Source organism: Quercus robur, chromosome 2, assembly GCF_932294415.1.
Source record: "Quercus robur chromosome 2, dhQueRobu3.1, whole genome shotgun sequence".
NCBI classification, from domain to species: domain Eukaryota; kingdom Viridiplantae; phylum Streptophyta; class Magnoliopsida; order Fagales; family Fagaceae; genus Quercus; species Quercus robur.
Window position 1 is genome coordinate 13,761,262 of NC_065535.1, and position 71,652 is coordinate 13,832,913.

A 71,652-nucleotide genomic window follows, 5' to 3' on the forward strand; every position below is an offset into this window, starting at 1 on the left:
ATTTTATTGTAATAGATATATTATTTTATTGTGATATTTATATTATTTTATTGTGTTAAAAGCTAAAATAGATCCACTGCTGCAGCATGTATGTAGCTAAAATAGATAAAGTAACTTTTGGTAGAGCTAAAAAGCTAAATTTTTAGCTCCACTGCTGTGGATGCTCTAAGTAAGAGAATTATGTTGAGTTATTGGTAAGTTACATCATGACTTGAAAAACTTATATTGCATTAAAATGTTTTGATAAGAAGAAAGTTACGCACATGGTTTATCTTGAAGCTTATCCACATGTTTGAAAAATGTTGTGGGTTTTAATTAGTTCAATTGGTAAAAATTTTTATGGTTATATAAGAGATCTGAAATTCAATCTTTGTCTACACAAAAAACTGATTGGTGTTTTGGTCTAATGATAAAGAGATATTATAAAAAATGAACGTCATATGTTGAAACTCTCAAAAAAAAAAAAAAAAAATCTTTTGATTAATTTACATTGTTTATCTTGAAGCATATCCACAACATGTTTGAAAAATGCTTTTGGTTTACATGAATTCATGCGTTCTTACTAAATTCTCACGCCGTGTAACTTCTGTTAAGTTTTGTTAGCACACCGTATTTTAAAAACTTCCTTTGAGGAGGTTTTATGTTTTATCTAAGCTTAGTGGAGTTTAGGAGGAGCTGATTTTAGTCTTGAATAGAATCGCTTTTCTAGTTTGGTTGATTTTTTCTTAATTCTGTTGAAATTTTTTTATTTAAAATTTAATTGTTGATAGTTGAACTTTTGATGTAATCAAATATTTTTCCCCCTTTCGTGAACTTGTGTTATTTTTATATTTGGTAGATTATATAATTTCCTTATAATTTGTGGTGATTTCAAATTGAATCCTAAATTTTTAATTAAAACAATAAACTGTTTAAATCTTTCAATCCATGCTCTCAACGAGTCATTATCAACTAAAAGCAAATTTTTTTTAAAAAAAATCTATGTAAAATTATAGAGAAGTGCTGTATCTACAACATTTTCACAATAAATTATAAGTGACAGATTGTTATTAGTCGTTATTATTGGGGTAAAAAAGTAATCTCAGTAGTAAGTTCAAATTTGAACCAATAATAACTAACTACTTATGATTTGTTGTGAAAATATTGTGAACGTAGTACTTTTCAAAATTATATGATATTTGGTATACACTATCTATCTTTTAGCTATTATCACTAAAAAATTCATATAAAATTAATATCATATAAGCTTATGTCATACTAAAACCATATCATATCATGTTGTTATACACACCAAGGTTATCAAGATCGGGATCTTACGTAGGATCATCGGAGGTAGGTGGGATCGTAAATCGTAAGATCATACGTATTTTTAGATTTATAGAAAAAAAATTTGATAGTGATTTTGTATGTTAAATAATCAAGTAAATTATGAATTCATCCATAAAACAACAAAGATTTGAATCATATAATGTAATTTGCATGTTATACATCACTAACTATATTTAAGTTTTGATCTTATGTATCTAAAAAGTTCAATAAATGTTTAATTAACAATCAAGTACAAAAATATTTATTCATCAACTCATATAGAAAATATTTTTCAAGTTCTAAGTTCCAAGTTTAAAGTTTAAAATTCAAACTAAGTTAGCAAATAGAAATTAGCTAATGTAATATGAAATTTAAAAGCAAGATGATTATTAAGGGGAAGTGAATATTTAATCATTCTTATTCTAAGGTTCTTATAATCATTGTCCTAATTATCATTGGAAGGACCCGTTTTGCAGCCCAAGCCCAAGGTGTATGACCTTGGCCCAGTGAGTCCAGTACAATAAATTTGTAGAGAGTGGATTAAAGAACTAGACTTTAATGAGTTAGACAACGACTAGTACTGAATTAAATGACAATCAAACACAAATAAGAGATTCTGATATCGATGGACTTACAGTCCGAGGAGGTCTCACTTGTATAAATTGATCACAATTGGGTACAAGAACAATTTAGATTGTCACAGTGTCCTCTCTCTATTTTTCCGATCCCTCTCTCATGGAGGGTTACTCACATTATATAGCTTTCTTTGGACCATCTTGATCATACACTTGTTGATTATCTGAGCCTTTACTTGAGTACCTGTCCCATCGGACATCCTCTTTGGCTTTCTGTGAATTGTGGTAGTTAAAGCAGTACTGTTCAGAGGTCTTCTCCACATAAATGCAGTCAGAAAAGTAGCTGCAGTGCATTTAATACGGTGGTAGTAGCTTTCCCTTAGATATTTTTGGGTTTCCTTCATTCTCGTATGTTCATGAGGCATGTTCCTATCATTGGAGTTTCTTGAAGGGTCACTTTAATTGCTGGAATACATACTTGAGCTGCATTCATCATATTTGAGGAGGAGTTCCTCCTCGAACCACCTTCCATTCATTTCTTACTCATGAGACTTTGAATTGGAACTCCTAATAACTATTTGTCCTTCTTCAGATCATTCAACGTTCTTGGACAAAGCCCAAGGCTCAATATATGATTCTGGGCCCTTATCCCTACAATCATCATTCATTTCATCATCAATGTAGACATTATATATTTGTATACTAGAGTTGCAAAAGACATTAAGATATAACTTTACACTTAACTATTCAAATTATAACACTTAGCAATTGTAGGGACACGATTCTCAAACGGCCCAACAATGACGTTGGACTCGCACGTGAAGGATTCCTCACAATAAGATTTGTAGAGAGTGGGCTTGAAAGGCTAGCGTTTGGTCACAGGGCGTTGATCCAAACCGGACTTTAGGGAAACTCAGATAAGAAAAGGCTTCAGCTTGGATATCCAAGCCCTACAGCTTTGTAACTTGAGGGATTAGACTCCTCGGATCATGTCCGAGGAGCACTAATGTCTTTCTCCGGTTACCCGGCGGGGGGTTTTTTCGTGGTGGTGTACATATATTGTTCGGGCATTCTCATCCCTGGAGTTTTTCCAGGAAGTGAGATGGGGATCCCCTTTCTGATTAGTTTATTTTCTCTTTTATACTAGCCTACGTTCGTTGTCCCTCGTCCACGTGTAGGGTCAACTTTTTTAGGACTGCTATTTGTCCCGTCAGTCTAATCCCGGAATTGTTGGGGATGGTTAATAAAGCCTAAGAATCAGGTTCTGTTAGGTGTAGAGTCTTATCAGTGAAGGGTATTAAGGGTAACTTACCCAAGATATTTTAGATCTTACAAATTTGTTCCTTTACCTCTTTTTTACCCCTCTTCTTAAGGGAGCTTTGGGTCTGCCGAGGACTAAACTGTCCTCGGCTGCATCTCTGGGCCATCTTCGGCCTTATATTTTTGAACTTGGGCCATAACCTTTTTCGGCATGGGCCTGTGGATTCTCCATGAGCAAGTGGGCCTGGCCCATAAATGATTGGGCCCCACAACAATAATTATAGAGCATGCTAAAAAAATCAATCAATCAATATACAAATACAAGTATAATTGATAAAATTATATATATAAAAAAGCACTTTAGTAATATTAGAATACAAATTAGTATATTGATAAAAAAAAATTAACAACATTATAGCTTACAAGGCAGCAAAGCCAACATCAGATTCTTCATTTAGAAATGATGAAGTATTCTTTCATTTTGATTACAAGTGAACTATAAACTAGAAAGTATTTGCCCATGTTAACATAATTTTATAGAAAAAAAATAAAAAAGCCATGGAAAAATAAAAACCCTTAAAACTTCATCAAAATAATTTTATATATCCCTAAGAAAAAATCAAAAGTTTATGTTTTTTAGGATTCCATACGATCCTACAATCTTATACGATCCTACAATTTTTACAATTTTAAACGTTTTGATGAGATGAGATTGTAAAATTATGTGATCCTACGATCTAGATCGTGATTTTGATAATCATGATACATGTTATGGTTGCACCTAGTAATATTTTTTAATCATGCATTAAAAGTAATTAATATAATTACTTTAAGTAAAATTCTAGGTCAAAATTTTAAAAACTACTCTAATTATTGTTATCGTGTCAAGAATCAAGATTTCATAGAAATTCAAAAGAGGTATCATTATTCTTTTTAGTATAACTCTATGACCAAATAAAATACCAATTAAAACTTGAAATTAAAATCGTTTATCAAAAGTTTAAAAAATTTTAAAAGTAGTTATATTATTTAGGTGAAAGTAATTTAAAAATTTTAAAAGTAATTATATTATAGTGAACTAGAAACTATATGATGAAGGATTCTTTCGTTTTGATTACAAGTGAACTAGAAACTAGAAAGTATTTGCCCATGTTAACATAATTTTATAGAAAAAAAATAAATAAAAAAGCCATGGAAAAATAAAAACCCTTAAAACTTCATCAAAATAAAAAATATATCCCTAAGAAAAAATCAAAAGTTTATGTTTTGGTAGGATTCCATACGATCTTACAATCTTATACGATCCTATGTACGATCCTACAATTTTTACAATTCTAAACGTTTTGATGAGGTGAGATTGTAAAATTATGCGATCCTACGATCTAGATTGTGATTTTGATAATCATGATACATGTTATGGTTGCACCTAGTAATATTTTTTAATCATTCATTAAAAGTAATTAATATAATTACTTTAAGTGAAATTCTAGGTCAAAATTTAAAAAACTACTCTAATTATAGTTATCGTGTCAAGAATCAAGATTTCATAGAAATTCAAAAGAGGTATCATTATTCTTTTTAGTATAACTCTATGACCAAATAAAATACCACTCCAATTAAAACTTGAAATTAAAATCGTTTATCAAAAGTTTAAAAAATTTTAAAAGTAGTTATATTATTTAGGTGAAAGTAATTTTAAAATTTTAAAAGTAATTATATTATAGTAATATTTGATTTTTGATTAAAAAAATTGGTCTTATACAACGGGAATTCGTCATATAGGTGAAAGTAATTTTTGTTATTATATTTTAATTATTTATTTTATCAGTCAATTTCAATTATATTTTCAAAAATTCGAAATATGTTCTTTAGTTTACATAAGATTATTGATTAAGTTGTATATTGTACGAGTATAATACTAGATTTAATATATTTATGGCAAATTGCATAATAGAAACACACACACACACACACACATATATATATCATATTAGATGTGTAAAGTTTGTGTTAAGTATATATATATATATATATACTAGCCTCATTACATGTGCTTTGCACATGTGACGAGGCTCCTTTTTTTTTTTTTTTTTGGATCTAGTGTACGTGAGATTAGGAATTAAGGAAACCAGAAAAAAAAAAAAAAAAAAAAAAAAAACACTAGTGTAGGTAAAAATAAAAGAAAGTTGGGACGTGGTTTTGAGGGAAATATCAAAGTGGACCGAGAAGTTTTTTATTTTTAATTTTTGGATAAGTTTGTTTTGAAAACTTGGATTAGTGGGAAAATGTCTAGTTTTGTAAGCATTTTACATGGATTTGGAGATATATTTTTATTGAGTTGTCCCTAAGTTTTGTCCATATTAAACATAGGATCTAGGATATTTTTGAACCACGTAAAAATCTAATTAAAAGAGAAGAATCCTGTTATAGATAGTGTTTATATATATATATATATATATATATATATATATATATATATTCAAAAAGAAAACATCATGAGATACCACATGTTCAATAAACATTGGCTCTCTTCCAAACAGTAACAAAACCATCTTGGGAAACAGTAAGAGTACTCTTGAGCTCATGACTGGCCGCGAAGGGCGGAACTACACGCTTGAGTGGGGGGCTGTGTGGCCCCCAAAAATTTTAAAGATATTTTTATACTATATATATATATATATATATATATATGATTATATAACATTTTAATAATTAGCCTACAAAAATGGGACTTGACCCCCAATATTTTAGTTAGTCCAATAATGCTCTTACAAAAATTGTCCAATTGGTCTACTAGTTATTGAGAATGTTTTTTTTTTTTTTTTCCTCACATTAATTTTTTATTGTAAAATGTGATCTTGTGTTTGTTGAAATTTTGAACCATTCATGTCTTTGAAGTTTGAATACTTCATTAGTTCAATTAATTTTTTTTTTACTCACTTTGGTAGACAATTTGTTAACTTATATTAAAAATGAAAATTTTAAAGATTCACTATGGAGAATACTAAGTTATGTATGAGTATAAATGTCTGTATTTATGCATATGTATGGAAGTTTGTATAGGCTAATAAATTAGTATCACAAGTTAGCTCCCAAACAAAAATTTCTTGCTATGCTGCTGAAATACCATAGATAACAGAGACTGTGAATGTAGGAGAGGGAGTGTTTCCTAACAGTGAGTTTAACTACTGTCAAGCAATCATGTCTTTGAAGTTTGAATACTTCATTAGTTCAATTAATTATTTTTTTTACTCACTTTGGTAGAAAATTTGTTAACTTATATTAAAAATGAAAATTTTAAAGATTCACTATAGAGAATACAAAGTTATGTATGAGTATAAATGTCTGTATTTATGCATATGTATGGAAGTTTGTATAGGCTAATAAATTAGTATCACAAGTTAGCTCCCAAACAAAAATTTCTTGCTATGTTGCTAAAATACCATAGATAACAGAGACTGTGAATGTAGGAGAGGGAGTGTTTCCTAATAGTGAGTTTAACTACTGTCAAGCAATCACCTTCCAAGATGGCATCAAGGATGTCAATGTGTCTAGCAAAAGACAATCCTTCTTCAAAAGCCTTAGCTTCGCATTCATTTTCTTGTTCAAATCTCCAACAACTTTTCCAAGTAAGGGTTGTCAATGGGTTGGCCCAGCCTATTTTTACTTGGCCTATGGGCACAATGGGCTGGGTATAATGGGCTATAACCTAGTTAACGGGTCGGGTCGGGCTGGGCCGAAAGAGAAAACCTCAGCCTATGACCCTGTCTATGGGCAATGCCCATTTTGTCTTTAGCGAGCTAGACTATCAGGTTGGGCCTAATGGGCTACCCATGGACTTGTGTTAGCATATTATTTTATTATTTTTATAAGGAAAAAATCAATTTTTTATAAGGGAATAATCAATCTATTTTTTTAAAGGAAAGAATTAAAGAATTTAATACTTAATTATAAAATTTTTTACAGTCAAATCTATTTAATTTTTTGTTTTGTTGATGGAAACTGTAGGGGCGCGATTCTCAAGCAGCCCAACAACGATGATGGGCTCGCCTACAGAAAATCCCTTACAATAACATGTGTAGAGAGTGAGCTTGAAAGGCTAGAGTTGGGTCACGGGGCGTTAGTACAGGCCGGACTTTTAGGTGAGCCAAGACAGGAAAAGACTTTAGTCTGGATATTCAGGCCTTACACCTTCGTAGCTTGAGGGATTTGGCTCCTCGGATCATGTCCGAGGAGCGCTAAAGTTTTCTCCGGTTACCGTCGATGGGTTCTCCATGGTGGAGCGCGTATACTATCCGGGCATTCTCATTCTTGGAGTTTTTTCCAGGAAGTGAAATGGGATCCCCCACTTTGTCACCTTACGTTTTCTTTTATACTAGTCTATGTTCATTATCCCCCGTCCACGTGTAGGGTCGACTTTTCCAGGACAGAGATTTGTCCCATCAGTCTAATCCCGAAGTTGTGGGAGATGGTCAATAAAGCCTGGGAATCCAGTTCTATTAGGTGCAATGTCATGTCAGTGAAGGGTATTAAGGACTATTTCCCTGAGATATTTTCTGATCTTTTAAGTTTGCTTGTATTCCACTTTCGTCAATGGGATTTTGGGTTTTCCGAGGACTGAGCGGTCCTCGGACGTATCTTCGGGCCACTTTGAGCTCACTATTTTTGGGCTTGGGCCCTGGTCTCCTTCAGTTTGGGGTTTGTGAACTCCCCATAAGCGAGCGGGCCAAACCCACAAACTATTGGACCCCACATTAGCCCCTCAAAATCCTACTGTCCAACGTCTTGGTTGGAAAGGTGGGTTTTGGTAATACCGAGCCTTTATCGCGGCTCATTTAATTCGACCCTTGATCAACGTTGGCGAATCTTCACCTCTCCGAGGGATGCGCCGATCCACAAGATGTTTCCCTCGATTTACGCGTGATGCGCTCATACCGTTTGGTTATCCGTAGCACGCCTTTAATATCTTCCTTTTACGAGACCTCCCAAATCTAACGGTTACTGATAGCGTGGGGGAACGAAACGGATGCACATTTATTCGCAGATTTCCTTGGGGATCAGAACGTGTTATGTGCTTCTGTCTTACTCCCTTATATAAAGAGAGATGACAAAAAGTGATCCTCTCATATTCGAACCCTTCAGGCTCTTCCCCGAGTTTACTTCTTTCCTCTGGTTATACCCTATCCAATAATACATATACCATAGCAGTCAGCCATGAATAAACCCTTCCTTTCCCAGAAACGCCATGTCCTAACAAAACTTGAGATGGCTCGGTCGGGGCAAGGATGGCGGAGACTCAAGATTTGCCTCCCCCCTCTTTTAGCCAAAATCCGAAGCAGGGACTCGTCACATCCCACTTCCGGTGTGACTGAGTCGAAAACCTCCCTTGTCATCTCCATCCGCTCTCTCATGAGCATACCTAATATGGCTCCCATTTTCCCTCTTTTGCTCCTTTTACTTTCTTTTCATTGCTTCCCTCTTCTTCTCCTCCTTCCTGCTCATGTCTTCCATCTTCTTTTTCCTTTGCACTCCTCAGTGACAAGAGCTTGCTGAAGTGCTTCCATGTGTTCCAATTCTTCTTCTTTCCCCTTCTCTCTTTCTATATAAAGTTCTTCTTCTGATATGAGCAGTACTGAGGCAGAGATTTTAGAGAGACTTTGAAGGCGAGTTTAAAGGACACCTGGCGATTTACTTATCTGTATTACGGATGTTATTACTGCTTCAACAGTTCATTTTTTGTATAGGCTTGCTTAAGCCCTTCCTTGTATGTTGTAATAATTTTTTTATATTAATAAAAGTTGCTGTTATTCTATTTTGCATGTTCTGTTTATATGTTCTAATAAATTTGCAAGTTCTGCTCGCCATAGTAGTATAGCATTTGAACCAATGACAACTAAGGCCAAAATACTTGCTAATAAAAAGACGCCGTAATGACTTTAACAAAATTATTATTCGACATAACAATCCGACCAGTGAGGAACGAGACTTACCTTAAAATTAATCGCGATGGGGATTAAGTGCTTGATAGGGTGCAAGAAGTGATTATCCGAGGACATGTCACCCTTTCAATGAGCAATTTCTTTAGGCTAACGATCATCAGTTCGTTTCACCATCTTCTTAACACACTGGTCTTAACCTTTTCCAGTATTTAAGCCGAGAAACCTCTCCATCCGAGTAGTTGATTTCCCAAAAGGCTTGAGTCCGAGGACTTCGCACAGCCAGGGTTTTGTTTTGGACCTATACTTTTTCTTTTAGGTGCTCGGTTTCCCCATAGGCTTGAGTCCGAGGGCCATGCAAGTCTTAGGTTCTGTCCAAGACTTATAAGATATCTTTTTTATGTTCCTGGTTTCCCTCTAGGCTTGAGTCCGAGGACCATGCAAGTCCTAGGTTCTGTCGAAGACTTATAAGATATCTTTTTCGTACTTGGTTTTCCCATAGGCTTGAGTCCGAGGACCATGCAAGTCCTAGGTTCTGCCCAATACTCTTTGAGTTCAGATTCTCCCTTTCATAAGGCATTTCCCAAGGCGCCGAGCAGGGGTTGTCCTCGGCCACGGCCATTGCTCGGCGTGGGCCACAGTACCTGGACCCTCACGCAAAGCGGGCCTGGGCCGCGAATCCACCTAGCCCGTGTATTAAGAGATATTTCTGCAACCTCTGGCCACGTGGTACTCTCTGATGTCACAGTGACCGAGGTGCGCCTTTACGAGGCTCTTTAATCTTGTGGTTGCAGTTGATGTTGGAAGTTGAGCCAGAACTGTTTTGTCTGTAGCGTTCCTTGGGACGCCGCGTGAGTTGACTGCCATCACCTTGTCTTTTCAAATAAATGGGAGGGAGAGAAAGTTGCTTTATATACGCATAAATCCTTCAGTTTTCTCCCACATCACAGCTTCCATATCCGGAGCTCTCCTCCCTTAACATAACATGTTTAAGGCAAGGGTTGGGAAGAAAGAACTTTCTCCGCCGCTGATACGCCGTGCCTTCATGAGACTCAGCATAGTACGGTATGGGCACAGGAAGCATAAGTTCAGGAGAGTACTCCATCTCGTCCTGGGGGGTAAGGGGTCTCTCCCTCTTTCAGTCAAAATCCGAAGCAGGTTCTGTTCATGCCAGAACTTTGGTATGTCAGAAGAAAGATTTTCCGCCATCAGCGCCTCTGCTTTGCGGCAGGCGTATATTTAGAGAAAGGCCCTCAACCTCCAACTCCCTGCACCTTTCCTTCAACGGTGTCAGGCTCAAGTTGGGTCTCTTTTGCTGTTTGAGTTGTGGGCATGTGAAAGCATTGAGGAAGAACAAGGTCTTGGAGCTGTAGCCAACCTCTCCTCTGATCTACTTCCTCGGCTTCATTTTATTCTCTTGTATTTTCCTTTCTTCTTGGTTATGTAGTGAGCTTCGACACAAACTGATTCCTGTTTTTTCATTGTACGCTGTACTATTTCTTTGTTTTAGTAAGAATGGAAATTTCTTTACTTGTTTTGAACACTGTTTCTTTGACAACACTATTTCGCGAATGGGTGTGCCTTATGTGTGCGTTTCTTCAAGAATATTTAGAGCAAAATAGCTTGAAACATAATTCAACTAACTCCAATTTACCAATACTACCAGGCATTATATCGATAATTCATAATAAATCAAACTTAAGAAACTAACCGGGATATCAGTTGGATATTCTGTGATAAGCGCGTGAATATCGTCCAAGGCTGATGATCTCTAAACAATCCATCTGAGCAATTGACTGGGATATAGGGAACTCCGATGATGCTTTTGTGTACTTGGTTTCCCCACAGGCTTGGGTCCGAGGACCATGCAAGGCCTTGGTTCTGTCCAAAACTGGTAAGGTTTCTTGTTTGTACTTGGTTTCCCCATAGGCTTGGGTCCGAGGACCATGCAAGGCCTTGGTTCTGTCCAAAACTGGTAAGGTTTCTTGTTTGTACTTGGTTTCCCCATAGGCTTGGGTCCGAGGACCATGCAAGGCCTTGGTTCTGTCCAAAACTTGTAAGGTTTCTTGTTTGTACTTGGTTTCCCCATAGGCTTGGGTCCGAGGACCATGCAAGGCCTTGGTTCTGTCCAAAACTTGTAAGGTTTCTTGTTTGTACTTGGTTTCCCCATAGGCTTGGGTCCGAGGAGCATGCAAGGCCTTGGTTCTGTCCAAAACTTGTAAGGTTTCTTGTTTGTACTTGGTTTCCCCATAGGCTTGGGTCCGAGGACCATGCAAGGCCTTGGTTCTGTCCAAAACTTGTGAGGTTTCTTGTTTGTACTTGGTTTCCCCATAGGCTTGGGTCCGAGGACCATGCAAGGCCTTGGTTCTGTCCAAAACTTGTAAGATTTCTTTTTTGTACTTGGTTTCCCCATAGGCTTGGGTCCGAGGACCATGCAAGGCCTTGGTTCTGTCCAAAACTTGTAAGGTTTCTTGTTTGTACTTGGTTTCCCCATAGGCTTGGGTCCGAGGACCATGCAAGGCCTTGGTTCTGTCCAAAACTTGTAAGGTTTCTTGTTTGTACTTGGTTTCCCCATAGGCTTGGGTCCAAGGACCATGCAAGGCCTTGGTTCTGTCCAAAACTTGTAAGATTTCTTGTTTGTACTTGGTTTCCCCATAGGCTTGGGTCCGAGGACCATGCAAGGCCTTGGTTCTGTCCAAAACTTGTAAGGTTTCTTGTTTGTACTTGGTTTCCCCATAGGCTTGGGTCCGAGGACCATGCAAGGCCTTGGTTCTGTCCAAAACTTGTAAGATTTCTTGTTTGTACTTGGTTTCCCCATAGGCTTGGGTCCGAGGAGCATGCAAGGCCTTGGTTCTGTCCAAAACTTGTAAGATTTCTTTTTTGTACTTGGTTTCCCCATAGGCTTGGGTCTGAGGACCATGCAAGGCCTTGGTTCTGTCCAAAACTTGTAAGGTTTCTTGTTTGTACTTGGTTTCCCCATAGGCTTGGGTCCGAGGACCATGCAAGGCCTTGGTTCTGTCCAAAACTTGTAAGATTTCTTGTTTGTACTTGGTTTCCCCATAGGCTTGGGTCCGAGGACCATGCAAGGCCTTGGTTCTGTCCAAAACTTGTAAGATTTCTTTTTAAGTAGTCTTTTCTCCATAGTTATTTATTTTTCGAAGGTTAGCCCCTGGGCCAGGGAGGGGAGAGTTGGCCTGAGGCCGAAAGCCCCTAGAGCTGCCCGCTCCGTTAGCAGTGCAAGGCGTAGCCCCTAGCAGAAGCTTATGACGGAGCAACAACTGTACGTCGCCGGAGATGGGAAAAACTCGTGAATCTCTGCTTGCTGGAGAGCTGACTCATGCGCCACCCGTGCCAACGCGCAAGCCTTCCCACAGACGGCGCCAATTGTAGGGGCACGATTCTCAAGCGGCCCAACAACGATGATGGGCTCGCCTACAGAAAATCCCTTACAATAACATGTGTAGAGAGTGGGCTTGAAAGGCTAGAGTTGGGTCACGGGGCGTTAGTACAGGCCGGACTTTTAGATGAGCCAAGACAGGAAAAGACTTTAGTCTGGATATTCAGGCCTTACACCTTCGTAGCTTGAGGGATTTGGCTCCTCGGATCATGTCCGAGGAGCGCTAAAGTTTTCTCCGGTTACCCGTCGATGGGTTCTCCATGGTGGAGCGCATATACTATCCGGGCATTCTCATTCCTGGAGTTTTTTCCAGGAAGTGAAATGGGATCCCCCACTTTGTCACCTTACGTTTTCTTTTATACTAGCCTATGTTCATTATCCCCCGTCCACGTGTAGGGTCGACTTTTCCAGGACAGAGATTTGTCCCATCAGTCTAATCCCGAAGTTGTGGGAGATGGTCAATAAAGCCTGGGAATCCAGTTCTATTAGGTGCAATGTCATGTCAGTGAAGGGTATTAAGGACTATTTCCCTGAGATATTTTCTGATCTTTTAAGTTTGCTTGTATTCCACTTTCGTCAATGGGATTTTGGGTCTTCTGAGGACTGAGCGGTCCTCGGACGTATCTTCGGGCCACTTTGAGCTCACTATTTTTGGGCTTGGGCCCTGGTCTCCTTCAGTTTGGGGTTTGTGAACTCCCCATAAGCGAGCGGGCCGAACTCACAAACTATTGGACCCCACAGAAACCTATTTAATTTTTTTTTATTAAGTCTTTAAATAGTTTTTTATTTTTATCTTTAATAAAAAAAATGTCAAATGGTTAATTCAAATTTGCTAGACTACTAAAAAAAAATATATTTAGTAAACTAAATTTAGCACAATTACTTTGAGTATCTTAGTGGTTGACGGAGTTTTCTTAAGAAATTTATCTATAATATCTCAAGATCAATCTTTCATAAACTTCCTACATATTTTTGTTATGAATTATGAGTTATTAGGCTAGACCAACGGGTTAGGCCAACGGGTTAAGCCAACGGGCTGGGCAACGGGTTGGGCTTCTGGGCTAGCCCATTAGGTACCCATGGGCATAAAAATTAGTCCACAGCCTCACCCACTAGACTAGTAGACTACCTATGGGCCTCAATAACAACAGGTTGAGCCGCCCATTAGCCTGGTGGGCCGTCGGGTTTCTGGGTTTGGTTGTGGGCCGTGGGCTATTTGATGACCTTTATTTCCAAGTGAATCTCTAATAAGAACACCAATACCAGAAAAACATAGCCCAATTACACGTATTTTTACATGTATGGGCCAAGCCCAATTTGGAGCTATTGGGCCTGGGTTAACTATTCATTGCAGTGATAACCGACCTTAGATCCCGCTTACACGCCTCATAGCGTAATTTAATCCTACACGCGTCAAAAATGGGCCCAGATTTTCGTTACTTTGAGGTATTTTTTTTCCTTGCATGAACTACAAGCTACGCATTGTTCACCTTCGGCACTTTGTAGTGTACACTTTATGGCTTTCAAAAACAAAAGTGTGGCTCGAGTGACAGTCCACGACATTACAAACTTTGTATCTTATGGAAGAGACTGCCGAATCAACTTTCATTTGACCAGAGACTGGGTTTTGGTTGGTCTGTCATTGCCAAAAATCTACCCATGTGGTCACCCTATACGTACTGCTATCACTAGCGAAGTTGACATGTATTGTATATGTATGTATGCAACATAAGGAACAGCGACAGCAACAATCAACATAAATATATATATATAGAGACCTTGCATTTGCAGTACTATTCCTATAAAACTGACTCTTTTTTTTTTTTTTTTTGCTGCTGCTTTATAAGTGTTTTTTCTTGTAGTAGCTTAATTGGCAAGGTTGGCTTTTGCTTTAGCTGCTTGTCTTTAGTTTTGGTCTAAAGAGAGAAAAAAAAAAAAGAGTAAGAGAGAGAGAGAGAGAGAGAGATGGAAAAGTTGTCTGGGTTGAGTCACCTCTTCATGACAATCTTTCTTCATAACTTCTCAACATTCATGGTGATACCAGCCATCACCGACGTTGCTATGACTGCACTTTGTCCTGGATTAGACGAATGCTCACTCGCAATTTGCCTCACTGGTTTTCAACAGGCGGTAATTTATTTCTTTAACCCATATATGCTTTTATTTATTTACTAGCTGTGCATGTCTAGCTCTTTCTATCTTAGTTTTTTCATTCTTTCTATTTACATTACTAGATTTTACTAGCAATTGCGATTAATTAAGTTGCGCGCTATCTCTTGCTCTCGTTTAAGCTTTAAGGTAAGACGTCCTAGACAATGCTCTTGTGAATTCACCAACCAACCACCTTTCTATTTTGTTTTAGCAATTCTTCTTCTTCTTCTTTTAATATACTTTGTCTTTTCCTTTCTTTTTTGGTGCTTGTTTTTGTTTTTGTTTTATGGGATACGCAGCATTAATGCTAGTTTGGATAGTTTGGATGGAGGGGCATAGGCTGAGTAGAGTAGTGTTGACAAAAAATTAGACTAATATTCAATTAACTTTATTTTACTCTCCTTTACTCTCATTTTATTCAAATGGAGTATAACTGCATAAGTGTTTTTCATTTGATAATCATAAATAAGGTGCATGATAATAATTCTTGTAATTAGAAATCAGTTAATTCGGGAATGTGAAATTCAGCTTATATGGTATTTCTAAAAAACATGTTTAGGGTTCAAATCTCATTCCCTAACCAGTGAATTATTAAAAACAAAAAATATTAGTTAACAAACAAAACTTTTAAAAAGCAGCTTGGCGCTCGCTGCAGTTGAACACACACTCTTTCTCTCTCTCATCCAACGAAATTTCCCTTCAGCTTCATGAGGCTTCCTTTTTCGTTAACTTGGATTTTAGGCAACCACACAAACCTCCAATTGAGATGACCCACACTCTATTTAATTTTCTGTCTTACTCTATTGGAAAATTCGTTAATTTGTCTAATGCACCATCTTTTCAAATAAATCCAGTGTCTCTTATAAACCGTACATAGTACATTTGTCTAATTACGATAATGATAATTAATGGCACAATCCTATTCTTTTGGCCCAATGTGGCACCTGCGGCTTCCAGCACTGGTGATAAAAAATAGTCTATTTGTTGATCATAGTTCGTAGGATCTAATAGCATTTGTTATGTTCATAAGACCTGGAGACCCCATTCTATCTTTAGGATATTCCAAAAAAATCTATTCTATTTTTATTTTTATCATTACTTACTATGAGATTTCAGGCATCACAGGACGAGTACTGTTTACAAACTATGGGAAATTATACCAAGTATAATTAAATGTTTGGGGGGGAAAAATGGTGAAAATTTGTATGCTAGATAAATGTTGATTGTTAACAAGATTAACATCTCTCTCTCTCTCTCTCTCAAAAGTTTTTTATTTTATTTATCTAGCTTAAAAATCGTAATAGCCTAAACCCCACCCAAAACCCACTCCAGGCTCGAATGAACAAACATGAGCCCATAGCAAACTCTCATGGCAATGGGAGATATCACTTCGCCTAACATGAGCGGTGGTACACAAAAGGTTTCCTCGCATCTATTTCCACGTGAAAGATTAAAAATCACAATCCTCTTACCAGCTCATGACCCCTGCATCCATAGACCATTCCACAGCCTCTGCCTTAGCTCTGCTTAATACACCAGCGCATCTTTGTGGCCTTGAAAGTGTCCAAGCCGAGGCTCTAATCATGTTTATAGTATAGTAATCATGGAAGGTCTGGCCCAATCCAACTATTCCCATATGCGTTTTTGTGGTTTATATTTATTTATTTATTTGGTTAGTTATGATTTAAATGTAGTGCATTGGACATTGCCAAGCCTAAGAGGACTACATTTTGGTTGAAAGGAGAGATCAATATTACTGGCTAGAGCCAGTGGCGGCTGTCAGTGTCACCAAAAAAATACATTTAAAAAAAGTGAGGTTTAAAAAACTGTATTTTAATGTTTAAATATGTAGGATTTCAAAAAGGGATGTCAAAGAGGCAAAGAAATATGGCTCCACGAGCAAATAAAATTACTGCTTTCCTCTTCTTCTTTTTTTTTTTTGACAAATTACTGCTTTCCTCTTGAGGCTTATACACAAATCATATACTCATAACATATTCTTTAATGGACGTTAAGAGCTGCTTATAAGTATATCTTTTAGCTTCTTAGGGGTGGCTTTGATTCGGTTTGCCCTTGAAATTGCTTTTGATTTTGTTCAAAAGCTTAATATCTAGGGAGAGTGATCATGAAAAACCTGTTAGGGTTGAGATGCCTCTTCGTGACAGTGTTTCTCTATAGCTTCTCAATGTTCATGGGGCTTCCAGCTATCCCCGATGTTACGTTGTCAGCACTTTGTCCTGGAAAAGACAAATGCTCATTGGCCATTTACCTCACCGGATTTCAACAGTTGGTATATATATATATATATATATATTCTGTACAACTTAAGCTTAGCTTTCTTTCATTTTTCCTACTCTCTTTTCAATTCCACACCCACCATGACCATTGCCTCTCTTTTTCTTTCTTATTATTGTTTTTTAAGTAGATTTTTTGTTTGTGTTTTTTTTTAGAAACAAACACCGTTTGTTTTAGAGCCTAATAGTTTTCTAAACTCTGAATCACAAGAAGTCAAATAGATAGATAATCTTTGAGCGTTAAATGTTGTGCTGTGAATTGCCTATTTGGTACTTGTACCAAGTAAGCCTGTTTCCTTCTCTCTCTCGCTCTCTGTTGGTAGTAGAAAATTAATTAAGGTTGTCTATGCAATGTCTTTTTGGTTTGCCAAAAAGCAAAAAACTTCAAGATTGCAGTACAGAGTTCCCATCAAACGAAATTTCCTTTCGGTTTCCCAAGAAAGCCTTTTGGAATTTTCAATTTCAAGTAATCTAACTCCCAAACTCCAGGACCCACAATCACATTCTTACTCACCCGTGAATTACAATGCGTTTTGTGCATAGTTCCTGTTTTCATTAGAACCCCGATTGTCTTATTTATGATCCAATTCAATTCTCTGATCTTATTCTTTCATAGAATCATGTATAGAAACATTACAGAAAGTTATTTGGCCTTCTCTGCCCAAAGTCCCCATCCACCCGCTACTCCCCAAGGCTTGAGGCCGCTAGGCCAAATGGAAGTGTGGTAATGAGTAGATATATTCACGGCTTATGCTGAATGCGTAAGTAATTATTTCCAAAAGAGACATTTAAGATTTAAATTTTCATTTTTTTAACTATTGAAAAAGAATTTGTTCCTTCGTGCGCAAATAATCAAACTTAACTAGTAATATATATAGTACATTTTCTTTAGCTGGAAAATCAAATATAATTTTCCATAGAGAAAGAATTTGTTTGACTAAATGGCAATTAGGCTCTTCCTTTTTATAATTGATCCTAATTCATGTAAAATTCACGTCATTCAATTTGGAATTACACTGCACAAAATGGGGTGGTAATAGTCCGAATCTCTCTATCTCTTCCTTTTTCAATCGCAACTAATTTTGTAAATACCTTTTCTTAATTAAAGGAAAAGATAAGAATTTGTCCCAATTAATATATAAATACCTTAATTTATTTTCAATTTAAAGGCAAGGATGGTAATTTGACACAATTGGTGTTCGAATTTGTGCGTAAATGGCATTACTTATACGTTTGTGATTTATGCAGATCATAGGGCTGGGAACATTGGTGATGACACCTCTGGTGGGAAATCTCTCTGACAAGTATGGTCGGAAAACTTTGCTCACAGTTCCAATGATTCTCACCATCATACCTCTAGGTATGCATTCTTTAATTTTATCTGAAAATGGATTGGCCAGATAGGGATTTGTCATCAAATATTAATCATTGTACTTTCTCTGAATTGGGATCTTTCCATTTATTTCACTCAAAATAAAAAGAGAGTCAATATTAAGTTAATAAAGCAAGATTAACTTGCTTTACGTCCATATTAAATTAAAGTAAAATGGAGGAAGAGAATCATCTGCATTTTCACTTGAAATAAATAGAATCTATTTCATTATCCATATTAAATATTATGAATCTAAAAGTGTACAGACAATTAACTTATAAAAGAGTTGGTCAATTGTTGACTAATCTTTGTATTCTATTTTAGGTTCCACCAGTGCAGAATGTCATATTGATTTTTTTTTTCTTCTTTTCCATCTTATACTTAGATGACTTTATAAAGTAAAAGAAAAAAAGAAAAAGAGAAGAAGAGGTCTTGGCAAGTATAGTGGAATGCTCAGATTAGGATTAAGGATTTTTGTTCTTCTCAGCTATTTATTAGACTTCTATTTGCATTGAGATCTATTTTTATTGTTGAATTTAATTATCATTAACAGAAGATATCAAATGTAAAAAATAGAGAATCTATTTCATGATCCATATTTAAATATCAAAAGCTGTAATCCACCCATCAAATATACTTTTTATTTGAGAAGAGGATGTAGTACACCTCTTTTGACTCTCACCACGATGGATGCGTCTGAGTAGTAGGTCTCAATTAATGAAAGCAGTGTTTTTTTTTTGAAGTTAATGAAATCAGTGTTAGAATAAGTATCATTGTTAATGTTAATTTCAAAAAATAGATTTGGCAGTTGGCACTACCCACTGAAATTGGAGTAAGTTGAAAATAAATCATCTCCTCATTTTAGAGCTTTATACGAATATTAAGGAGTCAAAAAAGAAAAAAGGAAAAAATAAAATTAAAAATAAAGGAACTCACTTTTCTAAAAGAAAAAAAAAAAATAGTAGGAGAATAAATAAAAAGTCCATAAAAGTCTTACAATAATCGGATGTGAAGAGATGCAGGCCCCACTCAATACCATAAATTCACTTGATATGTCTCTCTTTATTTGGGATCTTCCAGTTGGATTGGTCCAAAATTATTGCATGGTGGGAACTGGGAAGCAAGCAAAAATTTTCCAATTGATGGGGCCTATAGTGGCCTATAATTTCTAAAGATGCTAACTTCTAATTTCTAAAGAAATATTCCTGATGCCTCATTGTATAATATATATTTTTCTAAAAAAAAAAAAAAATATATATATATATATATATATATATAGCATTTATGTTTTCTCAGTTTCATACTAGGAAATTGAAAATTGAAACACCTTGATTGAAAGCCATACCATTTGTATATGCCAAAAAGAAAAAAAGCTTATATGAGTGATAGTATCTTATGTCTGATACATGTCACAGAACTGATTCAGTGATTTATTTTATTCTCAAAATGACTTCCAGGTGTTCAACTACAAGACTACAATGACCACTAATGCTGGTTCTTATTTTTAATTCAAATCACTTACAAGGATAATCATATTTTAATTAAATGATAACATTTGGGTTAAATTAATACAGGAATATTGGCCTACAGCAGAGCGAGGACCTTCTTCTATGTGTACTATGTGTTCAAGACCCTCACGGCAATGATTTGTGAAGGAAGCGTTCACTGCCTTTCCCTTGCTTATGTGGTAAATCCTTCTGAGCTCAATTCCAATTATGACAATTGAGATGGAACATAGTTACAGTAAAAACCTTAGCCAAACACTAGGTTATCACCAGAACATTCACCATTAGATTTTTAGAGTATCTCATGAGTAAGGAGTAAAATAATTCAGCTAAAGACTAGAACACCACTTCCTTATATGATAATAATAATAATAATAAATCTTATATATCAATTCATAATCCTTGCTTAGCCAAAAACTAACATTAAAAAATCATAATCCTAGAGTTATTATCAATTTCTGGTTTTGATCTTCCCGGATTTTATATTTTTGCCCTTAGGATAACTTAGACAGTGGGATAATGTGTTACGTGTATGTAGAACCTGATTTCACTTTATTTCATTTTCTTTTGGGCCAGAAACCCAGAAAAAATATATAGCTAACCTTAAAGCCCGTTCTGCTTAGGGGAGGGAATCATGCACAAGCCGTTTTGTAGTTTGTATAGTGTACATTGAAAATTTTGTAATGATGGGCTTGGACTCACCCGAATTAAATGTTATACTAACCTTTTATGGGCCTGGAGAAACTAAAAGACTAAATATATGGACTGAGCGTCAACAATTCACACCACCAAACTGTAATTATTGATTCTGTTAGAGCATTCATATCAGCTCTTGCATAATTGTGTATAAATGTATAAAATACACACTTTGATCATTTTTACACATTTTGGAGCAAAAAACACACTGCATCAGTCTTTGTAAACTCATGTAAAATCATGTATAATTTTCCACGAGCTACAGTACCCGTGTAAATTTACATGAGCACTGTAGCTCGTGTATACATTATTTTACTAATTTTCGTTCGCACCAATTTTTCTCTCTCTTCTCTGTGAACAACAACCTCAGCTCCTCATCCTGTTTTCCTCAGATGCACACAAATACATCCACACAAATAAATCAACACAGAAACACACCCACACACAAACAAACCCACACAGACAAACCAACAGAGAGATATGGGTCGCCGGTGAAGAAATGATGTGGGTCACCGGAGCTTGGTTCGTGGATCGGTCGGTGAAGAAAGGATCTGGGTCGCCGAACTTGGTTCGTGGATCAGCCGGTGAAGAAAGGAGAAGAAAGGACCCGGTGAAGAAGTGATCTAGGTTGGTAGTTTTTAGAAAGAAAGGATCTGGGTAGCCGGTGAAGAAAGGATCGGCCAGTGAAGAAAGGATCGGCCGGTGAGGAAAGGATCTGGGTAGCCGGTGAAGAAAGAATCTGGATCGGCCGGTGAAGAAAGGACCGGTGAGGGAGTAATCTGGGTCCGTCGTTTTTGGGAGAGAGAAGGGAGAAAAGAAAGAGAGAGAGTGAGAGGTCTTTCTGTTTTTTTGGCTGAATAGAGAGAGAGGTCTTTCTGTTTTGGAAAAATGAATAAAGAGAGAGAGTGAGAGTGCGTATAGGGATAGGCAGTTGAGCGAAATAATAAAAAAATAAGAAAGATGATTATTTTATTAAAATATCTTGTAAAATAGAAGAACTGATGTGGGTGTTTTATATAGGTGGTAGTGTAAAATAGAAAAAGTAGGTTTTTTCGTGTAAAATAAACGGAAAATTTAGAAGAACTGATGTGAATGCTCTTAGACCCAGCTTGATAACCCACATGCAATTTTAAGGTCTAGTTAGTAGAAGAAAAGCCTGTTGCTAAATATTTATTTATAGAACAAACTCTGTTTTGATTTTTTGTCACTAAAGTTTCCCCCATTTTGCAATTTGGTACCTAGTCTCAGGGTGGCAAAATTGGAACATGACCCACAAACTCGACACGACATGACACAAAATTAGCAGGTTATGGGTTGAGACTTAATGAGTTCGTATCATTTTCAGGTTGACACGACTAACCCATTTAATAAACGGGTTGAGTTAGTGTTCAATATATGAAACCCGTTTGACCTGTTTAATTAAGTGACATTTTACCAATATACCCTTTAAACCTTATATATACTTATTAGTTGTTGTGATTTATTTTCTTTGACAGATTGTGATTAATTATTTGTGATATTGAGATATGCTTTAATTTTGAATTATTATTTGTGATGCAGTTACTTGTTAATTTTGAATTTTATATTAAAAATATTTATTTGTTTTTTTTTAATAAATATATATATTTTTTCATTTTGATAAAATCTGATAAACAGGTTGACACGACTGATTCGTTTAATAAATGGGTTGTGTTAAGGTTGATGAATCTTGACCTGTTTAATAAACATGTTGGGTTAGTGTTGACCATATAATCAGATACTCATGAGTTGGCACGATATGAACCCGACACGTAAACACAAATTGCCACCCTTACCTAATCTTTCAAAACTAATCAAATTCTTAAAAGTTTATAAAATGACTCAATTTGGTCCCTACGAGAATTTGATACAATGAGGGAGAGGGATTCAATCCATACTTCAAGGCTCTTGGCAAAAAGGTCATATCTTGAATTTTGCATCAAATTTCAATTTCATTTTAAGCCATTCATTATGCCAATTTAGTAATTAGAGTTGTGAAAGTGATTTACTTATATTTTTTTCCCTACTTTATTCTCAAATTTTGGACGTGTCTGTAGCCTACCGTGTTCAGTGCACTGGACACAATCTTCACCTTAAATTTTATTGCAAACATCATGCGCATCATTTTTTTGTTTGAAACTTTGAATTCTTTGATCAGTCGATCTGTAAAAACAAGTGTACAGATATTCCCTCCACAATCCAGTAGAAACTAGAAAACAAGTACACTTAACTTCTACATATCGTATAAACAAGTAAAAATACAGCGTTGTAATTTAAGTTTGAATGTGAATTGTGCTTTGAATCTTCAGGCAGATAATGTTCCAGAAGGACAACGAGCTTCGTCATTCGGAATTTTATCAGGGATCGGATCAGCTGCATTCGTTTGTGGAACCCTGTCCACTCGTTTTCTTTCCACTGCTTCTACTTTCCAGGTTCGCATTTATCTTTTTCTCTATCAAAATAGCCTCATTATAGTGTGTGCACATATTGAACTTCCTTGTTATCAGGTTGCGGCCTCCGTGGCAGTAATGGCTGCTGTGTACATGAGAATTTTCCTCCCTGATTCAATCGCAGACGACGCTCTTTCTGTCCCAATACTCTCAAAGGAAAAACTCAATGTTGTAAAATCAAAATCAGATGGAGATTCAGCTCCCAAGACTGTGCAGATTTTCAAACCAATGCCTTCTTTTGAGGATATGCTCTCCTTGCTCAAGACTAGGTCTGTTAATTCAGTTACTCGTTTATTAATAGGGGTTTGAACACAGTGAAACATATAGTGCTTTTATGCCTGAATCTGTTAGAAAATAGTGAACTTAATTATGAGGCAGAGTAAAATTAAGAATTGAACTTAGAACCTTCTGCTCTGACAACTTAACATGAAATTAGAGCAAGTGGTCCTAAGTTCGATTCTTGTCTTCTCTACTCTAAAACAAGCGTTTTAACTTTTCTTCTTTGAGATAATTGTACTTATATATATGCACTTGATTTGCAGCTCGACATTTTCCCAAGCTGCAATTGTTGCGTTTTTCAGCAGTCTTGCAGATGTTGGACTTCATGCTTCTATGATGGTACTTCTCCAATTCCATGAATTAACTATGTGTTTAGATTGACTTATTTGCTAAAAGTGGGTAGAAGTATATTTGTATCTAGAAAACGTGAGGTTTTAAAAAGCTAATCAATTTCATGTGCTTGATTTTTAAAAGGCTCACCTAAAGAGTCCCTAAAGATTATTGATTTTTAAAAAATTATAAGGAATAGGTAAAGAAAGAATCATGCATTAAAATTTTTTAGTTCTTTGCAAAGCAAATGGTCTATATAATCAAAGGAAAATTTATGCAAGTGACCCTTGTGAATAGATAAGAAGATGGAGCATTGAAATTTATTATTCCCTTTGCAGTATTACTTAAAGGCCAGCTTTCACTTTAGTAAGAATCAGTTTGCTGACTTAATGGTCATAACTGGGATTGCCGGGACCATTTCACAGGTTTGTCTAAGATTGTTTTGTTTCAGTGCTACTTGCATTCCTTTATAACATTGGTGATATAACCTTAATTTATTTGGTTCTATCTAAAAATTGAAGTATTGCCAAAAGAGGAAGAAAAAAAAATCTAAAAATTTGGGCATTTGTGCAGTTGCTTCTCATGCCTATGTTAGTTCCTGCTCTAGGAGAAGAGAAGCTGCTTTCGATAGGACTCTTTTTTAGCTGTGCTCATGTAAGCATCTTGTCTCTCTGTTGTGATTCTCTTTCTCTTGCATTCCACATTGGCTTGACAATGAGCACCTCTGTCAATAGTTGGTATTGTCACCTACTTATTACACATAAGAAAAAGTAATCATAGCATCTGCCTCAAGTTCTAATTTATTAATTTATGGTCTTGAATGCAGATGTTTCTTTACAGCGTTGCGTGGTCCTTCTGGGTATTTCTTTGCAACTTTACTGGCAAACACGAGTTTCTTTCCTTTAATTTTGGAGAATTTGCCGCATTCCATAATATGTTCCAAGATTAATTTTCAAAATTATAGTTATATGCTTTAGCTAACTTCCGTTATGATGTAGTATGACAATATGGCTAACATTTTGAATGCTGATAGGTACCTTATGTTGCTGCTATGTTCTCCATATTGTTTGTTTTCTCCCAGCCATGTGTGAGTTTTTATTTTCTAGTTTCAATCTATAACATTTGATTGGATATAGTCTGTTGTCTAAATTATTTTAAAATTTGCAGATGAGAAGCATTGTTTCTAAACAAGTTGGGTCATGTGAACAGGTATATTTCTGTAAGAGTTCCTGCAATCTTTTGGTTGATTGGTATCAATTTTTACAGTATGCTGACGCTAGGTTATTAACAACTATGCTGCGCGTGAATTGTATTTCTTGTAGTGAATTTTTTTAAAGATCAAGTTGCCCAAAAAAAGAAAAAAAAAAGCAGTCTGTGATGGACTATATGTGTCCTGTTTACTCTGGATGAAATCCTTTTTTTGGACTGGTTTGCTGTCTACAAATGATTATTCTTAATTTCCTTTTGTTCCCTTCTGTTTCAGGGAATGGCCCAAGGGTGTATTTCAGGCATATGTTCCTTTGCCAATGTTGTTTCTCCCTTGGCTTTCTCTCCTCTAACAGGTAATTGGAATTTCAATTTAATATCTCATTAGGCCCAAAAGCCAACCAAAATTAACAAAGTTAAATTCTTCTTCCAGCTTTATTTCTATCTGATGATGCACCTTTCGATTTCCCTGGATTCAGTATTATGTGCATCGGATTTGCTTCGGTAAGAGATAAGTTTTCCTTTTTCGTTCTATATGCATTTGGCTGGTCTAATCAATTAATATTTATGTGTTTACACCAATACATAAACTTCCATTTCTCTGGTATACGTGCTAGTTTAATCAATGGATCTATAGGTGATTTACACCAATGTGGTGATTGCCATATGTTCTTTAGATGAAGCTGCCAATCAATCTAAATCTGGCCTTAATGATGAGAGAATAAATGACAAGATGATGCTGAAAGCAGTATATTGTTTGTACTTCATATGAATCATATGGTACTTTGGCATAATTAATTATATTAATGAGCTCATATAGAAGGGCATGAAAGCACCCCAGGAATTTAGTTAACTGCAAACTAGGTTAGCTAAGCTCAAATTTCATTTCAAATTCCAAATGATTTTTCCCAATTCAGATAAGTTCCATATAAGTTATTTATATCTTAATCACATTTTTGAGCTCTTTAGCCATGTTTTTTGCTAATCAATTTAAATGTTTTCATGTATAATTTGAATTCTTAATGCTTTGTGCAGTGGACTCGATTTCTAAGACAACTTTTATATGTGTAGATGATAGCTTTTGTTCAGAGTATGACAATAAGGGCGGCTCCTCTCATATCAAGTCACTCAGTTAACAATTGCAACTATGCAGCGGTCTAGTATTGAACGATGTGAATGCTCAAAACTGGAAGCAAGCTCCTTAGCATTCTAAGACCTTCCACTTATTCATACGCATATTGAGCAGAAATATCCAAGTTTCAAGTTGCAACAATTATCTTGCCCCGGTAATCATGAGAAGCTTTAAATTATTTTAGACCATTTGCTAGCTGTTCCCGTTGTCCGAAATTTGGCAATAGATTTTACTTTTCATGAAAGTTGCTCTCAAAGGTGACTAATTGAAGAAACAAAGCCTGAGCCTATTTTTGAAAAGCACAACAATGGTAACAATCATTGTAAGGTCATAGTTTAAGGACATACATGCCCTTTTTCACTTTCTAGCACAATTTGGATTTTGGACTTGAATAAGTAGGGTAAAAGAGAAGGGCATAGTTGTTGATATGAATGTATTGGATGGGTTACAGCTAGCTCTATGTTAGTGAAAATTTTCTGCCCCATCTGTTTATTGCTTACTCTCTGTGATTTTGCAATTGATCCATGACTTTTGCATTTATATTCTAAAGAGTAGCAACTCTATACCTTGTGGGTTCATCATTTAATTGGATTCACTGTGCTTCAAAAAGCTTCCTATTGGCTACTTCATGCTGGACGGACTGATCAATATACTGTGATCAATGCTTTTTTCAGAGAGAGATAATGGATAAGTCTCTTCCTTTGTTCCCAAGGGGACAGTAGGCTTTACTGGGGTGATTAGCAGTGAGGTATTACTTATTAGACATCACTCAAATATTCATTTGAAGCAATGTTAGGATCACAACAATTTACACAACTTTTGTCACAACTCGTCATGTGATGAGTTGTGATAAAAGTTGTGAACTTTGTTGCATTTTTCTATGCATATTTGCTTATTTAGCAACTCATGAAGTTTTGGTCTGTTGAGTTCATTTTCTTACTTTTATAGCCCAAAAAGCGACCTGCCGTTGATATGAAGAAATGGCTGCCGAAGTCCAAACACTTAAAAAGGAAGCTGTATAATCATTTAAATATCTCAACAACCATGAGAATAATTGGCTATGCTGTCTAGTATCCTTTTTGGTATCGAAAAGTTGTGGCAACCCCCAAAAATGTTTTTATCTTTTTAATTATGAGTACTCAGTATCAGTAAACTAAAAGTTAAGTGGGGGCACGTAATGAGAATGGGCATAAACTTTCATAATTTTAGTACTAGTTAAAAGCTAAGTGACAAAAATTTAATACTAATGTGAACTCATTCAAACCGATACAGTAAATTATCTCTACTACCTAGAATCCTGTTTGATTTTTTTTTTTTTTGGGGAATAAAGCTGGCTTTCAATGTAGTAGTATACCTCTACAATAATACAGGGATATGCAAGTGGCACTAGTGGCATATCATCTCCATCTGACGCAAATGGATTGAACTTTTGTTTTTTGTTTTTTTTTTGGGATAAGAAAAGACAAGATTCATTGTATATTATTATTATTATTTTTTGGTTAGAATTGTGTTTATATATATATATATATATATTTTGATGGGAGTTAGAATTGTATATTACTTTTGTGATACGAGATGGTTAGACTTGTTATAAGATTTGTGGCCCAATAATGTGAACAGCTTATAAAAAATAAAAATAGAATTGTATTAACCTTTGAATATTACTCTGTAGAACACCTGGTTTCTCTTGACAGTTGATCCACAACCCACCAACTAATCAAAAAAAAACACGTGCCCGTCACGTGTATCACAACTGTCTGAACATAAAAGAAATCGTCACGTCCATGTTCCACTGTCCGCCACATTTATCAAGGGACCCCCAATTTTCCCAAACGCCCGCCACAGAACCTGCATTCGTGGAAGCCATTTTAGGATTTGACTCCAACATGTTTATCTATATATATATATATATATATATATATTTTAAGAAAGTGGTGTTGGTCTGATTACTCTACTTCCTTTTCACGATACTTCCTGAAAACTTTATGGATTGTGGATGAATTCTAGAAGCTTCAGATATCTACGCTTTCTTTCTTATAAAAAAAAAAAAAAAATTTACGTGTCAGATCAATGAATTCACTACTACGGCTACAAGTTGTACTAAAGTAAAACTTATAATTAATGTAACGTGAGCTTCTACTAAATTTTATTCTCTATTTATGGTCGGTGATAGGTCGGTTTGTATTAAAATTGGTAGAGCACTCACACTATTTTTATCTAATTATTTATTTTTATTTTATGAATTATTTAAAGATTTAGAGCATATATTATTCATCTATTTTTAGAAATATTTTATGGAGAATTTAAAAAATTTTCAAAAAAAATTAATATTTTTATTTTTCATAAAACATTTCCAATAATAATTTATTAATGTAATTTAGTAAAACCAATTATCTAATCTTTCAATTGATCTGTACGTGAAGATTGGTGATATCGGTTTGTACTAAAATTTGTAGAATGCAAGCCCTAGTCTTATATCAATAAGTGGTACCGTTCCTATTTTAAAAAAAAAAAAAAAAGTCGTACCGTATAGCATAAAAAGTTTGATATATGTCCATTAGTAGGTGAACCACTCACTGCCACTTTGACGGAAGCCGCCCCGTTCTTCCTTTGTTTACACTCTTCCAAACATAATTTAATGACTACTAATTTTAATGAAAAGACCAGAAATTCATACTTCAAAAAAGGAGGGTAATAAATCACTAACAATTCGGAATATTGTAGAAAGATTAACTATTTCGGTTATTTTTTTCCTCCCTAAAATTGCTTCAATTTATGCCCACAAGAATACAATCTATATGTTTCAAAAAAAAAATCTTTACCCTGTATAAATTATAGTGTAAGAATATCCATTCCCAAAAGTATCTTGGACCCACAGTCTGTCCACATTTACTGCATTACACGTGGCCATTACTTATATAAAACTCAGCGCAACTAAAATAGTTCCCCTATTTTCCCGAACCCCTCTCTCTCTCTCTTGGTTTCTTGCACGTATCGCCTGCGGTTTTCTCCGTTGGAGTCGTCGGGGAATTCAAAGCAAAGAAAAATGTTTTACGTGGAAAATACAATTCCCAGCACCGTTCGGTTCTTCCTGTGATAGCCAACTCGCGAGCTTTTTAAATACATATACAGCTTTCTCTCATTATTTATCAGGCTGCGCGCGGCTTCAATGGGGGAAGTGATATCAGAGGAAGCGGTGGTGTACCTTCACGGTGACCTCGATCTGAAAATCATCGAGGCTAAATGCTTGCCAAACATGGACTTAGTCTCAGAGCGCATGCGCCGATTCTTCGTTACGTTCAGGACGTGCCACACGCAGTTCAACAGAAAGAAGCAGCAGCAGCAGCACCACTCGCACAACAAGATCATCACGAGCGATCCTTACGTGACGGTGTGCCTCGCCGGAGCCACCGTGGCCCGCACGCGCGTGATCTCCAACTCCCAAAGCCCCGCGTGGAACGAGCGCTTCAAGATCCCCCTAGCACACCCGGTCTCCGAAGTCGAATTCTACGTCAAAGACAACGACGTGTTCGGCGCCGATTTAATCGGCGTCGCCACCGTCTCCGCTCGCCGGATCCTCTCCGGCGAAACAATCAGCGAATGGCTGCCGATACTCAACTCGCTCGGCAAACCTCCGAAACCGGACGCATCGCTCCTACTCGAAATGAGGTTCACGAAATGCGAGGACAATCCGATATACCGCATCGCGACCGATCCGGACCATTTCGGAGTCCGAAACTCCTACTTCCCGGCTCGGAAAGGCGGGTCGGTCACGCTCTACCAAGACGCGCACGTGCCGGAGTCGCTGTTGCCGGAGATAAAGTTGGACGGCGGGAAGGTTTTTCAGCACGATAGGTGTTGGGAAGATATATGTCACGCTATATTGGAGGCGCATCACTTGGTTTACATAGTCGGTTGGTCCGTTTTCCATAAGGTGAAATTAGTTAGAGAACCAACTAGGCCTTTGCCTTGTGGTGGTGAGTTGAGTTTGGGGGATTTGCTCAAGTACAAGTCTCAAGAAGGTGTGAGAGTTTTGCTTTTGGTTTGGGACGACAAAACTTCCCACAGCAAATTCTTCATTAACACGGTATTTATTACAACTATTCCTTTATCAACATTTGGCAAAGAGTTCTTACTGTACGAAAAAAACAATCAATGGATTTAAGTGATTTTTGGCTTAATTTGGATGTGCAGAATGGAGTGATGGCAACTCATGATGAAGAAACTCGCAAGTTTTTCAAGCACTCTTCGGTTACATGTGTGCTCTCACCTAGATATGCCAGCAGTAAGCTTAGCATTTTCAAACAACAGGCATGCCTTTTTTTATATACTATGGTTCAGTACTTATTGCTTTCTTTATATGGTTATTTTTTACTAAATCAGCTTTGGTATTTCAATTTTGTAATGTTTTGATATCATAGAAAACATCTTACTTTTAATATTAAAAATAGATGGCCATTTTAAAATTTTAATTGTACTTAAGAGAGGTAAAACATCACTGTTCATGTAGTCTATTTCTTCACTTGTTCCTTTTAATTTTCTTCCTTTGTATTCAAATTTAGTCAACTACAAGGGCAAAAGAATGCATTGTCTTTCTTAATTTTATAAGGAAATTCTAAAAAAATCATTTCTTGGTCTGCAAGGAAGCCTAAATTTTATTTTCTAGTTGGATGATCGAACAAATTGATGACAATATTAATCTTGTGGCATCTATCTTCAGGTCGTTGGAACCCTTTTTACGCATCATCAGAAATGTGTGATTGTGGATACACAAGCGTCTGGAAATAACAGGAAGATTACTTCTTTTATAGGAGGTCTAGACCTTTGCGATGGCCGCTATGATACTCCTGAGCATCGACTATTTCGTGATCTGGACACTGTATATGAGAATGATTATCACAACCCAACATTTTCTGTGAGCATTTGCATCCTTGGAACTTTTAGTCTTTTTAACTATAGCGGGCTACTTTTTGTGTTCTTCCTTGTACCTTGTTCATTTTAAGATTTCTTTGTGATTGTCAGCAAATATATTTTCCAGTCAGTAATAAGGAGAATAATAAGCTTTTGTGTAAATCTGTTAATGAATGGGCTGCATCATTCCTTACCTGTTCTGGTCATTGACATACATACATGTCATTGCCATATATGAGTTATTTTTATGTGATATTCGAAAAAAAAAATTGCCACATTATGATTATTGTGATTCCACAACTTGGAGCTGTGTAATTATTTTTGGCAACTTACAGTTTGGATGAACTTTCTGTTCAAATAATAGGCGGGGACTAAGGGTCCAAGGCAACCATGGCATGATTTACATTGTAAAATTGAAGGGCCTGCTGCATATGATGTGCTCACTAATTTTGAGCAGCGTTGGAGAAAGGCAACAAAATGGTCAGAGTTGTCGCAGCGGTTCAAAAGGGTATCTCATTGGCATGATGATTCCTTAATAAAGATAGAACGGATCTCGTGGATACTTAGTCCATCCAAATCAATTCCAAACGATGACCCTATAATATGTGTTTCCAAGGAAGATGATCCTGAAAACTGGCATGTTCAGGTTAACTAGTCTGCACTTCCTGAAGTGAAGCTTATAGAATTTTATGATATTCATTTAGTTCTACAAAGTCTGAGCTATTTTATTCTGAAATTGACAGGTTTTCCGCTCAATTGATTCAGGGTCTTTGAAAGGATTTCCTAAAACTGCATATGATGCTGAAGCTCAGGTTTACTATTTTTTTAAGTGAAAATGAACACCTAATTGATGATTTATTTATTGACTCTAGATAATTTGCTTTTAGTGTAATATAATTACAGTGGCATGCCTCAATGAATTTCATTTTTTTAACATTCTGATAATTGGGAAATTCTCTGTTTTTCACTTCTGTTGCAGAATCTTGTTTGTGCAAAGAATTTGGTTATAGACAAGAGCATCCAAACAGCATACATCCAGGCAATCAGATCTGCTCAACATTTTATATATATTGAGAACCAATATTTTCTTGGATCTTCATATGCATGGCCAAATTACAAAGATGCAGGTCAATATACCCATCTCTAAAATTAGTATGTTCAATGTTACATCGTCATACTCTATAAAGTGCTCAAAGTCAACATTGTGTTGTAAACATGTGTTATGTGAGTGAAAAGTTCATGTGTCCAAAGCATATCATTCTGCACTTCCAACTGGATTTCACGACTGTATGTACTTTTTACATTCTATAAAATTTTCCTTAACAGAACTAAGATGGTGTGAGTTTATGTTATATTTCCATTTATGAATTATAAATGTAACAACTGCTTCCCTAATTATGCAAACATTTTGGCTGATATTATCCTTCTCAAATTTAAGCCGACGTGATGATTTACTTAATGATCATATCTGCCTAAGATTCTAGTCATAAGCACCTTGTTTTCCTTCATTTCTCATCCATCAACCTCTTCCTCTAAGTCACTCTTTTTGCATTCGATCAGGTGCTGATAATTTAATTCCAATGGAGCTGGCATTAAAGATTGCTAGTAAGATTCGAGTGAAGGAGAAATTTGCAGTTTACATTGTCATACCTATGTGGCCTGAGGGTGTTCCCTCATCTGCCTCTGTGCAAGAAATTCTCTTTTGGCAGGTAATGCATACAATTATTTAACTAATAAATTACAAAGGAGATTAATAAGAAATTCTTGTGCAAGGTAAGGGTAAAAGTTGGTAAGGGAGACGCCAACAAGGAAATCAGGCTTTGTTTCTATTTTTGGTAATACATCTCATACTAGTCTTGCTTAATTATGGGATCATGGTCTAGGTAAACATTGTCAATTTATGCCCAGGAGGGTATCTCTTTATAATTTTTTGAATGTGCTTTCATATTGGTAGTGATACTCTATTTTTTCTTAAGAGTACTAATGAAAATCAGTGGTATAATCCACTTATTTTCCTCGCTTATCTGGCTTGGCATGGTTGTCCAAAACATTAAATCAAGTGGGTTTTAATCCATGAGGGAAAATGCGACTCATTTTTTCTAGTAAAATTCAGTTTCATTAATATTTTTAAATGCCATATTATTTTAGTAATCTTGGTCTCTTGCTTTCCTCAGGCGCAGACAATGCAAATGATGTATGAAATCATAGCAGGAGAGTTGAAATCCATGCATCTTGAGAGTTCACATCCCCGAGACTACCTCAATTTCTATTGTCTTGGTAATCGAGAAGAACTACCGAAAGAAGCCTCACCTTCACCGAATCAATCATCCAAGAATGGAGATACGGTATCATACACTTTTTTTTTCCCCTTTTGATAATCAAGAGATTTTTCATTGAAACAAGCTGGTGTAAACCAGCAAACACAATACATACAAGATGGATAAACTAACAACAACCACTATGCAGCAAGAAATCTGGATAAAACTAGAGAAACACAATACAAACAAGCTGAAACTCAGCCTAATACAAAGAAAGGAAACAACCACTCTATCTAGCACAACTACATCCACATAGATTAAGACAATTCACAGAGACTCCCTAACCGTTGCAAATCTGCACATTTTCCAGATTCTCTTAGAAACAGGACACTTGAAGAACTGCCATTACTTGACAGCAGAATCTTCAAAACCTCATATGCTTCATATCTTGAAGTTAATATTGGATCTAGCAAATGGTTGACCTCCCTCTATATGGATCTTGACTTGTTTTCTAATGAGGCTAGCAATCTGGTCTTCAGAGTTAATCAACCCTTGGAAAATAATTGCATTCCTATGACTCTGTATATGATAAGCAGCAGTGCTAAATCCCAATTTTCTGCATACAGACCTCAATGATTTACCTTTACAATGCTTCATTTCCTACTCAACAATATTATCCCAATCATCCCCCATGGATTCTTGACAGCACCCATATTTCATCCTCATCCAAATTCTCCTGGAGAAAGCACACAGAAAAGATGATATCTACTCTCACTGTAGCCCTGCACATTAGACACAGGGCATCAATTGCTAAGCCTCTATTCACTGACCTTTCTTTGGTGGACAACCTGTTTCTTATTGCTAGCCAAGCTATAAATGCACATCTAGGGATGGCCTCGGAAACCAAATAATCTTCCACCAAGCCACTATACGTCTATGATGTTGTAATTGATTCCAAGCACTAGCAACATAAAAAAAATCCCTGTTTTAGAAGGAATCCACCAAGCTTTATTTGCATCACCAATATCAATTGAAAGTAACTGACTCAAGATATTAACTAAATTCTCTGATCTAGCAGATCCCCAGTTCCAATATCCATCATGAATGACACTAGCCAACTTAGCAGTTGTAGAACTAGTGGAATCATAAATTACTCAATGACCAAATTTCTGGGTTAAAGGACCTTCAAGGTGCTAATTGTCATACCATAGGTAGATTTCAGTACCAGACCCCACTAGGAACTTGGGATGAGGCCTGAATAAGTATCTAAGTTTTAGAATTTTCCTCCACCCCCTTGAACAATCATGAGGGACCTTAACACTCCAAAGACTTTGGCGCTTTAAGTCGATACAATTTTATCCAAGCCACTGACAAGGAGCCTGCTTGAGTGAATAGGAGCAAATAAACTTCATAAGGTGCAGCTTTATTCCACTCTTCCACTCTTCTAAGCCCAAGACCACCCTCTTTCTTAGGACAACAAATAGTATCCCAAGCTACTTTTACAACCTTCACTGGACCATCTGAACCACTCCAAAGAAAGCAAGCAAGCTTTTGTTCTATGGCTTTTTAAACCTTCTTAGGGATAATAAACACATTAGACTAAAAAGCTTGAATACTGAATAGGATAGATTTAATCAACTGAAGTCTACTAGCAAAACTCATAACTTTGGAGGCCTATGAAGAAATTATGGCTGTCATTTTATCTATTAAAGGAACACAATCTTGGTATTTCAACTTTCCAGAAATAAGAGGAACACCAAGGCATCTAACAGATAAGTGACCTTCTTTGAAGTGCAAAATATTCAACACTTGTTCTTTTATTCTAGCCTGAACTCCACCAAAGAAAACATCACTCTTCGAAGGATTAAGACATAACATTTTAATGAACTCAGCAATACCTGATTGGATTAGCAGAGCAAAAGATTAAAAGGTCATCTGCAAAACACAGATAAGTGAGCTGCAACTCCTGATTGGATAAAGTGCATTCTTTGACCCAATCCAAATACATTCCAGGAGCACCAATAGTGTGGAGACATTGCAGAACAAAATTCCAGTCAATTGAGTCATAGGCCTTCATAACATCAACCTTAACTGCACATCTAGGGATTCCCTTTTCCTTATGATAATTCCTCACCAGTTCTTGAGCTAGGAGAATATTTTCTGCAACTAAATTATTAGGACCTAAAATTGCAAAGGGTGCAACTAGGTGACTACCACATTCATAATTAAGGACTAATGTAAACAAAGTTCCTCCCAAATTATAAGGACCTAAAATTGTGAAGGGTGCAACTAGGTGACTACTGCATACATAATTAAGGTCTAATGTAGACAAAGTTCCTGTGTGTTGTGTGTTTATATATTTATAACTATAGAGACAACCTGTGGGTCTGTGTGCACATGCGTGCGTGTTTTCAGCAGTAAACAGTGCCATTGACAAGTTGCACATTTGTAAGTTTATCCTACTGGATCAAGGATATGTTCATGAAATTGTATATTTTATGATGATAGATGAGCATCAGCTCTATTCATTGGAATTCTATGAGCAAACACAAAGACAAAAAAAAATTTCTATACTGCGCAGAAGATTGTGCAATTGATTTTTTTTCATGACCTACTTTCAGGTTTCTGCCTCACAAAAGTTCCAACGGTTTATGATTTATGTACACGCCAAGGGAATGATTGTAGATGATGAGTATGTGATATTAGGTTCTGCCAATATTAATCAACGATCTTTGGCTGGTTCAAGAGACACTGAGATAGCCATGGGTGCATATCAACCCCATCATACCTGGGGCAAGAAGAAGGGTCATCCACATGGGCAGGTTTGTACATTCATTAAGTCCCTGGATGTGTTGTACTGTACTTCTGTTGCAATCACAATTTAATGCCCTAGTTTAACTGAATTCTACATTTGGATGCATACATTGGGAAAAAGAAGAGAAAAAAAAAAAAAAATACTTGGTTTAATTGGCCATTCAACAGACACCATATAATTATATGCTTATAGCATGAATGGTTTTTTTTAATATTCATTCTTCTAAAAATTTGGTAGCCATTGTTGTGGATAAAAGAAGTTGTTATGTAAGCTGACAAAATTGATCAAAACCTTTGCAGGTATATGGGTATAGAATGTCTTTGTGGGCAGAACATCTGGGGATGCTAGATGATTGCTTCAAGGAGCCTGAAAATTTGGATTGCGTGAAGAGTGTGAACCAGATTGCTGAAGATAACTGGAGGAATTTCACAGCAGAGGATTTTACACCATTGCAGGGGCACCTTCTTAGATACCCTGTCCAGGTAGATGCCAATGGGAAGGTAGGCCCCTTGCCCGGACAAGAGACTTTCCCAGATGTTGGCGGTAAGGTGATTGGATCCCGTACTAATCTTCCTGATGCTTTAACTACATAGGTTCACAATTTTATCTTTGTCGTTTTGTTCATATTATAATCGTGCATTTACGTGGGCATAGAAGAGGGTAAAAAATGGTTTAAAGACAATGAGCCTTGCTGAGTTGAATTTAGGATAGCTCATAATCTGACACGAACGTTGTGGAGGATGCAATTTGTTTTGCAGTGTAATCTGTAGAATACTAGAATGTATATCATCAATTCATTTCTTATTTTTCAGTTAATTCTTGGAATCAAAATTTTATAATTGATGAAATTTTTTTATAGACCTGGATAAAGAATACTTGTAGGGGTTTGGTGTGGATGTATGTGCGCTGAATAGCTCTACCAAGGATTGCCAAGCATTGATTAGGCTTGTGATATTAAGTTATTAACCATGTGATATTAATAAAACAGTATAGAGGAAAAGAGATAGGGCCATAATCAAATTACATTTTTTTTTATAGATATATTTAGATTGTGAGAGAGGGAGAGATGGGGTTCGAAAGTAAGTACAAAGGATGTCACTTGCATCTAATATGAAGTTATTAAATAGTGTAACATTTGGAATAATTCAATCAAAGAGAGAAAAATCGTTATTTCCTTTGTTGGAAGGTTTCAATAAATAATAAGTATCTCTATTTTTTTGGTTCCCCTGCAAACATTAGAAAGTGTGAGTTTACGAGCTCTTGGCTCTTTTTATGCCTTAAAAAGAGATAAAAACGATGGTAACGTTGGACCAATTAGTGGTAGAATTAACAATGAAAACTTATCACCTCCTCGACAAGTTTCAAAACAAGTTTATGACTATCACCTTATGTGAAAGTGAAAAAAGTTATGAAAACGAGACAAATAAAAAGGTATTACATTACTTGCATCCTAATTCGTCAAAAACCAAATCAAAATCACGCAAATGCTTAAATTAGACCACAAACAAATCTGCCAATTTCAAATGAAGAAAATGAAAAAACACCAAAGCATTTATATTGGTCCACAACATACAATCATACATTCCCTCACGTTCCCAACATTGATTATTGAGCTCTACTACCTCCCAAAAAAGTTTAAAAAGAGAAATATGAAATTATCCTTACAGAGAGTGTTCAAACAAACTTAATTAACAGTAACTTTTCCCACCATCCCAGCTCCCTGGTGGGGTGAGCAGTAGAAAGTGTAGCTTCCTTTTTCAGTCAAGGTCACAGCGTATGTCTCTCCTGGAGCATTGAGGAGGTCCTCCTCACTCATGGAGATCTTTCCGGCATCGACACCACCGGGAATTTCGTCCTCGTCAAAAACAACGTTGTGGGGGAATCCTGCATTGTTCTTGAACACTATCTTCTCTCCAGGGGCCACGCTGAAGTTGCTGGGAATAAAGGCCAATGACCCATCATCACCACCAAGCAAGACCTCAGCAGCCATGGCATTGCTTGCAAGCATTACACTTGCAGCAGTGGCTGCAACAGCAACACCCACATCCTTGAGTGAAGCCTTAATGCTAAGCCTTGGGACTGGAGAGACTGATGAGACTTTAGCTGTGGCACTCACTTTGGCCGCACCAGCTGCCTTAAGGCCTGTGAACGATGGGATGGTGACAGCTGCAGAGGTGACAGTAGCCATGGGATAAGGATTTTTCCTTTTACTTTCTGGTCTAGTTTGAGAGTTGGAGGGGGATCAAAAGAAGAAGAGAAGAGGGCTTGATTTTAATAGTGTGAGGTGTGAGGGGAAGTGAGGATTTTTTGTGTGGTATGAATTGGTGGAGGGATTTGTGGTTAGATAATGGATGGATGAGGTGTATGTATGGGTGGAGAAATGGGTTATCTGCAGAGAATAGCTGCTATTGGCTGGGTTGGATACTATCCTATGACGTGGCTTAGATTTTATGATGAGAGGTGGATATTGTGAGAACAAAAGTATGCCAAATTAGTGAAAGAGGATAAATTTTGCATGAAGAAAATGGAAAAACAGCCCCTGAATAAGATTTGCATCAAGTATTCTTTGGCCAAGTAACCTGTACTCCTAGGAAGACTTTTTCTAAAAAAAAATTGTTGTAACTTATAACAAATGAGAGATGGATTTAAATTCTAGTTCTCCTTAAAATTATTTAAAAAAAAAAAAAAAAAAAAAAAAAAAAAAAAAAAAAAAAACTATCTTTGAACTATAAAATTCAGAATTGTTTGTCAAAGGCTGTGTAGTTGAATTAGCACCTCAACATACACAAGTTGCTTGAGGATTTAGGGAGAAATGGTTCAAGTTGCAGAGTTAATATCACTTATAAGTTGTAACTATCTCAAAAAAAAAAAAAAAAAAAAAAAAAAAAAAAAAACAAAACTCAGGAGTCCTAGAAGATTTTACATTTGCATAATGGGAACATTTGACAGTGATATTTCCCTCTATAAAGTATGTGAGGTAATAAATCAGCCACGGCATTCGTCTTTCTTCTTGAGATGTGATAAGCCTTCGGAGGTTACTTGTGCCAGTTTTCAAAGAAATTCATATTCACTAATCCACATTCTTTTTCCTTGACCACTAAACCCGAATACCATAATAGGTTGAATGATAGAAAAATGCTAAATTTCGTTACATGTGTGCTTTGCAAATGTGTAAGCAACTGTTTCTGTATCTTGCTATCGCAACCTTGAAAATGTGTGGCCCATGTAGCATTTCTGCCACAGATTTTATTTTAATTTTTTTGCCAAGAAAATCTGTTGCAAACTTACAAGATACTGAGATAGTCGCTACAAATTCTTTTGGTAACACAACCTATGAAGTGCTGATGACCACAAAAGCAAATGATCCAAGTGCAAAATATAAATCTTTCTTTGATTATTGCTATCAATGTAAATTTATGGAGACAAATTCTAGTACATCACCTATAGTTGCTTTTAGCGAGTGGCTTCTAATTTTCCTTTCTTTCTGGCCAGGCATAATTTGTTTATGCTTCTTTTTCTTCTCATTTTAAAAATAAAGGTTGAACCTTATTTAAACTTGGCAAAAATAAGCCGGACCCATTAACCCACCTGAAGCTAAGCGGAAAAGAGTATGGATAATAAGAATAGTACCTTGTTTCAATGGGCATGATAGGCCTTGCATAAAAGACTTTCCTTCCAAACTCAAGTTTTTGGCAATCCTCGATTTGAGTATCAAGGAGATATTATAATATACTAGGATATTCTCATTAATAATTAGACTATGATTTTGTTAAATGTCATAGAATACTGTAATTTTGTAATATAATATGTTATTGTGCTTTTAGGATTACTATTATACTAAACCTAATGTATTCTTATAAATACCATATATTAAGTTTCTTGTGATGCGTAATTTAGTATAATAAAAATGTTTCCATTAAAATATATAAAATAAAGACGTAGTTGTTGAGGACTCTTAACTGCATTTGTAAGTTGTCAAAGTCAATAAGGTAAAATCCTAGCATCTCTTTTTTTCTTTTTTCTTTTTTTTTTTTTTTTTTTTTTAATGGTTACAAAACTTCATAGCACCATCTTAATAATACGGGGCATTCTAACCACATAATACGTTTTAAACCAATGAAGAAAATAATCTTTTCATGTATGTTAATTTTGATAAACGATACATGCACAACTTCTTCCTCAAAGTCTTTAACCTTCCTGAGACTTTTTTTTTTTTTTTAACATATCAAAAAAAGAGTCTCTAACCTTCCTTAGGATTATATAATTTATGTAATTTGCCCTATATGACAACAAACAATGAAAGTACAGGACTGTAAACTCACAATGGTTTAAAATTTTTGTGATATATATATATATATATATATATATATATGATTCTTCAGCAAAGCAGCAAGTTTCTTTAGTATACAGCTTGTTCTCAGTGATGGATGGAGATGCTTATTGCTAAGAACTGTCTAGACCCGCTACTCTCTAATGACTTCTCACAATAATGTAATTAGCAATATTTTGGGTTTCAAATCTTGTTTTTTAGGATGTCTATTTCGTTGGGTCAGAAGGGATTGCAATGTAGCTGCTCATGCAGCAGCAAAGTTATCTCTCAGTTTTAAAGAGTTTTGGTTTTCAATAAGGACAATCTACCAGGAGCCTCAGCTGCTGTCTGTAAGGTAGATTGTCCATCCATTTCTTCTTCTTAAACGGAAATTGCAGGTTATCAAAAAAAAAAAAAAAAAAAAAAAAAAAAATCTTTGAAAGTTATTCATCTTGTAAGAAACTGAGAGCAGGTAACAAAGGATCCTTCCAAACAATATATTGACAGAATAGCTTGTGACATGAATCCTCCATCCACACCTTAAGAGCAACTGTCTAGTAACTCATACTCCCAAAGGCTCCAATTAGACACAAAGTTCAATTTTATGTTTTATTTTGATCAAGATACAAGAGTGCAGCAACAAAATCTACTTCCACTTCTTTCAAAGTATACCAAGTACCATTCTGCCTCCACCATAACCCCTTAAACCTTCTTCTAAAAATTTATCATGAAACGGGATGGCTCAGTCCACTAATTTTTTCGTTCATCCAATTAACACCAATCAATCCTCATATATTGCTACAAATAATTCCAATAGAAATTTATATAAAATACCTCAGTTTTCTTTGATAAAAAGAATCTTTCAACTTGTACTCCCCAAATTTAAACTATGTACACTGGACTAAGTAGCATTGCATGTGTTCTACTGCTGTAAGACATAAAAGACATCCTCAATAACTAATCAATGTATAGCTTCCTAGATTAACATCTCTCATCTACATGCATAAATAGCCAGACAAACCATGATTACAAACAAACAACCATTGTATGAAATTATGAATAACCAAATCAAACAACCCCTTTTTTAGTTGGATGGTTTTACACTTGAAGAATTGCTTCCCAGAGAAATAATAAATCTTAAAACAAGCTCCATTCTTAGACATCTCATACAGGGCAATTTGTCGAATAAATAACCTAATTTGTGGGCTGTATTGTTGTTTAAATGGTAACTTTGGTATACAAGGACCAAATAATCTACATCCAGCCTGTGCCCGACAAAAGCATAACCATAACTCTAACCTCAAGTAAAAGCCCTGCAACTTCAAGAGTAGACATAAAACCCTAAAACAGAGTATATTTTCAAATAAAAGGTTGTTATAATTATCTCTATCAAAATTCCAATCTCCAAAGCTATCTAGAGATTACCCTCTAACCAAGAGGCGTCAAAAACAACATATAGGAGTCGATCAATAACATGTAAGTGTAATTATTATAAACGTTAACAACATTGTTTTGACGCTTTACATAAATTACATTTGTTCAATTTCCATTGATGAAACTATCGATATGAAAAAAAAAATATATTAACAACAAAATATTCACAAAGTGACACAAATATTTACACCACTCTCATTATCATTTCACCTCATTAAATCGGGAAGGCATCGTTACGATGATGATGATGATCATCATCTATATCAAGGTAATTGAAGCCCAAATCCCCATTAGAATCTCGATAATTGAAGTCCGGGTTCACATAGCACTTCATCTCATGAAACAAGTTCAAATTATCCACCAGCTTATGAAATACATTACATCCACAGCACTGCCAACAAGTCAATTTTTATTTTTTCTTTAACACACATAAATTCACTTTTTTTTTTTTTTTTTTTTTAACGAAATAAAATTTTCCAAAGAGAGAGAGAGAATTGAATAACGAAATACGAACCTGAACGAAAACGGTGCCGTCAGTGTAAGCGTGGGGATTGATAGCACGAGTGGTTCTCTGCCCACAAACGTTACAAGTGAAGGCAACGCGCATACGCCTACGTGGTGACTTTGTGAAGAGGGACCACGGGAAGGTCGATATCCTCTCCGTACCTGATCCACTCTCGTCGGCTCCCGCTGGAACCGACGGACCCTCCATACCCGACCCGGTCGTCCATCCTCTCACAGACGCCGCGCTCAACACCAATCCCATCGCCGCATCCTATTTTCATTTCCCAAATTACCCCCCAAAAAACACATGAATTTACCAATTCTTTGAAATTCCGATAAATGGAGTAAATTACCTTGGAGAGAGTGTGATTGTGGAAGAGAGGGACTAAGCTGGAATCTTTGGCTTTGGAGTCGGATTGGAGATCGGAATCGTTACCTTCCTCTGAATCAAAACGAAGCGTTTCGGTTAGAACAAAAAAAAAAATTGAGGGAAAAAGAAATAGTATAGTAGGAGAAAGGATGAAATGTTGTACTTTTGGAAGAGATGGGGAAGGGGAAGGGGAAGCGGACGAGTCTTGGTGAGTCGGTTCTCTTTGGGGAGAAGATTGAGGATGGAGAAGAAGACGAGGAGAGAATGGCAGAAGAGCCAAGCGCTTCCATTTCGATCACGCTCAGGCTCAGATTCTAGACGGTTCTGTTCTGTGGGGGCTATTGATCATAGATCAAACTCTCTTCGATGATGAAGATGAGCAACGACTTCACGTGTTTCGGTGTTGTGTGCCCACAGGATGAGCTAATTGGGAGGATTACGGAATAGTATAGTAGTGTTGCGTTCGCGAAACTTTCCAGCAAAAACTTGGCATGTCATTATTGGTGTTAATTTGATCTCACTGTTACAATTATATTTTTATTCACAGAGAACAATCATTATCATATTTAAAATTTATTAGGAGAATATTGTGAATATAATTATAAGGACTCGATTTGTAACGACTCAAAATGATATTGGGTTCGCACATAAAAAGGTCAAAACAATATAATTTGTAGAGCATGGGTATTAAGAACTAGATTAACTTTCGTAGAAGGAAAAGATTCACCCTCACGTTTATTGAAGGTTCAAAGCTGGCACAACAATCGGTTTTTCGTTGAAATAGATACAGTTCTTTTGTTTTTCACGTTTTTCTTCTTGAGTCTTTGCTTTTCTTTTTTCTCCTTTTTTTATGTTCTGATCCCCCCCCCCCCCCTTTCTGCATGTTCTTCTTTCAGATTATATACCACCCTCTGTGTTCCATCCTCACCACACACGTGTAGGTTGGGTTCGGGAGATTTCTTTCTGTCCCATCTAGCGCCTCCTGGAACCTCCTATGGGCAGCTGTAAGGCTGCTTCATTACTGTTCAGGTATCACCTCCACATTAATGCGGCCTGAGAGTTGGTTGAGAGGCAATTAATGCGGAGGCAGCTGTAGTTATAGATATTTGTTTGCCTTTTCTTTCTTACCCTTGGTCGGTTATCCCCTCTTCAGTGGTGACATAGTTCTGAGGTCCGATTGTAACAAGACCGCGTCCTGATCGTTCTCGGATGCATACTGCCGAGGAGTATGGTGTCCTCGGACGAATACGGAACTATACTTTCATGATATTGACTACCCCCCCCCTTGGTGGTTACCTTTACGACCTGACTTGGGCCTCCTCGGACGGATTTGCATCCTCGGATGGGCCACAGGCCCAACGATCTTGACCTTAATGGGTCTGTTGATTGACTGGCCCCCATAATAGCCCCTCAAAATCCTGCTTTTCGACTCCTCGGGAGAGAAGGTGGATTTTGACGTCATAAGCCCGTACCTATGCGTGTTTTGGGCATGCCCCTAACGCTTCAGCATCCCGATTTTGGCAGCATTAAATTTTGACAACGCCCTTATCTCCCACGTTCGACGGTGAGATGTAAATCAGACGGCAGAGGGCCTCCCTTGTTTTGTGAGCGGGAACTTTACCGCTCACAATCCTCATATGACTATAAAGGCATTCTCAAATTAACTCTGTATCTTACCTTCGATGATTACGTGGTTCCAGAGCTCATACATTGAACCTGCCTTTCTCTATTTTCATTATTTTCCTGGCGACTACAAATAATCGTACTTTGTCCAAGGTCCTTCCTTTGAACTTGTAAGTCTTCTCAAAGTTTTTACCATTTTTATTTTAAACCCAACAGTTTTTCTACTAAGTCTTTTAGAAAAATGGGGAAACAAAAGAATCCATTTCGATGTCTAGTTGAATCCGAGGAAGGTATTAGAAACTTTCGCTCTAAGTATAAAATCCCCTCAACGGTGGGGATGAGGTATGCAACCCAAGGGAAATGGGCTGATGCTAGACAAACTGGGGAAGTAGTTATTCCCATGATTGCCTTTATAAAAGGCGGGATGACTATCCCCATAGGTAGTATCACTAGGAATTACCTCAACTTCTTTAGGCTATCCCCCACCCAGTGTGCTCCAAATATGTTTAGGATCCTGGGAAGTATAGATGCTTTGAATAAGAGAATGGACCTAAAGTTAACCCATCATGATGTGAATTGGGTGTACAACCTCCATCACTTAACCGGTCAGGGGTATTATCTCAAGTCGAGATATCCTGAGGTAAGGCTGATTCAGTGCCTTCCCACTTCAAACAAGAACCTGAAGGAGGATTTCCTTATTCTCTCTGGGGAATGGCACGATGGTTTGCCTTGCCCGACAGTAGAGGGAACACCAGGTGGGAGCGTAGTCATAGATCTATAATATTTAGTTTGCAAGCACATTTTGTTTACTTTTTCTTTTCTTTTTTTTTAATTATTTTTATCTCCAACAATTTTCATTTTCGACTTAACGGTTTTGCAGATAGACGTTACACAAATCCCAATCTTAAGTTAGTCAATAAGGCGAACTTGGATAAGTTACTGAAAGCCGAGATATACGTGAACGAAGCTGACGGTCAGCTCCGGGCAGCACATTTAATTCTCGGCTATACCCCCTGTCTTTTGTTTTTCAGGCGTCGAAGTGCGTGATTAGAGCCCGCGACCCTCGGCTTCACCGTATCAGTGTTGCCTACGAAGGGTTCATTATTCCAGAGGGCATTCCGCTTCCCCAGTACACATCTCGCACAGAGCCTCTTTTCGTAGCCAGCATCTCGTCAGGAACTTCTTCATCCCTACCTACCCTTAGGGAAAAGGAAATAAAAGGGAGAAAGGAAGAGGAGAAAGACGAGGAAGAGGTTGTAGCGGTCTCTGAGTCCTCGGACGACTTCAAGATTTTTGATCAACCCATAAACCCCGAGGAAGATCCTGACGAGATGGGGATACAAAGAAAACCCCAGAGAAGCTTGCTGGAGCTGATGGAAGGTCAGCCGGGAAAGAGTGCGCCTGCAAAATCAACACCATCCCAGGCCTCATCTCTTCCTGCTAGGTCTCCTCCTCTTGCTCCTCGTCAACCTCCTCGGCCATCACCACAGCTAGCGTTTCCTAACGCTGTCGAGCTAAAAAGGCGCAGGGAATAGAAGGGCAAAGAGGTGGCAGACACGAGCAAGTCTCGTCCTACTCGCGAGGAGGATGCCCAACGAGCTGCAAAGCAGCAGAAAACCAAGCACCAAGCCGCGCGGGGCCAAGAGAGATCTGATTCCCAACATTTTGAACCACAACCATGGTTGCCAGCACCTATGCACAGTGGGGAGCCCCTGCGAGATGATGCATCTATAAGGGACTTCAACGGCGGCATAGGGTGTCACGTAGCCTCGGCCATAGAGGAAGCCTTATTGCTCCCGAAAGATATGGCCGAAATAAAGAATATGAGGAAGAATGAACTCGTTCTCGATAATAAACGATACTTGGGCATGGTAAGGAGCTAACTTTTTGTCTTTTTCATTCTATGATTGTTACTCACCAATATGCACTTTTCACTGATTATAGTGTTAACCTTTTTCCTACAGATCATCCAAAATACTTTCAAGCTAGATGAGATGCTTAACGCCTGTTCCGATCAGCTAGACGATGAAAGGAAAAGATGGACAACGGCTGTACAGACCTTGTCCAAATTTGAACAGGGCTTGGCCGATTTAAGGAAAAAGTTATAGGTTGAAGAGCAAGCTCGCAAGAGCGCCGAGTCGGCATTAGAAGGCTACCAAAAGCAGGCTGAGGACTAAGGGAACCGTCTGCGTGAGGTGAATGCCGAACTGAAGAAGGCTCAGGAACAAGTCCTAGTTCTTAGGAAGCATTTGGAGGAAACTCAAAAGCTAAGGGAGCGAGCTGAAAAGTCCAGGGAGCAAGCCGAGAAAGCAAAAATCGATGCCAAACGGGCAATGAACGAAGCTGAGCAGAGAGGCTACGAGGTTGGTATAGCTGAAACTGAGAAGGCTTTGAGAGCCGAGGTTCCGGCGGTGTGCCGTATCTACTGCGCAAAAACTTGGAATGAGGCCCTTAACTGTGCTGGGGTTGAAGCTTCATCTGAGTTACGTTAGCCAGAGAATGTATTCTATCCCGAGGCGATCCGTCCCTCAGTTCTTCTACCCCATCAGTCTGATGCTCCTTCTTCAATCATTAACCTCAACGAGGAGGTTTCGCCTCACAGTTTTCCTCCCTTTGGCCAGCCGGAATCAGCTAAAGGGGGACTTGCCCCTCCAAGAGCTTTCCTAGACAAGACCACCATCGCTTCGGAGGCAGAGACGGCCTCCCAAGGTTTTCAACAGGATTTGGCCTCCACAGTCTTATCAACTGGGGGCGTTACTAAAGCCAAAGAGGGAATCACCACTTCAGAGGCAGACACATCCGCCGGCCAGAACCCAAAGATCCAATTGAAATTGAAAAAGTAGAACTTGTTTTGTAGTCTAACTAGACATTTAGTAGGGGACCCCCTTGCTCATTTTCTTACCGCTCTTACTGCTTTATGTTATTTCTGTGCTCGTTCACTGTGTTATTGTAATTTGGATAGGTTCATTTCAATTATCTTTTGCTTGTATGGGGCAATTCTACTTACATACATCGTCAATTGATAATTAGCAATAGGCAATAAGCATTAATACAACGGGGTCTTAGGGAGACGTTTTAGATATGCACGTATTCTTTCCAATCAATTGTAATTCTTTACGAAAGTTCATAAACTAAATAAAATTATGCCTTCGGTACCTTGATTGTACGCCAAATGACGTCCATAGATTTCTCTCTAATTCTCCAATAAGTGTTACAGGGCGTTAATTCCCATTAAGTTTGTGATCAGAAGATCTATCACAACTTAGTTACTGTCCAATACACATCATAGGGTGTTAATTTCCACTAGGTTCGTGGTCTGGGGACCTGACACAACTTAACTTCTATTTAACATTTCAATATACATCATAGGACGTTAATTTCCACTAAGTTTGTGATCCGAGGAGCTGACATAACTTAGTTTCTGTTTAACATTTCAATATACATCATAGGACGTTAATTTCCACCAAGTTTGCAATCCGAGGACCTGACATAACTTAGTTTCTGTTTAACATTTCAATATACATCATAGAACGTTAATTTCCACCAAGTTTGCGATTCGAGGACCTGACATAACTTAGTTTCTGTTTAACATTTCAATATATATCATAGGACGTTAATTTCCACTAAGTTTGCGATCCGAGGACCTGACATAACTTAGTTTCTATTTAACATTTCAATATACATCATAGGACGTTAATTTCCACCAAGTTTGCGATCCGAGGACCTGACGTAGCGTAGTTTCTGTTTAACATTTCAATATATATCATAGGACGCAGGAGCACAGGATGTATGGCTAACGTAAATTAAAAGAAATATTTGAATTGAAATACTTTTATTAATAATAATACCTCTTGAGATTATTTACATTCCAAGGATGAAGTACAACTTTTTCATCTAGGTCTTCCAGATAATAGGCTCCTATTCCCGCTACAGAAGTGATCCGATATGGCTCTTCCCAATTAGGTCCCAGTTTTCCCCAATTTGGATTCTTGGTGGCCCCCAGAACTTTCCTCAGCACCAGATCTCCTACGGCTAACGGCCTCATCTTCACATTACTATCATAGCCCTGCTTGAGTTTATGTTGGTAGTAAGCTAGTTGAACCATCGCGCACTCCCTTCGCTCTTCAGTTAGGTCCAAACTTTTCTCCAACATCGCATCATTACTATTCGAAGAGAATGTATTGGTCCTTAACGTTGGGAATCCAGTTTCCAGGGGGATGACGGCCTCGGCCCCATAGGTCATGGAAAAGGGAGTTTCCCCCGTTGAACGTCGGGGCGTTGTCCGATATGTCCATAGAACATGTGGCAATTCTTCCACCCACTTTCCTTTTGCGTCATCCAGTCTCTTCTTAAGGCCATTGACTATTACTTTGTTAACAGCTTCGGCTTGCCCATTGCCTTGAGGATAAGCCGGAGTGGAATATCTGTTTCTTATACCCAGTTCTGAACAATATTCCCTAAAGGCATTGCTATCAAATTGGAGTCCATTATCTGAGACAAGAGTGCGGGGAGTTCCAAATCGCGTAACAATGTTCCTCCAAATAAACTTCTTCACATCTACGTCTCTTATGTTCGCCAAGGGCTCAGTTTCGACCCATTTAGTGAAGTAGTCTGTGCCGACCAGCAGATACTTCTTGTTTCCTAGGGCTTTAGGAAAAGGGCCGACAATGTCCAGCCCCCATTGGGCAAAAGGCCAAGGGCTGGAGAGAGGGTTAAGAACTCCTCCCGGTTGATGGATATTTGGAGCATATCTTTGGCACTGATCGCATTTCCTAACGTACTCCTGCGCTTCCTTCTGCATATTTGGCCACCAATATCCTTGTGTGATGGCTCGACATGATAGAGACCTTCCTCCTATATGGCTTCCGCAAATACCCTCATGCAATTCTTCCAGGATTGATTCTGCAGTCTCAGGAGGCACACAGAGCAGGTATGGCCTAGAGAAGGACCGTTTGTATAACTTTTTATCTTCAGATAGCCAGTACCGAGGAGCTTTCCTTCGTATTTTCTCAGCTTTCACCTTATCTTCGGGCAATATGTCACTTTCAAGAAATTTTAATATGGGATCCATCCAGTTTAGCGACAGACTGGTTTGATTGATTTGGCAAACATCCTTTTCTGGTGAGGTGGGGGTACACAGGTCTTCAACGATGATCACCCGAGGAAAATTTCGTACTGAGGAGGTGGCAAGGGTTGTCAAGGAATCAGCGTGTGTATTTTCACCTCGAGGAATATGCAATAAGTCGAAAGACTCAAACTTCGTTTGCATACGCCTAACCCGATCCAGATACCCTTGCATCCTTGGGTCCCGGGCCTCCAACTCTCCTCTCACCTGGCCGACTACCAATCTCGAGTCCGAGAATAATTTCACTACCTTTCCACCCATTTTTCGGACCATACTCATTCCCATTATCAAAGCTTCGTATTCTGATTCGTTGTTAGTAGCCGAGAACCCTAATCTTAACGATTGCTCGATGATGACCTCCTCGGGGGATATCAACACCAATCCCAATCCTGCTCCCCGTTATTTTGCGGCCCCATCCACGTACACCCTCCAAAAGGACCCGCCTTGTGTGGATATTAGGCCAATCGATTTTTCATCCATGTGACCTTGATTCACATTAACTTCTTCTGGGCATTCGGCGAACTCAGCCACCAGATCGGCAAGGACTTGACCTTTCACAGAGGTGCGAGGCATGTACTTGATATCGAAGGCACCCAGAATCGTGCCCCACTTAGCAATTCTTCCGGTGTAGTCAGCACTTCTGAGTATGGACTTAAGAGGTAGTTGGGTCAAGATAACCACGGTATGGGCCTGAAAGTAATGCAGAAGTTTGCGTGTTGCATGGACCACCGCCAATATGGCCTTTTCTAATGACAAATATCTCACCTCGGCCTCATGGAGGGATTTACTTACATAATAAACTGGCCTTTGGACGCCATTGTCTTCTCGTATCAAGACGAAACTAACTGCATGAGGGGCAACCGCCAGATAAGCAAACAACACCTAATCCACCTCAGGACTAGACATGATAGGTGGCCTGGACAGGTATTCTTTCAACTGCTGGAACGCTACAGCACACTCCTAGGTCCATTCAAATCCTTGCCACTTATGCAATAGACGGAAAAAAGGACGACACCTCTCGGCCAACTTGGAGATGAACCCATTCAACGCAGCAGTCTTCCCAGTCAGTTTCTGCACTTCTTTTGGATTCCGAGGTGCTTGCAAATCGTTAATGGCCTTAATCTGGTCTGGGTTCACCTCAATTCTTTTATGGGTCACCATGTACCCCAAGAACTTCCCGGAACTTACACCAAAGGAGCACTTTGAAGCATTCAAGCGTAACTTATGTTTTCTCAGTATCCCGAAGATACTCGTGAGATCTTCCACATGTTCGGACGCCACTTTACTCTTCACAATCATATCATCGATATAAACTTCAATACTTCTACCCAGTTGCAGTTCGAACATTTTCGTCATCATGCGTTGGTAGGTAGATCCGGCGTTTTTCAAGCTGAAGGGCATCACCTTGTAATGGTAATTCCCAATCGGGGTTACAAAAGTAGTCTTTTCCTGATCGTCGGTGGCCAGCGGTATTTGGTGATACCCTTGGAAGGCATCCAAGAAACTCATCCTAGGGTGACCCACGGTTGCATCCACCAACTGATCTATCTTCGGCATGGGAAATGGATCCTTGGGGCAAGCCTTATTGAGATCCATAAAGTCCACGCACACCCGCCACTTTCCAGTCTTCTTTTTTACCACCACCGTATTGGCCAACCATTGAGGATAAAAAACTTCCTTGATAGCCCCAGCCTGTTTGAGCTTGGCAACTTCACTTCTAACTGCCTCGGCGTGCTCCTTCGATGGTCGCTGAGGTGGCTGCCTCCTGGGCATAACGGCGGGATTCACGTTGAGTCGATGACAAATGAAATTCGGGTCCACCCCTGGGGCTTCATACGGGTTCCATGCGAAAACGTCCACATTGGCTCGGAGGAATTCTAGCAACCTCGCCTTCTCTTGCAAAGGCAATTTAGCCCCAACCTGGAAGAATTTTTCCGAGTCACCAGCAACAATTACCCTCTCCAAATCTTCACACTCTACCCCACCGGCTAGTATGTCCAAGCCCGATGCTGGAGACTTTAATTGCTATAATTCATTGTCGGCCGTAGCCGAGGTTTCTGCTTCTGGCCGATGCTGTATAGCCGCTACTAGGCATTGCCGAGCAGCTACCTGACTCCCTACTATTTCCAACACTTGGCCTCCGGATGAGTACTTCACCTTCTGATGCAAAGTAGATGAGACCGCTTTAAGGGTGTGAAGCCAAGGTCTGCCCATAATAGCCGTGTACGGAGAAAAAACATCTTCGACAATAAAGTCCACCTCCACCACATCCGTACCTGCTTGTACAGGCAGCCTGATCAGTCCTTTGAGATTGACCATCCTTCCCTTAGAACTTACTAGAGGAGAGTTGTAGGTTGTTAAGTCCTCTGGCTTCAAACCTAGCCCTCTGTACAAGTCTGGATACATTATATCCACAGCGCTACCCTGATCGACCATCACCCTTCTGACATCGTACCCGCCAATTCTCAGCGTCACCACCAAAGCATCCTCATGGGGCTGTATGGTCCCAACCATGTCTTCATCCGAAAAGCCCAGAATCAGGGGGACATGCACCTTGGCTCTCTTTGACGCTTGGGAATGATCCTCGGCCGGGGATCGAAACACCGACAATACCCTGGAAGGGCAAGATCCAGTCCTTCCCGGGGCCGTAAAGATAACGTTAATCGTACCCAGAGGGAGTCTTGATGAAGCGTCCCCACGCACCTCTGAACCTGCTTGGCTCGCCCTTCCACTGGAGTGATGCAAGAGTTGTTTTAATTTCCCTTCACGGACCAACTGTTTCAAGTGGTCCCATAAATTTCTGCAATTATCCATCGTGTGCCCATGATCCTGATGATAGTGGCAGTATAAGTTCGGGTTGCGTTTCCTAGGCTCTCCCGCCATCTTGTTCGGCCATTTGAAGAATGGCTCGTTCTTTATCTTCTCCAAAACCTGCTGCACTGGTTCTTGAAATATTGCATTAACCACCTGGGCATCCGTCGAACCCGACTGCCCAACAAAATCCCTCCGGGGTTGGCTACTGTTATAATGGTTCGACCTGAAATCCCTCCTCTCCTGAGGGATCACTTTGGCCTTCCCTTTTCCCTGAAGTTGATCCTCCTTTACCCTTATGTACTTATCTATCCTATCCATCAATTGGTGCACACTGGTAACAGGTTTACTCGTTAGGGATTTCCTTAAATCGTGATCGGCTGGGAGGCCAGCTTTGAAAGTGGTTATGGCCACACCATCGTTCTTTCCTTCTATTTCATTAAACATTTCCCAGTACTTATCTGAATAATTTTTGAGAGTCTCGCCCTCTCGCATAGACATAGCCAGCAAAGATCCTAAAGGCCGAGGAGTCCTGTTGCATGTAATAAAGTGAGCACCAAAAGCTCGGGTCAGTGTTTTGAAAGATTCAACAGAATTGGCCCTTAAGCCGTTGAACCACCTCATCGCCGTCGGACCCAAACTCGATGGAAAAACTTTGCACATCAAAGCCTCGTCCCTAGAGTAGATAGCCATTTTCTGGCTGAAATAGCTTACATGTTCTTCCAGGTCCGACCGGCCATCATACAGGGAGAACATAGGCTGATGGAATCGCCGAGGAAGAACCGTATTGTCTATGTTTCTCGTAAAGGGCGACTTGGAAATTTGACTCAAGGCTTTGTTCATGGCATCGTTACCCAAGCCCCTGCCAGGTGGACTTCTACGCTTACGTCGATGGCGGTGCTCCTCCTCATAGGAGAAAGTCTCGCTTGGCGGAGTTCTTGATCTCCGCCTATAACTAGCTCCATCCGACTCCTCAGATGATGGTTCGGAGCAAGGTGGGGAGCGTTCCCGCCGGGCATGGCGCAACTCTCTCTTCAAATCGGCAATCTCACGTTGCAGATTCCCGTCATGCTTTGCGTGGGAGACGTGACTCTTCCCACGAGAGTGGCTTTTGGTGGTATGAGTTGTACGTACACTCCCCTCACGGCCTTCTCTTCGCTCGGGACTCCTACGGGGATCACCATGCTGGGAGCCCCTTGACTTTGCCTGGTGCGGGTTGGCATCCTCCTGATGCGGTCCCACCGCGTAGTGATGTGGACCCACTTCCTCCATCAGAAACGTTGCTCCGGAAGTCTTTTAAGTTAATACAAGGTCTTCCCACAGACGGCGTCAATTGTAAGGACTCGATTTGTAATGACCCAAAATGATATTGGGTTTGCACGTAAAAAGGCCCAAACAATATAATTTGTAGAGCGTGGGTATTAAGAACTAGATTAACTTTTGTAGAAGGAAAAGATTCACCCTCACGTTTATTGAAGGTTCAAAGCTGGCACAACAATCGGTTTTTCGTTGAAATAGATACAGTTCTTTTGTTTTTCACGTTTTTCTTCTTGAGTCTTTGCTTTTCTTTTTTCTCCTTTTTTTATGTTTTGATCCCCCCCCTTCCTGCATGTTCTTCTTTCAGATTATATACCACCCTCTGTGTTCCATCCTCACCACACACGTGTAGGTTGGGTTCAGGGGATTTCTTTCTGTCCCATCTAGCGCCTCCTGGAACCTCCTATGGGTAGCTGTAAGGCTACTTCATTACTGTTCAGGTATCACCTCCACATTAATGCGGCCTGAGAGTTGGTTGAGAGGCAATTAATGCGGAGGCAGCTGTAGTTATAGATATTTGTTTGCCTTTTCTTTCTTACCCTTGGTCGGTTATCCCCTCTTCAGTGGTGACATAGTTCTGAGGTCCGATTGTAACAAGACCGCGTCCTGATCGTCCTCGGATGCATACTGCCGAGGAGTATGGTGTCCTCGGACGAATACGGAACTCTACTTTCGGGATATTGACTACCCCCCCCCCCCTTGGTGGTTACCCTTACGACCTGACTTGGGCCTCCTCGGACGGATTTGCATCCTCGGATGGGCCACAGGCCCAACGATCTTGACCTTAATGGGTCTGTTGATTGACTGGCCCCCACAATAATATTTCTTATAATATTATCTTAAATTTTTCAAGAAAGGGCACCAATAAATTTCACTAACATTTTTCACATAATGTCAAGGTGACAGTTTGTTGATCTTCAATAGGAAAAATGCTAAAAACACAAATTATTTAGAAATTGCTGATGCAGTAAGTAAATATGTAATGTTAATAATAGGTTCAGATGAGAACTAGTAAGAAATTGCGATAACAATAATTTGTAAAAACTAGCTGATATCTTGCGCGATGCATGGTGCAATTTGATAAATTTTGTTAGAAATTATTTTTGATCCATTAATTTCATGAATACTATTATTGTTAATCATGCTCAATCTATGAAGTTTTCTACTAAAACTAAATTCAAACTAAATACATTGGGGGGAAAATTCCTCTAATTCATGCAACTAAGAAATGTCACTAGATCATAGTGAAATTGTCACCCACAAACTTGTTGGTTCCTAGGTGTCTTTCTTGTATTATTTATGTTTTATATATCAATTGACTATAAAAACTTCTAGAATTTCATGATACAACAATAGAAAATATTAATGCCATAATGATGCACTAATATCACAGTTTAACCTCTAAATTTTAATTAAACTAAAAGTAGCCAGAAATAGATCCTTACCAAGTATATGCATCATACAAAAAACCAAAAATATAAATTGGCACATAATATGAAAAAATAAGCCTAAATCAATTACAATGCTACATAAGTAAAACTGTATAAATAAAATCTAAACAAAATATTTAAGACGAACTTAATATTTTGAAAATTAACATACCACTCAAAAAGAAAAACAAAGATATTATGAGAAAATTATAGAAGTTTAATTTTTAAGTCCAATGGAAATGGGGATTTATATTGGACAAAAGTGAAGACAAATGATATTTGCACAATTCATTGAATTTGTCTCTTGTAATTCTGCATTGAAGTTAGTTTTGAGCAGAAAATTGAAAAGTTGTTTTGATTCCTACATTTCCTATGACTTTTTAGATCCATCTGTATCAATTTAAAGCATATAAATCTATAAATGTATACAAATTCTTTGAATTTTATTCCTACATTTCCCATGATTTTTTAAATCCATCCGTATCAATTCAAAGCATGTAAAGTTATAAATGTATACCAATTCTTTGAATTTTATTAATATATTGAAATAAATACATTTGCCATTACTTAATAGTTTGACATAAATGCTAAATTTAGATGAGGTGAAAGCCTAAATGAGAAGGATGTTATACAATATGCCATTTGGCAGAACTTCATACTTTCTCACATAAGGTCTTACATCAATATATATATATATATATATATATATATATATATATATATATTGATGTGGAGACAAATAATATTTGTCCAATTCATTGAATTCGACTCTTGCAATTATGCATTGAAGTTAGTCTCATGTAGAAAATTGAAAAGTTTTTTTGATTCCTACCTTTCCCATGGCTTTTTAGATCCATTCGTTTCAATTCAAAGCATGTAAAGTTATAAATGTATACAAATTCTTTGAATTCTATTCCTACATTTCCCATGACTTTTTAAATCTATCCGTATCAATTCAAAGCATGTGAAGTCATAAATGTATACAAATTATTTGAATTTTATTAATACATTGAAATAAATGCATTTGCCATTACATAATAGTTTGACATAAATGCTAAATTTAGATGAAGTGGAAGCCTAAATGAGAAGAATGTCATACAATGTGTTACTTGGCAAAATCTCATGCTTTCCCACATGAGGTCTTTACTTATATATATATATATATATATATTGATGTGGAACAAATAATATTTGTCCAATTCATTGAATTCGACTTTTGAAATTCTCCATTGAAGTTAGACTTACGCAAAAAATTGAATTTTTTTTTTGATTCCTACCTTTCCCATGACTTTTAAGATCCATCCGTATCAATTCAAAACATGTAAAGTTATAAATGTATACAAATTCTTTGAATTTTATTCCTACATTTCCCATGACTTTTTAAATCCATCCATATCAATTCAAAACATGTAAAGTTATAAATGTATACCAATTCTTTGAATTTTATTAATACATTGAAATAAATGCATTTGCCATTACTTAATAATTTGACATAAATGCTAAATTTAGATGAGGTGGAAGCCTAAATGAGAAGGATGTCATACAATGTGCCACTTGGCAGAATCTCATACTTTCCCACATGAGGTCTCGCATCAATATATATATTGATGTGGAGACAAATAATATTTTTCCAATTCATTGAATTCGACTCTTGCAATTATGCATTGAAGTTAGTCTCACGTAGAAAATTGGAAAGTTTTTTTGATTCCTACCTTTCCCATGACTTTTTAGATCCATTCGTTTCAATTCAAAGCATGTAAAGTTGTAAATATATACAAATTCTTTGAATTCTATTCCTACATTTCCCATGACTTTTTAAATCCATCCATATCAATTCAAAGCATGTAAAGTCATAAATAAATACAAATTCTTTGAATTTTATTAATACATTGAAATAAATGAATTTGCCATTACATAATAGTTTGACATAAATGCTAAATTTAGATAAGGTGGAAGTCTAAATGAGAAGAATGTTATACAATGTGCTATTTGGCAAAACCTCATACTTTTCCACATGGGGTCTCTACTTATATATATATATATATATATATATATATATATATATATATATATATATTGATGTGGAACAAATAATTTTTGTTCAATTCATTGAATTTGACCCTTGAAATTCTACATTGCAGTTAGACTTATGCAAAAAATTGAAATTTTTTTTTGATTCCTACCTTTCTCATGACTTTTTAGATCCATCCGTATTAATTCAAAGCATGTAAAGTTATAAATGTATACAAATTCTTTGAATTTTATTCCTACATTTCCCATTACTTTTTAAATCCATCCATATCAATTCAAAGTATGTAAAGTTATAAATGTATACAAATTTTTTGAATTTTATTAATACATTGAAATAAATGCATTTGCTATTACTTAATAGTTTGACATAAATGCGAAATTTAAATGAGGTGGAAGCCTAAATGAGAAGAATGTCATACAATGTGCCACTTGGTAGAACCTCATACTTTCCATATGAGATCTCTACTTTTATATATATTGATGTTATAAAATAGTTTTTGCCTTTAACATTGCTAAAAAACAGTTACACATCCGGTTTTAACCCAAATCTAGTCTAAACCCACTTTCCATTCCAATCAAACTCACCACAATCTTCCAAAGGGTTTGAGCCCTAAACCCAATCCAAATATTTGTTGGAGGACCTCGATTCTCCCAAAATCACTCTATCCACATTGGTTTCTTCCTCAACTCAACATAACAGTTTATGCTCCCCCATATTGCGAACTTGGAATCCCATTCGAGTTCTCCAAAGTGGCCTAAATGTCCTCACCATTGCTTCTACATTCAGGGTCCTTCTAATCATGAACTTGGAGCAACTATGTGGAACTTGTGCTTTCATGGCCAAATCGACCTTGCACCCTTCCTTTTTAGATAAGGAAAGTTTTTTCCATCTTTTAGTAAACAACTCCATGATAACACGCCTCCTCCTCTTTGACTGTACTAGGATAAAACACAAACTTCTCCTTCCTAAGATGCTACACAAAGACAAACAAACTCCGACCCATGAGGGGGGAAAATGATTTTACTAAAACCTAAGTTTTGCCCCACCAGTTCCTAGGTTAGAGGGAAATTAGTATAGACTATCACTTAAGGGAGAGGATTAGCTGCAACCTTGTATGCATCAATTGATGCATATAGGGTAAGGTGACAGTTAAAGAAGTGACAAGTGTCTAAGGATCATGCAACAATTGCTGCATACAAGGTTGCAACAAATCCTCTCCCATCACTTGAACACAGATAGTTTAGCTGGAAGAGGTTGCCACTTCCAACCTTCATATTATAAATAGTGAAATTTAAACTTGAAAAAGGTAGCCAATCCCACATGGGATGCTGCCGAAAAAAAAAAAAAAAAAATTGTTCTCTCAAATTAATTATCTCACATTCTCGTGCATTCTACTAAGATGTACCATCAATTTATCACATTTATTAAAAACATCTCTTCTTTCAATATCAAGATATACCAATAAGGTAATTACCAATGTAGTGTTGGGAAAATATAAGAATTTATTAAGTCCACCAGAAGACTACTGAAGTGATCCTCCTTACTCCTCCCAACCAATAAAACACCGCCACCTATGCAAGTGTGAAATCACTTGTGGTTTTCTTTTTATTATTATTTTTTTTCTTGCTGATTAGGAAACTAACAAACCTCATTTGCATAGGTAACAATGTTTTATTGGTTGAGAGGATGGCTTCAACAATGCATTTGGTAGATCTAATAATTTATTGGAAAATAGAGTACATCTTACACTTAATAATTGCGCTTACCTATGTAACTTTTTTTTTTCCTTTGGAATCTTTGAAAGCAGAAAAATAAATTATATCACTTTCGTTAGTATAGACTTAATGATTTCATAATTCTAAAAAACCGTTATTCACCATATAAAGCCATTAACTATTTATATATAATGAAAAATAGGATTGTACCACCCTTAATATGATCATAAAATTCGATTTGTGAAACATTTCCATCGATCATAAGTAGGATCCTGATTTTAAAGACCTTATTTATATATAAATTCCTCATGAATATGAATTCATTGGTTCCTCAAAAAAAGAAAAAAAAGAATGCATTGATCACATGATTGTTACTGTGCGTTTGGCTCTAGTTTAAAAAGCTAACTTATTTTACTATTCAACTTATTTTTGCTACTATTCATGAGTTTCACTGCACTTTTTAATATTATTCATAAGTTCCACTATACTATTTCAGGTAACTTTTACCTTTATCTACAGTATTTTCAGTAAAAAGTTTTCAGTTTCAACAAAATAAACAGATCTCAAATAGACCTTTAGACATTTTACATCCTTACCAAGAACTCCTTATTTCGATGCAACTACACGAAGCCATTTTAGAAGTATCTCCCTATCATCAGAACCATTAAAGAGTAGTATACAAAGCCACTTCTAGTAGATCAAATACGTATTTGACTAGAAATGGCTTTGTATACCTTCAGGACACTTTGATGGGAGAAGGCAAGGTAAATCAAAATGGTTGAGTGTGGAACCCAATAACTGATTTTAATGTTCCAGAATCTACTGATGGAAGTTGGTCATTGTTGTGTCATTCGATTTTTTTTTTTTTTTTGGGTGTTGAGAAACGTATGGATTTATATGTTAAATCTGTAGAATTTGCATGAATACACCTGCAAAATGAATTTCTCTATCTTGGCCATAAGTGTCACTTCGAAGGCTTTTCACAATTCAATAGTAATTGAGGTGGGAGGATTTAAATCTTGCATATTTTTATTGGAAACAATAGAATGTATTAACCAATTGAGCTTTTGTGTTCCTTTTTTTTTTTTTTTTTTTGAGTTTTACATCAATTTATCATGACCGTTGATGCACATATTTTAGTCATTAAATTGGTTATCATATGTTTGCAAAAAAAGAAAAAAAAGAAGAAGAAGAGAGATTATCATATGTAAATTATACGATTTAACAATCTTGATTAGATGCCTTTCTTTCTTCAATTAATTTGGATTAAAGTTAATCTATTGAGTTTGAGTTGTGTGTGATTGGTATTGGTTGAAATTATCTGGCCTCTTCGCCAATTGAATAAAGAAATATGAACCGTTGCAAATACAATAGTTCCATGAAAGCACTCTCGCAAGTTGCTATTGAAAAATTTTCGAAGTAAATAAAAGACATCACTATCCGTGGGAGCTATTACCACCACAAGTTAAGCATAACGTAAAAGTTTTTATTCCATGTTCTTAAATAATAGCCTTACCTTCCGATTTTCTAATTGTCTTATATTTGTCTTTCTTTGGAAAAGGCGAGAATAATTTTTTACACTTTGTTACATAATTATATATATATATTTTAAATTTGAAAAGAAATTTGTGGGGACAGAGAACTTATGATCCGGCCCACGCTCTATTAGGGCCCAGGGCCTGTGCTGAGGAAGGTATTTGCCGAGGACGAATAGGGAAAGGCCGAATAGCCTGGGGGCACAGCCGAGGATGACCCTGTCCTCGGCATTCCAAGACTTCAAAGGGAAGAGAAACATCTCGTTGAAGGCTGCCCCCAAAAAGCCCCCTGAAGAAGAGGCGAGTAGAATGGGACCCACGTGGGGGTACGGTGTGGAACTGGTTCAAGGTAAATACATTCCCTCTGCATTAAATGTGCCCGCAAACGTCCTAACCATATTAATGAGAAAAGACGCCTGAATAGGGTGGTTTCGGTCATCGCAACTAACAAAAAGTAAGGGGAGGCGGCCGATGGGACGGGTACTTAAGTAGGCACCTGCCTGATCAACAAGTGGAGGGCTAGGATCAACCAAGAAGGGCTATATAATGTAAAGGTTGATGCGCTAAGAAAAGGGGGCTGGGAAAAAAGGCCAAGAACCAGAGCCTCCCAGACCGTATTGAGGAAAAAGACTCCTCGAAGCGAACATGGCTTACTTTTGTATGAACACCATGGTTATCCACCGACCAGTGACCAAGGCCTAACCTTTCAAATCCACGCTCTACAAATGATATTGTTTGGACCCTCTCTACGTACGAGCCCAGTATCATCTTGGGGTCGTCGCGAATTGAGTCCTTACAAAATTATTTATTGAAAAGTTTTTTTTTTTTTTTTTAGAATTAATTACAACATGCTGCTAATTCCGCAGTTTGAACCCTTTCTCCTCTGGACCTCCAAATACTTTGTACAAAAGGAGGTGCCAATTCAGTTACACGACCTTTGACATCGAAAAGTTTAAATATGAAGCAAGTCAAAACATTTTATAACTAACTTGCTTAAATTTTATTCACTTTCAAGTGCAATGCATTATTGAAAGATAATAAGCAATTTATACCTTCCAGTCACCGAGATAGCAGTACAAAAGCTACTAATTTGAATCAGAGAAGGCAAGGTAAGTCAAAATGGAGGAAGTGTGAAACCCATTGAAGTTGGATCCAGACGCCGCCGTATACGCACCCATATTTGGGAACACAAGCCAATCGTTGACTTGTAATTCCGGCAGCTGGTGACCGGTCAAAACCGTATCAAGCGCATCGCACGTGGGACCAAAAACCGTCGAACTGTATGTCCTAGCTCCTTTGCACGTGGGGTTGGCACGATTTGTAGTGCATGCGAGAGCCTTGCACGTGATGTTTGCATGGTCATATAGTAGACAGTTCATGGACCCGTATATCCCGTCGTTAATCCAGTACTCTCTGAGCTCACCCCTAATACGCTTTCCAATAATGTTAGTGGCCAATGTGAAAGCCGATTCGGCAAAGAACCGGCCTGGTTCGGCAATGACAGTTAAACCTGAATCGTTGCCAAAATATGATTGTAGAGCCGCTTTCACAGATGAAGACGCTTCACTAAATTGTGTGTTAGGCATAAATCCACCCCCGATGTTCAGCACACGCATCCGAGGCATGCCAAGCTGTGTAGCTGTATCGAAGGCTGTTTTAGCTGCCGCTATGGCTCGTTGGTAGACACGTGAATTTGTGGCCCCACTCCCAACATGGAAAGAGACACCAATTACGGTGAGTCGTGCAGCCTGAACGGCTTGGAGGAGTGGTGCAACCTCTTCAGGAAGTGCACCGTACTTGGGACCTAATGGGCAGCGTGCTCCACCATCATCTGGAGCTTTGATCCGAATGAGTAAAGCACATTTTGGGTGCCATTTTCGGATCTTCTCGATTTCGTCACTCGAATCAAAAGTTGTTAGGTTAACGCCAACACTCGCTGCGTATTTGATGTGAGACTCGGCTTTACAAGGATTGGCGAAGATGATCCGATCTGGAGAAACTCCTAGTGCCAAAATGGACTCAATCTCGGCTCGACTAGCACAGTCAAAACTTGACCCCATAGCGGCCATGGTGCCGAGGAAAGCTGGGTCTGGATTGCACTTGACAGCATAATAGGGTCGAACCACAGGGAGAGCCCGGGTCCACCTATCCATGAGAGTGGTGACTGCACCTAAATCAAGCACGTAAAAGGGTTCTTTGGTTTCTTGTTTGCTGAAAATGATGGTTTGAATAAAATCAGTCAATCCATCTTTTGATAAGGCTGTAACCCTCTTACCCCTAACCCCTGGTGTACCCAATATAGTTTGGAGGCTCTTGGAGCTTGACCCCATGGCTAGGAATGAGTTAAAGGTGGTAAAAGAGAAAAGGAAAGTAAGAATTATGGTTGGAGAGTTGAGAGAATATATCATAGACTTGAAAGATATATATACTAATTAGGTAGAGAGGGGGGCTTTGGGCATCACCACCACCGACTTGCTATTTGGTGGAAAAAAGGGGACGAGAAAAGAGGTCTATAATTGGGGGGCGGGAAAAAGAGGTCTATAATTGAGTTATCTTTTGAGCGCAATAGAATCTGCACAAAGTTCCCAAATGGGGTTAATTTGTTTGTAAATAGTAATTTAGGTTATGTGATCGTTAAAAGGGATTTAGAGTTCAATTTCTGTTTATATAAAAAACTAATTGATATTTTGGTCTGGTAATAAAGAGTTATTATCGGGAGGAGTGAAGGTTGAAACTCTAAAAAGAAAAAAAAGTGTAGTGAATGTACAAAATAACTTCATTAAATTTGATATAAGAGAGAAGGGAATGGCAAAGGTTGAAATGAGAGGGGAATGTGAAATGTTTGATTAATTTAAGAAATACAAAGAATTTTGGGTGGGATTAAAACTCTAGTGGGCCAGCTTGCAGCATTGTAGTATGTTCGAATTGATTCTGAGTCCTGACCGCGGAAATAACGTGTGAGGAGCGAATTCAAGCTTATGTGTAAAAACCATGATTCCCTTCCCTATCTCAAATCATATCCCATTTACATTGAGGATGCGTAAAGATGCCAAAAAGTTTTCACACGCCAGGCCAATAAGATATTTTCTTTCTTTGAATCAGAGTTTCATATGTCAGTACTTATGTCAATTGTGGTTTTGGTACATTTCATCTCATCGTGAATTCGCCGACACAACTTTTGTTTGTTATAATCTTGAATAAACGTGCGATCCTCTCAGCTGTATGCAGTTTTTCAATTTTACATACCAAGTTATTAAAAATAATTCCTTAAGGGTGGTTTTAAGATGTTGATAAGAAGTTTCAAATTCAAAATTTAATAAATATTATGAGATTTTGAAAACTACTAAATTAACCCTAAGATCTCATCATGAATTCATTGACACAACTTTCGTGCCTTAATTGTTGTTATAATTTTGATGTAATTAATTGTAAATAATAGAAAAAATATGAATTAGTAAAAAGTGATAAACTATAAAATAACAATTCATAATCTACGGCATCAAAATTGAGAAAAAAGTGTTATTGCACAAAAATCGTAAAGACCCTTCTAATTTTGAAAAATTCAACAAACATTTTAGACGGTTTTAGAAAAAAATTGATTAGGAAAACTATGGGATCCTAAAACAATCGGGTAGGTACGAAAAGGGTACATTCCGGTTGACATAATGAGTGACGTATGAAACTCTAATTCAAAAGAAATAAAATATCTTTCGTTTTATTCGTTTTAGATAGAAATAAAAGTAAAACTGCTATGAATGTCAAATTGTTAACAAAGTGGTAAAGCCTCCATTCTAGAATTGTCCATTCTTTTATCTCTGTCAATGTCTACCCTTTGAATTTAATACGGAATTAGGGATACCAGGGAAAATTATTCAACACTGATCATGACTCATTAACATATGAAAAACGTACGTGTTAATTAGTAACTAGCATATCAATGTATTTAAAATTAAACATAATTTTTGATAGTGAACTGAAAATTGAATCAACTCCAATTCGTCTATGAGAGTCGTCTAGGTCAAGAAGACAAGAATGGCTATACCTAGTAGGACGGTTGTCCATAGGCATATGGGTCGTCCATGAGGAAAGCACATGGACGACCTCCGACACTTGGGAAAAAATTCCAAAAAGATTTATCTACAAGAGTTAGTGAGTTGAATCGTGTGTTATTATTTCGAGCCATGAGTAAAATCCTAGTTCATCGCTATAACTTCCTACTAAGTACTTAACTTCCAACGACAGTTATAGAATATAAAATTGAATATTCAAACTCCTATAACAGTTGTGAAAGTTAACCCTGAACCTTCTGACTTCCTCAAATATAGGGGAAGTTACGAGACAAGTAACCGCTTCAAGAGCACACTATATAAACACTCATTCACAATAAATGAAGGTAAGTTTGAGACAACTTCCAAAAAGTTGGAACTCCAGAATTTAAGAGAGAAACTAACTTAAGCATCGGAGGGTTCTTCGCCGGTCCGCTCCAGTCACCTTTGATTGTGTGTTTTTCTTTTCAGACATTTCAAGCAATTATTAGATCATTGAAGCCCAGAGCATTCAGCCTACTGATTTTCTTCGCATCATCAGTTGGCGTCGTCTATAGGAAGATTAATTTTGTGTTTTGCAGTTTATCTTTCTCTGACAAAAGGCTGCATGGTTCGGACAAGATCAAGGGCCACTAGCCCAGGCCACTAGGAGAGTAGGGATGCCTCTAGTAATCCCTACCGTGATCGATAGTCAGCACCTGTCATGTAATCGCCTTCCATCCAATATGTACAGTCCATGGCAGCCACCATGACAAAATTAACCCGTTAGAATCAAGAGTTGACTAGGGAGATTAGTTTAAGGAGGCAGCACCATGAAAGATATGCGGAAGGACAAGCCCAGAGTCAAAAAGATAGATGAGGAAATGCTAAGCTCGAAAACCAGTCAAAGGGTACCGCTTCATAAAGGGTGCCGCACTTGGAGAGGGAGATGGATCATATGAGGAAGGCCATGGATGAGATGCGGGAGAACATAAGAAGGGCGAATCCTGTAGATGATTTAGTTCATCAAATAAACTCTCCTTTCACGGCTTCCATCAACAGTCACCCCTTGCCTCCTAAATTTAAGATGCCTTTCTTGGACTTATATGATAGAACGCGTGACCCTTTTGATCATATCGCTGCTTTCAAGACTATGATGCACCTTCAAGGGGTTCTAGAAAAGATTATGTGCAGGGCTTTCCCTACCACCCTCAAAGGGCCAGCACGAGTGTGGTTCAGCAAGATAATTCTGAATACTACGAGTTCTTTCGAAGAATTAAGTAAGCTGTTCGTCAACAATTTTATCGGAGGACAAAGACATAAACGTTCCTCGTCTAGCTTGTTAACCATAGAGTAAGGGGAAAATGAAAGCATTGTCCTTCATTACTCGTTTCAACAGGGAAGCCCTGATGGTGGATGAGATGGACGACAAGTTGTTATTTGCAGCCTTCCATAATGGAGTTAACTCTGATTTATTCATCCATAAGCTTTATGAGCAAGAGCCTCAAACCATGGCTGAACTCGTCCATTTGGCCCAAAACTTTATGAATGCAGAAGACGCAATTATAGCTAAGAAGAGGAAGAGAGCCGAGCGAATGGAAACAGATCTCCTGCGCCATCCTGAGTAGGGTCCTCATCCAAAGAAAGCACGGATGGGAGAGAAGAAAGATCGAGACAACAAGAAGGCAAGTTCTTTAGCACGGAGTCAGCAATACACGCCCTTGAACATGCCGCTTGAACAAGTGCATATGCAAATCAAGGATGATCCTTCCTTGAAGTGGCCGGAAAAAATGAAAGGAGATTCCAACAAGCGTAATAGGAACAAATATTGCCGCTTCTACAAAGATCATGGACATGACACAGACAAGTGTTTTGATTTGAAGCAGCAGATAGAAAATCTCATCAGGCAAGGAAAATTGAGAAATTTCTTTGGACGAGATCACAAAGACGAGAAGTTGAAGGGAAAGCTAGAAGAGTCATCATGACCCCCATTTAGAGAAATAAGAGTTATCATAGGAGGGACCTCGACAGGACAATCTTCCAAGTTAAGAAAGACGTACTTGAAGGTAATGCAAAACGTCCAACTTTCAGGATAATCCCCAAGGACGAGGGTAACAGACGAGCAAACCATTACGTTCATAGACGAGGATGCTGAAAGGGTTCACCACCCACATGACGACGCAATCGTCATCACTTTGCTTATTGGTGATTATACGACCAGAAGGGTGTTGGTGGACAATGGAAGTTCGGTGGATATCTTATATTACCTTGTTTTCCAGCAAATGAGGCTTGGACAAGATCATCTTCGTCAAGTAAATTCACCCTTGGTAGGATTTGAAGGGATGAAAGTGCAGCCCGTGGGTACCATTACATTACCTGTGGTGGTAGGAGCATATCCACAACAGATAACCAAAGAAGTAAACTTACTTGTCGTGGACTGTTCGTCGTCATACAATGCTATTATTGGAAGACCGACTTTAAACAGTTGGAAGGCAGTAACATCTACTTACCATTTGTCTGTTAAGTTCCCAACGGATTACAAAGTGGGTCAAGTGCAAGGAAACCAATTAACCGCCAGAGAATGCTATCTAGCCATGTTGGCCATGGACAAGCACGTGCAGACGATGAGCATAGTCGAGAGAAGGGTTACCACGGAGCCCATGAAAGCATTGGAAGATGTTCTTTTGGACAAAAGGAACCCCAAGAAGTTCACAAGGATTGAAACAAGCATGGAAATGAAGACAAAGCAAGACCTTGTCCATTTTTTAAAGAAGAGCATGGATGTGTTTGCATGGAGTCACGAGGACATGCCGAGTATTGACCCAAGTGTAATCACCTACCATTTGAACATGTATCATTCTTCCAAGTCTGTGCATCAAAAGAAGAGGGTTTTTGCTCCCGAACAAGATAAGGCTATTAAAGAGGAAGTCTAGAAGTTGACCATGGCAAAATTTATTCTGGGAAGTTTACTACTCGGACTGGTTGGCCAATGTGGTGATGGTCAAGAAAGCTAATGGTAAGTGGAGTATATGCGTGGACTTCATCGATTTGAACAAAGCTTGTCCAAAGGATAGCTATCCGTTGTCACACATTGACCAGCTAGTGGACTCAACTGCGGGTCATAAATTGCTAAGTTTCATGGACGTCTTCTCAAGCTATAATCAAATATGGATGGACGAGGTAGACTAAGAGAAGACATCTTTCATTACCAGCCAAGGTTTGTTTTGCTACAAGGTGATGCCCTTCAGTTTAAAGAACACGGGAGAAACTTATCAAAGGCTGGTTAACCATATGTTTCATCCATAGATTGGACGAAATGTGGAAATTTATGTAGATGATATGCTGGTAAAGAGTTTAGACAAGGAAAAGCATTTGGACTACCTTCAAGAGACCTTTGATACGCTTAGACGATATAACATGAAGTTGAATCCGAGTAAGTGTGCTTTTGGAGTCTCGTCTGGTAAGTTTCTTGGGTTCATGGTTTCACATAGGGGAATTGAGGCGAATCTCAATAAAATCTAGGCAATACTAAATATGGAGCCACCAAGGAACATCAAAGAAGTCCAATCTCTCACTGGACGAGTTGCTGCCCTTAACATGTTCGTCTCCAAAGCTACTGACAAGTGCTTACTATTTTTTAAGGTTCTTAAGAAGGCATTTGAATGGACGGACGAGTGTCAAAAGGCCTTTCAAGACCTCAAAGCCTACCTCACAGCAACTCCTCTGCTAAACCTGTCTATACTAGGTGAAGAATTATATTTGTATTTAGCAGTATCCTCGCATGCAGTGAGCTTAGCGTTGATTAGAGAAGAAGGGAAGATACAAAAGTTGGTTTATTATATAAGCCGAACGCTAAGAGGGGCAGAAAAACGATACCCAATGATGGAAAAGCTAGCCTTTGCTTTGGTCATGGCTTCTAGGAAGTTAAGGCATTACTTTCAGGCTCATGTCATAATTGTCTTGACAGATCATCCACTAAAGAAGGCGATGAACAAATTGGAAGCCACAGGACGACTAATCTAATTGACCATAGAACTCAGCAAGTTTGATGTCAAGTACCAACCAAGAAATGTGATAAAAGCACAGGTATTGACAGATTTCATTATAGAGTTCACTCCCAACCAAGGTGAACTAGACGGGGTGGACGAAGCTCAGAGGTGGGTCGTCAATGTGGATGGCTCATCCACGTTATATGCGGAAGGAATTGGAATTATATTCAAGTCCCCAGAAGGAGATAAGTTGAAATATGCAGCCCGTCTACAATACTAAACCACCAATAATGAAGCTGAATATCAAACTTTCCTTAAAGGATTGGAATTGGCTAAGTCCTTAGGGGTGGAGTCAGTAGTCGTCCAAGGGGATTCACAGTTCAATATCAATCAAGTGAATGGAATGTGTGAAGCTAAGGAAGATCGGATGAAGAAGTATCTAAGTAGGGTAAAGCAGCTTGTCAAAAAATTTAAAGAAGCCAATTTTGTTTAGCTCCCGAGGGAGGAAAACATGGAAGCAGACGCTTTGGCAAAAGCAGCTTCAGCAGAGGGAGCTATGGACGAGTATGATAAAGTTCAATACATGTTGAGCATGGATCTTTTAGAGTTACAGTAGGTTGAAGGCGAAGAAAATTGGATGACTCTAATAGTAATTTATCTCAAAGGTGGAAGACTTTCGGAGGACAAGGATGAAGCTAGAAGATTGAGGATCAAAGTGCCAAGTATGTCCTTATAGACGAGGTATTATATAAAAGGGGCTTCTCTTAACCTTATTTAAGGTACTTAGCTCTGGACGAATCAAACTATATGTTGAAGGAAGTTCATGAACGAGCATGTGGAAACCACTTAAGAGCAAGAGTACTAGTCCATAAAGTTGTCCGTACAGGGTACTACTGGCCAACTATTCAAGTAGATGCGAAGGCTTACATCAAGGTGTGTGACCAATGTCAACGCTTCAGCAACGTCCCCAAGCAGCCATTGGAGTATCTCACCCCGATGATGGCCCCATGGCCCTTTGCACAATAGGGATTGGATATCTTGAGTCCTTTTCCCCTTGGAACCAGGCAAATGAAGTTTTTAGTAATAGGGTTTGATTATTTCACTAAGTGGGTGGAAGCAGAACCCTAGCAAAGATCACACAGCAGAATGTCAAAAATTTCGTTTGGAAGAACATTGTATGCAAGTTTGGGGGTACCTAGGGTATTAATATCAGACAATGGACGACAATTTGACAACATGCTTTTTAGAGACTTCTACGAGCAATTTGGAATCAAGAATCATTATTCCTCATCCTCCCACCCACAAGTAAATGGTCAAGCAGAAATGGCAAACTGATCCTTATTGAAAATCATGAAGACTCAGCTTGAGGGGGCAAAGGGAGTATGGCCAGACGAGTTACTAGGAGTTTTATGGGCTTACAAGACGATTGTGAGGACCCCCACAGGAGAAACTCCTTTCAAACTAGCTTATGGAAGTGAAACAGTGATACCTGCAGAAGTGCATATGACAAACCACAGGATGATGAAGTATCAGGACAAGGATAACGAGGAGCAACTTTGCCTCAACCTTAATCTGATAGACAAGGTAAGGATGAACGCAGAGCAAAGGACAACGAGCTATAAAAACCTCATGGCTAGACAATATGATGCAATGGTCAAATCCAGGCGCTTCAACATTGGAGACCTCATCTTAAAAAGGGTTTCTTTGACAACTAGAAATCCAGCCCATGGGAACCTAGGACCTAATTGGGAAGGACCCTATAGGGTTATTAATTGCAAAAGGCAAGGATCAAATTACTTAGAAGCCTTGGATGGGAGAAAGTTAGAGCACCCTTGGCTTGTCGAGCATTTAAGAAGATATTATTAGTAAGGGGTTAGCCTGGACGAGCATCATTGACGAATTCATCCTAGACGTTGTCACTTTAGACGAAATAGAGTTTGTTGCTTTTTGTTACATGCGTTCTTTATTAGCACTATGTGTTGTATTTTCATTCCCTAAAGGTGTATTAGTTTTTAAAGTATGCGCCATGCACGAAGTCATAGACGATCCATATGTATTCTTAATTCCCTAAAAGGCACTAGCTTCTAAAGCATGTGCCATGCTTATGGATGATGTTTATGTTACATATATACAATATGGATTTCCAATATATGTGATGTATGAATTTCTAATTTTCATGATTTCATCCACAAGAAGGCTAACGGCCTAAGACGAGTAAAATCTTTGAACACAGGGAGGTAATGGCTATTAAGCTTTCCTTAAAATAGGGATAAAGCAAAGAAACATAAGCTTAAGGCACACGTCTAAACAATGGGTTAGAGAAAGCCTGAAGCGTATTCGTCCAACTAATGGACGTGAAAATGCGTGCACGTAGGAATATTCAAAGTCCATGGATAAGTATAACTAGCTAAAACAATCCAATCTTTGGACAAGTAAAAAGTTGGAAATGTCTTGCCTAAAAGACGAGTCTTGTGGACGAAAAATAGGACCAGCTGTCAAATCTTTGGACGATTAGAGCTGGTAAAACCAATGCCATTCGTAAGATGAGTTATACTTGCAAAATTTAAAGAATAGTAAAGATGTTGAACATGAGGAAATTCTTATTATGGACGAGCTAAATGCCTTTATAAGTGGACAGACCACTATTGAAACCAATATAATGGATGATGTAAATAAAAAGAAAAAAATTCGTCCATACAATAACATGTTTAATAGTAAATGGAAAAGTGATGGAAATAAACATTCATTCATATAAGTTTAGAAAATAGTAGACGACCACCGTCTAAAAACCCATATAAAATAAAGCTTAAGAGGCAACTGTTGGGAAGCTTGTCTTAAACATTATAGATGAGTAAAATGTACTTAAATAACTTCAAACGGTCCAAAACAAGGGGCCTTATAAAAAATAAAAAATAAAAAGGAAAAAAGAGAAAGGGAAACTAAGACGCTAAAATTTAACTTTCATTGAGGGGGGTCATCTCCAGCATTAGGCACGTCTTGGGCAGGCTGAGTGGTGGCATCATCTTCAATATTAACATCTTTAGAACTCGTCTGGAGAAGAGAGCTTGCAGCACCAAGGTTGAGCTTAATGGAGCTAAAGTCAAGTTCAGAGAAGTTTTCCATAGCGTCCATACGAAAGTCTTCAAAGCTAACTGCATAGTTGGTGTCCAACAGAACAATGAACTGTTTGGAAGCTTTGAACTCCACTACATCATCTTCTTTGGCCTTGTTAAGAAGGGTACTCAGCTCATCATTCCTTTTTTAAAGGTAGTCAAGACGAGTGTCCTTTTCAACAATATCTTCTTTAAGCTCTTCGACAAGGCTTTGCAGTTATTTAGCCTCGTCTTTAGCCTTGGCTGCCACCTCAACCTAGCCCTTGCAGTCATCCTTGACCTCCTGGATCCTTGTCTCAAGCAAGATCCTCGTCTTGTCCATCTCCGTGGCTTGCCTGGACGCAGCTATGAACTTTGACATTGCCTACACAAGTGATTAAAAATTCTGTTAAAATATATATATATATATATATATATATATATATAT

General features: G+C 37.9%; 5 protein-coding genes across 7 annotated transcripts; 2 read left to right on the top strand and 3 right to left on the bottom strand.

Moving 5' to 3' along the window:
• Positions 1–14,305: 14,305 nt before the first annotated feature.
• Positions 14,306–26,451, top strand: LOC126712483 (uncharacterized). Of its 2 annotated transcripts, none has more exons than XM_050411819.1 (14): positions 14,306–14,606; positions 18,170–18,281; positions 19,868–19,980; positions 22,822–22,944; positions 23,020–23,231; positions 23,505–23,580; positions 23,910–23,996; positions 24,145–24,225; positions 24,398–24,430; positions 24,605–24,658; positions 24,739–24,780; positions 25,055–25,133; positions 25,211–25,281; positions 25,849–26,451. In XM_050411819.1, exons 1-14 carry the CDS (start codon positions 14,442–14,444, stop codon positions 25,936–25,938), a joined length of 1,338 nt encoding a protein of 445 aa, XP_050267776.1. In that variant the 5' UTR covers positions 14,306–14,441; the 3' UTR covers positions 25,939–26,451. The 2 variants fall into 2 exon arrangements, with proteins under 2 accessions (XP_050267776.1, XP_050267777.1); XM_050411820.1 differs by lacking the exon at positions 14,306–14,606 and adding an exon at positions 16,674–16,917.
• A 2,395-nt stretch (positions 26,452–28,846) lies between these two features.
• On the top strand, positions 28,847–36,709 carry LOC126712482 (phospholipase D delta-like). The gene is made up of 10 exons (XM_050411818.1): positions 28,847–29,996; positions 30,104–30,220; positions 30,630–30,824; positions 31,185–31,466; positions 31,564–31,632; positions 31,800–31,947; positions 32,381–32,529; positions 32,995–33,165; positions 35,700–35,900; positions 36,193–36,709. Exons 1-10 carry the CDS (start codon positions 29,079–29,081, stop codon positions 36,484–36,486), a joined length of 2,544 nt encoding a protein of 847 aa, XP_050267775.1. The 5' UTR covers positions 28,847–29,078; the 3' UTR covers positions 36,487–36,709.
• A 708-nt stretch (positions 36,710–37,417) lies between these two features.
• LOC126712485 (plastocyanin) lies at positions 37,418–38,220 on the bottom strand. The gene has a single exon (XM_050411823.1). The coding sequence runs from the start codon at positions 38,079–38,081 to the stop codon at positions 37,578–37,580; it is 504 nt and encodes a 167-aa protein (XP_050267780.1). The 5' UTR covers positions 38,082–38,220; the 3' UTR covers positions 37,418–37,577.
• A 3,444-nt stretch (positions 38,221–41,664) lies between these two features.
• Positions 41,665–43,004, bottom strand: LOC126712484 (uncharacterized). Of its 2 annotated transcripts, none has more exons than XM_050411822.1 (4): positions 42,674–43,004; positions 42,494–42,582; positions 42,151–42,411; positions 41,665–41,964 (listed from the first exon to the last, which is right to left on the bottom strand). In XM_050411822.1, exons 1-4 carry the CDS (start codon positions 42,798–42,800, stop codon positions 41,851–41,853), a joined length of 591 nt encoding a protein of 196 aa, XP_050267779.1. In that variant the 5' UTR covers positions 42,801–43,004; the 3' UTR covers positions 41,665–41,850. The 2 variants fall into 2 exon arrangements, with proteins under 2 accessions (XP_050267779.1, XP_050267778.1); XM_050411821.1 differs by having other exon boundaries at positions 41,665–42,027; positions 42,674–42,999.
• An 18,070-nt stretch (positions 43,005–61,074) lies between these two features.
• Positions 61,075–62,489, bottom strand: LOC126712486 (ornithine decarboxylase-like). The gene has a single exon (XM_050411824.1). It carries the CDS (start codon positions 62,426–62,428, stop codon positions 61,184–61,186), a length of 1,245 nt encoding a protein of 414 aa, XP_050267781.1. The 5' UTR covers positions 62,429–62,489; the 3' UTR covers positions 61,075–61,183.
• Positions 62,490–71,652: the final 9,163 nt, after the last annotated feature.

Excerpts from the sequence above, each read along its gene's own strand:
- LOC126712483 (XM_050411819.1), top strand. The coding sequence starts at position 14,442 with ATGGAAAAGTTGTCTGGGTTGAGTCACCTCTTCATGACAATCTTTCTT. Across the intron at positions 18,282-19,867 it reads TCTCACCATCATACCTCTAG|GAATATTGGCCTACAGCAGA; the intron begins GTATGCATTCTT and ends AAATTAATACAG. Across the intron at positions 24,226-24,397 it reads TCTTTTTTAGCTGTGCTCAT|ATGTTTCTTTACAGCGTTGC; the intron begins GTAAGCATCTTG and ends TCTTGAATGCAG.
- LOC126712482 (XM_050411818.1), top strand. The coding sequence starts at position 29,079 with ATGGGGGAAGTGATATCAGAGGAAGCGGTGGTGTACCTTCACGGTGAC. Across the intron at positions 29,997-30,103 it reads GCAAATTCTTCATTAACACG|AATGGAGTGATGGCAACTCA; the intron begins GTATTTATTACA and ends TTGGATGTGCAG. Across the intron at positions 35,901-36,192 it reads AGGGTCATCCACATGGGCAG|GTATATGGGTATAGAATGTC; the intron begins GTTTGTACATTC and ends AAACCTTTGCAG.
- LOC126712485 (XM_050411823.1), bottom strand. The coding sequence starts at position 38,081 with ATGGCTACTGTCACCTCTGCAGCTGTCACCATCCCATCGTTCACAGGC.
- LOC126712484 (XM_050411821.1), bottom strand. The coding sequence starts at position 42,800 with ATGGAAGCGCTTGGCTCTTCTGCCATTCTCTCCTCGTCTTCTTCTCCA. Across the intron at positions 42,583-42,673 it reads CTTCCCCATCTCTTCCAAAA|AGGAAGGTAACGATTCCGAT; the intron begins GTACAACATTTC and ends GTTTTGATTCAG. Across the intron at positions 42,412-42,493 it reads ACAATCACACTCTCTCCAAG|GATGCGGCGATGGGATTGGT; the intron begins GTAATTTACTCC and ends AAATGAAAATAG.
- LOC126712486 (XM_050411824.1), bottom strand. The coding sequence starts at position 62,428 with ATGGGGTCAAGCTCCAAGAGCCTCCAAACTATATTGGGTACACCAGGG.